This window comes from Phocoena phocoena, chromosome 6 (assembly GCF_963924675.1).
Source record: "Phocoena phocoena chromosome 6, mPhoPho1.1, whole genome shotgun sequence".
Classification (NCBI taxonomy): domain Eukaryota; kingdom Metazoa; phylum Chordata; class Mammalia; order Artiodactyla; family Phocoenidae; genus Phocoena; species Phocoena phocoena.
In genome coordinates this window covers 94,795,823-94,867,911 of record NC_089224.1, presented here as the reverse complement: position 1 = coordinate 94,867,911, position 72,089 = coordinate 94,795,823, and the positions used below count along the sequence as shown (strand labels likewise).

At 38.4% G+C, this 72,089-nt stretch overlaps 2 protein-coding genes across 4 annotated transcripts in view; both read left to right on the top strand.

Moving 5' to 3' along the window:
• ZFP37 (ZFP37 zinc finger protein) overlaps positions 1-5,818 on the top strand; it is a 12,938-nt gene extending 7,120 nt beyond the window's left edge. For all 3 annotated transcript variants that reach the window (XM_065878407.1, XM_065878405.1, XM_065878404.1), the window contains exon 4: positions 4,311-5,818. In XM_065878407.1, coding sequence (XP_065734479.1) covers positions 4,311-5,818 — 1,508 coding nt within the window. The remainder of the gene's footprint in view (positions 1-4,310) is intronic.
• Positions 5,819-19,073: 13,255 nt separating this feature from the next.
• On the top strand, positions 19,074-59,999 carry LOC136125119 (zinc finger protein 420-like). The gene is given in 5 exon segments (XM_065879933.1): positions 19,074-19,205; positions 24,409-24,535; positions 29,823-30,878; positions 30,881-30,976; positions 59,002-59,999. Coding segments are annotated over 5 exon segments (2,409 nt in total).
• The last annotated feature ends 12,090 nt before the right edge of the window (positions 60,000-72,089 follow it).

The window sequence follows — 72,089 nt, the reverse complement described above, 5'->3', positions numbered from 1 at the left end:
AGACCATCAGATGTCTAACTGACCCTTCCATATAGCCATCTTTCCTCATCCATGCTCTCTGTTGCTCAGGTTTGAGAAAGAGCAGTGAACCCTTTTAGCTGTTTTCTTAAGTAATCCCATTCCTGCTTACCTCTCTAAAGCAATGCTTTTAAAAATTATCCTCCCTTTTCCTAATATCCTCAGCTTTTCTCCCTTCATCTACCCACACTCTTAGACCCCATAGTATCAAATTTCTCTCCTTAGAGATTCAGGCATTCTTAAATCTGTCCTCTATCCAATCTCTTGGGGTAATCCTCCTGCCCCTCATTACCTTCCATTTCCCCCCTTTCACTGTGAAATGCTCTAGACCTGTGGTCCATACCACCAACATTATTTCCATTTTCTCCCTAACCCTGGCAGTCAAATTCCATAGGATCCATGCCTCTAACAATTTCTGACTTTAAAGTCAGCAGTGGTAACCTTCCAGTGCATATTGTAATAGTTTTGATCAGCCTGAAATTCTTGCCCACCTAGCTTGAATTATACCACTTGAATTTGATTTTATCGTTTAAGTGTTCCTTTACCAATTTTTTCACCAGATTCTCTTCTTTCTCACTTTGAAGTGTCCCTAAGGTTTTGTCTTCTACTGTCTATTCTTTTTTTAAATTCTGTTTTCCTCAAAGGAATAATCTGTTGTGTAAATACAAGCTATTTATTCTATACTGGTGACTTCCAAGATAAATTTATCTTGTCCAGATAAATCTTCAATTCCTTTGTCTTATATTTTACCTCCTTACAGGATAGCTTATTCTCAGATGGTCAGAAATTGAAAGCTTTATCTTTCTTTCTAAATTAGAGCTTCCTTCCACCTTCCTTGTTTTTATCAGGGTCAGATTTTAGGCCTGTCTGCCATGGAGTTCCCATGAATCCTTGCTCTCTGCCTTCCCTCTTACTATTCTTTCCTCAGTTCCTGATTTTTTTCCCCCCTCAGTTCTGACTGACATCACCCAAATTATATTCATATTGTCCCATACCTAAATTGCTCCAATTCTTAGGTAGCTTATTAAATCCCCCCTTAAAAATATTCGTCTTAGATGTTGCCACCAAACATTAAAATATTCAGTTATTATATATCACTACAGTCCCCAAATTAGCAGAATGTCCACAATATCTTTTTAAGTTTCTTCTAACATTGAATTTTTCAAGACTCCATGAATTTCCCAAGACCAGAGGGACCAGTCCTTCAAATGACAAATGAAGAGACTTCATAGAGTTTTCTTTGTTTGTTTGTTTTTGTTTATTTTATTTTATTTATTTTTGGCTGCGTTGTGTCTTTGTTGCGGCACGCAGGCTTTCTCTAGTTGCGGTGAGCAGGGGCTACTCTTCATTGCTGTGTGCAGGTTTTTCATTGCAGTGGCTTCTCTTGTTGCAGGGCACAGGCTCTAGGCTCCCGGGCTTCAGTAGTTGTGGCATGATGGCTCAGTAGTTGTGGCTCACGGGCTCTAGAGCGCAGACTCAGTAGTTGCGGTGCACGGGCTTAGTTGTTCCACGGCATGTGGGATCTTCCCGGACCAGGGCTCAAACCCGTGTCCCCTGCATTGGCAGGCGGATTCTCAACCACTGAGCCACCAGAGAAGTCCTTCATAGAATTTTTGATCCCTGCATTAGTGGCTCCAGTTTTGGCTGTCTTCACTTTTCTCGCTGATACTTGGTGTTACAACTAAAAAATAATCCTGAGTCATTTAATACATACATTTTTGTCATTGCTACAGGGACTCTATTCTTGGCTCAGCTTCTTCTGTCGTTCTGGAAGTTTCTTCAAGGAAGGACTATTCTATTCCCTCCAATGATTTGCTGGGTCTAATGAGCTCCATGCTTCAATTTCTGAAGTTACAGTCATTTTAGCTTAAAATTCATGTCTTAGTTACTGTCTCAGATTCAGGACAAGCTTATAGCCTTAATTACATGCTCTGCCAGACCCAGCTCTCCTCTAGTATTACCCTATTATTATACCAGTTCACTAGTTCAGAGCCTCCTCCCCTCCCTAATGGTAAATTTCTCTTGTGGTGCTTTATATCTTTTCCAGCTGGCCAATGTCAGTTGGGACCAGCCCAAATCATCATAATAAGAGGTTCTTATAATGTTACACCTCAAGGGGAAAGGTTTGAGTTTTGATCCCTTTCTTCCCAGAGGGAGATTTGCCTCCATCCATCCCAGCATCCTTGGACATTGGAAGATGCAGCCTTGTCATGCTACATAAAAGTTCTTGTTGGGCTTCCCTGGTGGTGCAGTGGTTGAGAGTCCGCCTGCCGATGCAGGGGACGTGGGTTCGTGCCCCGGCCCGGGAAGATCCCACATGCCGTGGAGTGGCTGGGCCCGTGAGCCATGGCCGCTGAGCCTGCGCGTCCGGAGCCTGTGCTCCGCAACGGGAGAGGCCACAACAGTGAGAGGCCCGCGTACGGCCAAAAAAAAAAAAAAAAAGTTCTTGTTATACTCTTTCTCTCAGGATGCTTGCATCACTTAAAATTTCCTAAATGAAAAAGTAGCTGGCAACTCCAATTCTTCCTACTATAACACTACTTTATGTATACTTATAAAAATTGATCTACTCCATGGGAACTAATCTCTTAAAAGTTCTCCATAAAAGTAATAGTATTTCCTGGCTATATATTCAAACGGCATAACTCTTTTCTGTTTGAACTCAGTTTTCACTTTATCCATGTAATGTTCTTTTACTAGTAAAACAACTATTCACTTTTTATCTCTTTCTTTCTGAGGTCATGGGGACTCTTATATCTGCTTCTCTCTTTGAGTCTCTTTGATTCCTATCCTGAAGCTTTTTCTGTTTTTCCATGTCCATAGCTGAAAAAGGCCACCCCCAAAATGGTAGTCCTAGCTTCTAAATTGTTTGGTTTTTACATATGTAACATCCATATCTAGCTAACAGAAGTCTTCAAGTTTCAATTCTAAGTTCTTAGGAGAATTGTTGAATAGCTGGAGCCTGGTGTTTACCACTGTCTGATCAATTGTTTTCAAGGAGAAGTTGGATCATATGCTACAAACATGGCTGCCTACTTCTGGCAATGTGGGTGGTGGTCTCAGAGAAGGGAAGCATGGATTGAGAAGATATCTCAAAATGTATAATTGTATAATGTGTGGAGGAAAGAATGTGAGCAGTCACTTAGAGTTAGGAATTAGCTTAAAACTTATAATTGGCAATTAGAGTGACCTGACAGGAAGGTGTGCTCCATAGCAAACTATTGGAAAACAAGTGTGTGTGTACACTGTAAATCCGAATGGTGTAAAGTTTATTTGCCAATATCAAACTTTATAATATGGTAAAAACATCAGGTAACTCATAGAAACTGTGGGATGTTTCTTACTACAGGAATTGCATTATTAATCATGGGTGGTAGCAGTGGAACATCCTTTCCTGCTTAATCCCTCAGTCATCTATATGCTGTTCAGTACTCTTTGATGGACTTACCTTATTTTCTCTTATTTTGGCTCTTTGGGGAGCAATAACAAAATTTTACTTGAGCTATCCTAAGTAAATGGAGGAATTTATTATAAGGCTTCTTGTAACCTAAGGGGTGATACTTCAGCTGGGGACTAGAACCAGTACTGGGAAGCCATTAGGAACTGGGATTATGCAATTGGTCTCTTTGAGGACACATGATCTTACATCTCTGCTTTTCTGTGTATGTGTGCTTTATTCTTTGTACTGATGAACTTTCTGTTTACATAGGGAAAATGTGGCTTTGTAGTACTTGTCTTATATCATTTTTAAATTTAGCACCCAGTGGAGACTAACTAGAGTCTAAGTTTTTAGGAGACATACTCTTATTGGACATCTTGGCTTGAGCCAGCTGTCTCCAACCGTGACTATGGAGAGTTGAATGAATACAGATGGGCTGTAAGAGCCAAATACTGTTGGTGGATTGGCAGTTATTAAATCTGGGCAACTTGGGCTGAGGAGAGACTTCAAAAAGTGTCAACAACAATTACAAGCTTTTAACTTCATCTGTTTTTTATTCACTGCTCTTTGTGTTTATTTCATCTTTTCTCCCAGGTTGCAGGGTCATATTTATAAACAGCCAAAGCCTTTTCTAATCACTATTGTCAATTTTCTTTTCCTGTTTTTACTACAGCACTTTGCCCCTCAAGTCCAAAAAGACAGGGACATTTGCACTTGATATTTCATTCACTTTAGGATACTAGGCTTGAATAAAGATTCAGCCCCACAACAAGGCATTTCTTTATAAGTTGTATTCCAAAATATGAGAGTGCAAAGATTCACAAGAATGTCTCATTGAATTCCACTTTAGAAGAAGTCCAGCAAGATGATGACCAGCTAGAGAACCACCAGGAATCTCAAAACAAACTCCTTGGGGAAGTTGCTTTCAAGAAAACAACTCTGACTAAGAAAAAGGGCCATGAATGTAGTTCATTGGGGAAAAAAAATGTGAGTACAAAATATGTTCCTTCAAAAAAAAAGCTTCTTAAATTTGATTCACATGGAAAGAATTTAGACTTACCTGGTCATGTAAGAAATTATGTAGAAAAGAAACCTGATGTAGCTAAAGAGCATACGAAATCATTCAGCCATAGCTTATCTGATACAAAGAAAGACAAAAATCAAACTGGAAAAAAATGTGAGAAATTACCCAACCATAGCTCATCTAATAGTCCTGACAAAACTCAAACTGGCAAGAAACATACTGAACGGGACAAAATTCAAACTGGAGAAAAACATAAGGAATCATCCAGCCGTAGCTCATCTCATACTAAGTGTGACAAAACTCAGAATAAAGTGAAACCATATGAATGTAATGAATGTGGGAAGGTTCTCAGCCACAAACAAGGACTCGTTGACCATCAGAGAATTCATACAGGTGAGAAACCATATGAATGTAATGAATGTGGGATAGCCTTTAGCCAAAAGTCACACCTTGTTGTACACCAGAGAACTCACACTGGAGAAAAACCGTATGAGTGTATTCAGTGTGGCAAAGCCCATGGTCATAAACATGCCCTCACTGACCATCTGAGAGTTCATACTGGTGAAAAGCCCTATGAATGTACTGAATGTGGGAAAACCTTCAGACATAGCTCAAACCTTATTCAACATGTGAGATCTCATACAGGCGAGAAGCCCTATGAATGTAAGGAATGTGGAAAGTCCTTTAGGTATAACTCATCTCTTACAGAACATGTGAGAACTCATACAGGTGAAATACCATATGAATGTAATGAATGTGGAAAAGCCTTTAAGTATAGCTCATCCCTTACTAAACATATGAGAATTCATACAGGTGAGAAACCCTTTCAATGTAGTGAATGTGGGAAAGTTTTCAGCAAGAAGTCACACCTCATTATACATCAAAGAACTCATACTAAAGAGAAACCCTATAAATGTAATGAATGTGGAAAAGCCTTTGGACATAGCTCATCTCTTACTTACCATATGAGAACTCATACCGGTGAAAGTCCTTTTGAATGCAATCAATGTGGGAAGGCTTTCAAGCAAATTGAAGGTCTTACTCAACATCAGAGAGTTCATACTGGGGAGAAGCCCTATGAGTGTAATGAATGTGGGAAAGCCTTTACCCAAAAGTCACACCTCATTGTACATCAGAGAACTCATACTGGGGAGAAACCCTATGAATGTAATGAATGTGGAAAAGCGTTCAATGCAAAGTCACAACTTGTTATACATCAGAGATCCCACACTGGAGAGAAACCTTACGAATGTAATGAATGTGGAAAAGCCTTCAAACAAAATGCATCCCTTACTAAACATATGAAAACTCATTCAGAAGAGAAATCTCATGAGTGAAATTAGTGTGGGAAATCTGAACTAAAGGTTTTATTTAACCTTAGAAGTATTCTAACTTTAAAGAATGTTAGAAAGCTTTTAACAAGAAGTTACACCTTGTTACACATGAGAGAATTTGAAAATGAATCACCACATGGAAGAAATGGATGGAGAGTTTAAACCTTTTATATAAAATATTGTTTTAAAAATATTTTAAATGATCTGTATATTCAGATTGAATATAAAGCTTTTAAAACTGTTAATAATTGAATAATCAGAGCACTAGAGAAACAAATTACATTTTCTGACAATTCCTGAGTTGCTTGAGGGTTGTGTACTTAAGCACCACATGCGAGAATTGAATTTGCGTATCTGTTTATTGCCATGTATAAATGTGTGTGACCATTGGTATGAGTTTCATCTTTGATGCTATCATGCAGCTCTTTCTTAATGTCTTTGCTAGTACCTGCGTCAGCAGAAAACTTTATAGAAGGGTTATTATCTATGTTAAAAAAAATGTTAACACAAAATTAAGAGAAAATGAAAGAAATCAGCTGAGAACACACAGGTGCTGGTAGGGAATGCTATCCAAGATATATTGTTGAGTGAAAAAAGCAGGTTGCTCAACTGTGTATATAGTTTATTCCCACTTGTGTACAAAAGGGTGTGTGTGTTTTCCTGTCTGTCTGTGTGTATGTATGTATGTATGTATGTATTTGTGTATATATATGTATATTTATATGTGAGTAGATTGGTTTGAAAAAATATAAAAGAAACTTAGCGGTTGCCATTGGGCACAGGACTACAGGAATGGGGTCTGGGATGGGATGGAGACCTCCTTTTTATTGTATACTCTTTACATTTTTAAATCATGTACATATATTATTTTCACAATTAAAATCCTTTTAATATGTATAAATCAGTACTAATGAAAAATTTCACTGAACCCACTCCATGATGTTATTTGACAAAGTAAGAGTTTCTATGCTTATTCATGAATGAGGATATGGTATTAAATTTGATATTGAATTCACAAAGGCTTTTCCTATCAAACATGTTCTTTCATTAAAATAATGAATTACAACTATAACTCAGCACTGTGTTTCTTTTATTCATCACATTTTTAAAGACTGAAGATGAACTGTGATTGCAGCTGCATGAAAGTGATTTTCTGCACAATCACTCCATTTTACCTCATATTCAAAGGGCTTATACACAAATACCTCAATCTGGGATTTCAAATATATTGCAGCAAATGGCACTACTTCCTGTTCTTGCCCAATAGCAGACCTTGTTAATGTATCACTGCACTCTTTCTGAGTGAATCTAGACTTGGCCTCAGAATCATTCTTAAGCATGCATTCCAGAAGATACTGTTAATCAATTTGGGTTTGCACAAGAAACCTATTTTCCTATTTTTACTCATGAGTCATAGATTAAAAAATACAGCTGAACTGTTCTAAAATTTAAGTTGTTACACTAAAAACAGTTACATAAGGACAAAAATGGTTTTGTAATATAAGGTAATAATAATATTTGATATGTATGTCACCTTTTACATTTTTCACAACACATTCACTGCATTACCTCATTTATTCCTCAGAATAAACATATAAGTTGGTAGGAAAGACTTGTCTAGTCATGGTCAATACTTCTCAATAAATATTTCACCTAGATATTAGCCTAGCATAATTATGGACCCTCAACCATATGTGATTAAATGCCATCTTTGCAAATATTTCCTATTCCAATGCCTGCCTTCTTGAACTCATTTTGGAGAATTAAAAAGTATGAATATTTAGAATGAAATGTGTGCATGTGTGTGTGCACATGTGCACATACATGTATTGAAAGATTAACTCACGGATATTATGCTCTCATTACCAAGTAACTTATTTACTGTCGGGGAAGAAAATGAAATGTGAAAGCCATTTCCATCAGTAATTTATTACCAGGTGAAAATCTAGCACTATGCACAGAATGAATCATCACTGTCCAGAGCTGTAGAAAATCTGTACTTTGTAGAAGAATAAAACAGTTGCACACATGGCTAGAAATTTCCTACACTTCTTGGAGAACCCATGGTAGTGCCACACCTGGGACAGTCAAGAATATAGGTATACCTGAACAGTAAAAATGAATGCTGGAAGTCATCCTGTGCAGTAAAAAATGAATTAAAATTTAGTATCAATTAATAGGAAATGATGTCTAAAAATAATTAGAAGCAAACAGTGCTTCCCTGGTGGCACAGTTGTTAAGAATCTGCCTGCCAATTCAGGGGCACAGGTTCAAGCCCTGAGCCGGGAAGATCCCACATGCCGTGGAGCGATTAAGCCTGTGCTCCACAACTACTGAGCCTGCGCTCTAGAACCCACGAGCCACAACTACTGAGCCCGCGTACCACAACTACTGAGGCCCGTGCTCCTAGAGCCTGTGCTTTGCAACAAGAGAAGCCACCGCAATGAGAAGCCCGTGCACCGCAATGAAGAGTAGCCACTGCTCGCCGCAACTAGAGAAAGCCGGCATGCAGCAACGAAGACCCAACACAGCCAAAAATAAATAAATAAATTTATTTTTTTTAAATATTAGAAGCAAACAATGAAAGAAAATAGACATACAGATGTGAGTCTAAATCAATGATACACCAGCTTGGGCATGCATCACAGTGGCCTGGAGGGCTTGTTAAAACATGGACTTTAGAAATGGGCCCCACCCACAAAATTTCTGACTCAGTAGGTCTGTGATGGGGCCTGAGAATTTGAATTTTAAATAAGTTCCCAGAAGATGCTGATGCTACTGGTCTGGGGACAACACTTTGAGAATCACTCATCTAAATAATTGTTTAAGTAAAATTTTAAAATATTTTTAAATGTTCCTGAGACATTTCTTCAATATAAAGAAGAGGAGAAGGCATATATCCATAAAATTAATTATTAACAGTTTTAAAACATTTCTTAAGAAATATTGATCATCTACTATATGCTGGGCACTGTTCTAAGTCTTAGAGATATAGCAGTCAACAAAACAAGAAGAAAAGAAATCTTGTCCTCAGAGAGCTTAATTCTAGAGTGGGAGACAGGCAATAAATCTAAATATAGTTGTCCCTTGGTATCCACAGGGGACTGGTTCCAGGACCAGCCACAGATACCAAGATCTGCAAATGCTTATGTCCCATAGTCGGCCCTCCAAATCTGTGGTTGCATATCCAAGGATTCAACCAACCATGGATGATGTAGTACTATATATATTTATTGAAAAAAATCCATGTATAATTGGACCCACACAGTTCAACCTGTGTTGTTCAAGAGTCAACTGTAATTAAAATACAGAGTATGACAGAGGGTGACAAGTGGTATGGCAAAAAACAAAACAGGGAAGGGAAATGCAATTGTAAGAGAATGCAGTTTTAAATATGGTGGTAGTGGTGATACAAGCTCAAGCTTACTTAGTGGTGACACAATCTTGATGAATATGAAAACAAGTCATGTATATATGGTGGAAGAGTGTTCCAGGCATAAATTTTTTAGAATCTGAGGGAGTGGGAAGAGAGAGAAAGATGCTGAACTCCTCTGACATACAGAAGAGGAAAAAGTAAGAAATTTTTCTATTAAATCAAGATTTAAAAAATAATCAGGGCTTCCCTGGTGGCGCAGTGGTTGAGAGTCCGCCTGCCGATGCGGGGGACGCGGGTTCGTGCCCCGGTCTGGGAGGATCCCACATGCCGCGGAGCGGCTGGGCCCGTGAGCCATGGCCGCTGGGCCTGCGCGTCCGGAGCCTGTGCTCCGCAACGGGAGAGGCCGCAACAGTGAGAGGCCCGCGTACCGCAAAAAAAAAAAAAAAAAAATCAGATTTGCAGGAGAGGTAGAAAGCTCATACACTGCTTTTGGTAGTCAAGTTTGTACAACCTATTTAAATGTAAATCTGACCGTATACATCAAAGCCTGAAAATATTTTGCACTCCTACTTCCAGGAATCTATTCAATGAAACACAATCAGCGTGTACTATAATTATCACAGAACACAGAGAAGTTGGATAAAACATAAGTTGCCAATTACTTGATTAAATAAAGTATGACACCCTCATAAGATAGAAGTTGGTGTGGTAGACGGAGATAATTTGAGAGAAAACATGCAGGTTTTTTTTAACATGAAAAACCACAAGACTGAGTTCATAGCAACCACAGCTACTGGAAAATGAGGGGAGAATCCCAGAAAAGAGAGACTCAAAGCGGGGGAACCAAAATTATGTGAATAAAGTCTGCACAAGTCTCTGGCTGACCCCTGAATCATGCAGGTATGGCACAACTCCTAACCCTTTGTCTTTTGAACTGAGCTTTCATTTGTGCTGCTTCCTCAGGGACAGAATTTAAAGTCTGAGTTCAATGATGTTAATTACTTGATAGAACAAAAACATTAACACTCCTCCAAGAAATATAATGGAATCCAGAATTGCCACAACTTAGCATTCATGATATCCAGGATACAAGACAAACTTACTTGACATTCAAAGAATTAGGAAAATGTGACCCCATTTCAAGAACAGACAACCAACCCAGAAATTGGAATAAGCTGATGAGGATACTAATGTAGCTATTATAACTATGCTTAATGAAATAAAATATGCTCAAAATGAATGTAAAGATTTTTAACTCAGAGAAGAAATAGAAACTACAAAGAAAAACCAAAAGAAAATTTTCAAACTGAAAGATACAATGTCTGAAATTTAAAATTCACAGGATAAGTTTGCCAAATGTAAATTACAGGGGAAAGAGTCATTGACTTGAAATAGATCAGTAGAAATGATCAAACAAGTGAGAGAAAAATGATGAAAAGACATTAACCTGTGACTTGGGGGACAAAAAAACATGTCTTGCATATATGTAGATGAAGTCCCAAAAGGAGAGTGAGGAGAGAATGGGACATACAAAATATTTGAAGATATAATGGCTGATATTTCCCCAAGTTTGGTAATTGACATAAATGTACTGATTTGAAAATCTCAGCAAACTCCAAGCAGGATGAAAATTAAGAAAACCATGATTAGGTACTTCCTAGACAAGCTCTATAACTTAAAGATAGAAATAAAATCTTGGGACTTCCCTGGTGGTCCCAAGACTCCATGCTCCCAATGCAGGGGGCCCAGATTTGATCCCTGGTCGGGGAACTAGATCCTGCATGCATGCCACAACTAAAAGTCTGCATGCTGCAACTAAGAAGCCCACATGCCACAACTAAGAAGCCTGCATGCTGCAACTAAGACCCAGCACAGCCAAAATAAATATATAAGTAAATATTTTTTAAAAAAGAAGAGCATGTTCCAAATCAATATCTTTAAAAAAAGAAAGAAAGAAAGAAAATCTTGAAATCCAGGGGAAAAAATGACACATATTTGATAAAAACAATCTTAATGATTGGTGACATCATCAAAAACTGTGGAGGCCAGAAAACAGTGGATCGGTATCCTTAAAAATGCTGTAGAAAAAACCCAAAAAAACCTTCAACCTCAACCTCAAATTCTATATCCAGCAAAACTATCCTTTAAGAATGGAGGTGGAGCAAATGGTGCCAAATAGTTTTTTTTTTAAGCCACAGTTTCATTGTCTTAGTTAAAACAGGATTATTAAGTGGTGATTTTAAATTCTTTTTTTTAATTAGCAACTTCAAGTATAACAACTGGAATAAGTGTTTATTTTCTATTAACAAAAATGAATTTTGATAAAAAAGAATGGAGGTGAAATAATGACATTTTAGATAAATGGATTAAGAGAATTTATTCCCAATGACCATAAAGTTCTTTGGGTTGAAGGGAAATAATACCAGATGGAAACTCAGCTCTTCAGGAAGCATTAAAGAGTAACAGAAATGGTAAATACATAGGTAAATATAAAAGACTATTCTAACTTGTTAATTTCTTTAAAATACTTAGGATTGTTTAAAACAAAACTTGTAACATTGCCTTATGTGGATTGTAAGATATTTAGATGCAGTACATATAACAACTCTAGCATAAAGAAAGGGGAGTGGACCTATATTGTAGAGAGTTTCTAAATTTTATGTGCCATAAATAATAGCAATTGAAAGTAGAATGAAAGTCAAGGTTGTATAGAGCAATATCTAGAGAAACCATTAAAGAGTAAAGCAAAGAAGTATAGCCAGAAACACAACAGATAAACTTAAATGAACCTCTAATAAGTATTTAAAATTCCTAATGGAAGCAGGAAAGGAGGTACAGAGGAAAAAAATCAGAGGGGAAAAACAATACAAATAATATGGTGGATCTAAATCCAACCATAGCAATAATTACATTAAAAGTTAATGGAGGGCTTCCATGGTGGCGCAGTGTTTGAGAGTCCGCCTGCCAATGCAGCGGACATGGGTTCGTGCCCCAGTCCGGGAAGATCCCACATGCGGCAGAGCGGCTAGGGCCGTGAGCCATGGCCACTGAGCCTGTGCATCCAGAGCCTGTGCTCTGCAATGGGAGAGGCCACAACAGTGAGAGGCCCGCGTACCACCAAAAAAAAAAAAAAGTTAATGGACTATAAATTGGAAGATTGGGATTGACACATACACACTACCATATATAAAATAGATAACTAATAAGGACCTACTGTATAGCACAGGGAACTTACACTGTAATTGCCTATATGGGAAAAGACTAAAAAAGAGTGGATATGTGTATATATATAACAGATTCATTTTGCTGTACCTCTGAAACTAACACAACATTGTAAATCAATTATACTCCAATAAAAATTAAAAAAAAAAGTTAATGGACTAAAAGCTCCAATTAAAAGGCAGAGCTTTACATAATGGAGAAAAAAAAGCAAGACCCAGGTTATGTTCTCTACAAGATCCAAACTTTAAAAAGTCACAGGTAAGTTAAAATTAAATGTATTGAAAATGATATATCATACAAATAGTAAGCATACAAAGGCTGGAATGGCTATATAAATAGCAGACAAAATAGACTTCTCTCTCTTCTTTTTTTTTTTTTAGCTTTTTAACTTTTTTAAATTGAGGTATAGGGAATTCCCTGACGGTCCAATGGTTAGGACTCCCAGCTCTCATGGCCGAGGGCCCAGGTTCGATCCCTGCTGGGGGAACTAAAATCCCATAAGCTTCATGGCACAGCCAAAAAAATAAATAAAATTAATTAAAAAAAATAAATAGGGCTTCCCTGGTGGCGCAGTGGTTGAGAGTCCGCCTGCCGATGAAGGGGACACGGGTTCGTGCCCCAGTCCGGGAAGATCCCACATGCCGCGGAGCGGCTGGGCCCGTGAGCCATGGCCGCTGAGCCTGCGCGTCTGGAGCCTGTGCTCCACAACGGGAGAGGCCACAACAGTGAGAGGCCCGCGTACCGCAAAAAAATAAATAAAAAATAAAGTATAGTTGATTTACAATATTACATAAATGTTACGTGTACAGCATAGTGATTCAGAATTTTTAAAGATTATACTCCATTTATAGTTATTATAAAATATTGGCTATATTCCCTGTACTGTACAATATATCCTTGTAGCTTATTTATTTTATACATAGTAGTTTGTACCTCTTAATCTCCTACACCTATCTTTCCCCTTCCCCCTTCCTCCTTCCCCCTCCCCATGGGTAATCAGTGGTTTGTTTTCTGTATCTGTGAATCTGTTTCTTTTTTAAATATTTATTAGTTTTATTGTTTAAATTCTATATGTAAATGATAACATACAGTATTTGTCTTTCTGTCTCTGACTTAATTCACTAAGCATGATACCTTCCAAGTCCATCCATGTTGTTGCAAGTGGCAAAATTTCATTCTTTTTTTATGGCTGAGGAGTATTCCATTGTACATATGTACCACATCTTCTTTATTCATTTATCTGTTGATGGATACTTAGGTTGCTTCCATATCTTGGCTATTGTAAATAATGCTGCTGTGAACATTGGGGTGCGTGTATCTTTTCAAATTAGTGTTTCTGTTTTCTTCAGATATATACCCAGGAGTGGAATTCCTGGGTTATATGGTAGCTCTATATTTAGTTTTTTGAGGAACTTCCATACTGTTTTCCACAGTGGCTGCACCAATTTACATTCCCACAAACAGTGCACTAGGGTTGCCTTTTCTCCACATCCTCTCCAATATTTGTTATTTGTGTATTTTTGATGATAGCCGTTCTGACAGGTGTGAGGTGAAATCTCATTGTGGTTTTGATTTGCATTTCTCTGATTAGCGATGTTGAGCATCTTTTCATGTGTGTGTTGCCCATCTGTATGTCTTCTTTAGAAAAATATCTTCTGCCTATTCAGGTATTCTGCCCATTTTTTAGTCAAAACAGACTTCTTGATAGAGTGTTATCAGACATAAAGAGGGCCAATTAAAAAAGATAAAAGGATCAATTCATCAGGAATACATAACATACATAAATGTCTATGCACCTAAAAGAGTTCCAAAGTACAGGCATACTTCAGAGTTATTGCAGATTCGGTTCCAGACCACCACAATAAAGTGAGTATCACAATAAAACAAGTCACATGAACTTTGTAGTTTCCCAGTGCATATATAAATCATATTTACACCGTACTGTAGCCTGTGGTGTGCAATAGCATTATGTCTAAAAAAATGTACATACCATCATTTAAAAAATACTTTATTACTAAAAAATGCTAACCATCATCTGGTCCTTCAGTGAGCTGTAATCTTTTTGCTGGTGGAGGGTCTTGCCTCGATGTTGACGGCTGCTGACTAATCAGGGTGATGGCTGCTGAAGGTTGGGATGGCTGCGGCAGTTTCCGAAAATAAGACAGCAGCGTTCGTGGCACCCCCAAACAATTACAGTGATAACATCCAAGATCACTGGTTACAGATCCCCACAACAAATATAATAATAATGACAAAGTTTGAAATATTGTGAGAATTACCAAAATGTGACACAGAGACACAAAGTGAGCAAATGCTGTTAGAAAAATGGCACTGAGAGACTAGCTCAATGCAAGGTTGCCACAAACCTTCAATTTTTAAAAGACATTTTTTTCTGCAAAGCACAATAAAATGAGGTATGCCTGTATATGTAGCAGAAATTGAAAGAATTAAACAGAGATATCAATATTCCACAATCGTAATTGAAGATTTTCACATCCCCCTCTAGGCAATTGATAGAACAAACTAGACAGAAAATATTAGTGAAGATATAGACTACCTGAAGAGCACTATGAAAAACCTTGATATTTCTAGAACATTAACTCTACAACTGTAGAATATACAGTGTTTTCAAGTGCACAGGGTATGTACACCAAGATAGAAAAATGCTGGGCCACACCACCAGTCTTGATACACTTAAAACAATTAAAATCATGTAGAGTTTGTTCTCTGACCACAATACAATTGTGATTGGGATCTCTGGAGACAGATTCTGAGATAGAGTTGAAGTTTCAGATGTTTCTTAAAGATCAATACCCATGAAAGGAAGGGGGAGAAGCAGGATTAGGCAAAGGAAGAAGTTTAAATACATTATAGGCCCAAAAAAGTCAGCCTGGTGAGGAGCTCTGGGGTGAGTGTTTTTCTCTTCCAAGTGTCCTGTATTGGGTCTTCATACCCTGACCCCAACCTTGCTCATTCACCAGATGCAGGCTTCCCTGCAAAGGGCATGACCTTGGGTGAGGCAGCTCTCAGTAGCTGAGGCCCACCTTTAAGTAGCTGACAGCTAGAAATTGTCTTCTAGTTGTACTTCCCACAGCTGAGCAGTAAGACCTTCCTTGCAGAAGAATCTGGATATGCAACTCTATGTCTATTATAATCCATCCCTTGCTCTGCTCAGATATACTTCTCCATACATATCTATATATCTATGTATATCTCCTATATATCATTATATCTTGGCTGTACCGCTAATAAGCTGTGTGACCTTTTGGTGCCTGAAATTCCTCCTCTATAAAACAGGGATAATAATGGTTTTCCCCCTCAGCATTAAATTAGATCAGAGGTCAGCAAATTTCTTCTCTAAAGGGATAGATAATATTGATAAATATTTTAGATTTGGGGCCATATGGTTTCTGTCACGACTCCTCAACTCTGCTGTTATAACACAAAAACAATCATAGACAATATGTAAATGAGTGAGCAGGGCCAATAAAACGTTATTTATTAAAACAGACAGCAGGCCAGATTTGCGCATGGGCTGTAGATTGCGGACCCCTGAATTAGATTATACATGTAAAAGAACTACTAATTTAGGGCCTCATAAGGCAAAGGAGATTCCCCTGATCCTTGGCAAGGAACGTCCCCCCAAAACAGGAGTGTGTGGCCAACGGAGAGAGTCACCTGAATCAAGATGTGGAGGTACGATCAGGATGTCAGATCCAGGGATGTGAAAAGTGGTTTATTATACCTGCTATTCGGTTGAGAAATCCCTTCTTCACTCTGTTTTCCTGACAAATTCCTGCTCCTCTTCCAAGACTCAGTTTTAAAAATCATGTCCTAAGCCTTGCTGAGAGCCCTTCCCACACCTCCATCACTACCACCCAGTCCCTGACAGAGTCAGCCCCCTCTTACTGTGCTCCCGCAGCACACATCATGCCCCTGTCAGACACTGATCACACTGCACTGGCGTTATCAGATTGAGCTCCTCCCTTGCATCATCAAGCATGGCAATAATAAATGTGTGTGACTGAAGGAATGCATGAGCTTTACATTATGGAGAAAAAGTTGGGAGACATAAATATATAGCTAACAAATCAGGGGAGCTAAACTGATTCTGACACAGTCTTGCCCTGAGTAGCTGTCAGACCAAAGGGGAGAAAGACACAAGTATTGGAAATCCCAGTCCCAGACAACAACATGGCTGTGACAGAGGAAGGCATGTTCAGCCGTGCCCATAAAAAGGAACAGATGCCTGGGGGATCTGGAAAAACCTAGAGAGAAGAGGATGTTGGAGCCCAGCTTTGAAGCATGAATAGTAGTTCTCCTGGCATATGGTTGGGAAGGATATTCCAGAAGCATGAAGTACACTGTATCTGATTTTAAAGAGCTGAGTGACCCCTGAGAATTAATCTCCAGTGTCTTTAAGCATTAGTTAGGGCTGGCTATTCTGTAGTAATGTTAAAAGGTAAACTAAGGCATATTAAAATTTTTAAGAGCTTGAGCAAAAAGTGATTTGAATTGGGCAGCACCAAACCAGAGGTGGTTAGAAGTACTCCACTGGCAGGAGCTAGGGGGTAAGACTTTTACAGAGAAGACAGAAGCAAAGCAAGGAAATTATTTGATTGCTGGTAGTTTAAGCAGTTGCCTTATTTGTAGTTCCCCTTATTTGGGAAAGCTTGTTGGCTGTTTGTGATTGGTTGTCCTTAGGTTTTGATTTCTTAACGTCGAGGCATTTGACAGGCTTAGGTTTTGGTTTGCTTATGAAGGCTGCTAAGGCGTTAGAATCATCTCAGTCTAATGACCTCCTTGTTTAATTAATTTAACAGTAATAACATTATATGGTATTTATTATTTTAAAACTAGATTCTGGGACTTCCCTGGCGGACCAGTGGTTAAGACTTCGCCTTCCAGTGCAGGGGGTGCAGGTTCGATCCCTTGTCGGGGAGCTAAGATCCCACATGCCTCGCAGCCAAAAAGCCAAAACATAAAACAGAAGCAATATCATAACAAATTCAATAAAGACTCTAAAAATGGTCCACATCAAAAAAATCTTTAAAAAAACCCAAACTGTAGATTCTAAAGTGCTTTTCACTGACACTGACGCTGTAGCTTTCTTCCTTAAGTCAGCAAACATTGAAATACCCAAATAAGTATTTCACAACCTTCCGCTACTTTACAACATAGAAAGGACTGAAGGAAAGTGGCTGACCCAAGGCCACAGAGCAAGTCCAAGACCAGATTGAGAGGAGAACCCAGGAGTTCTGAATTATCCTTCAGAGTTTAACCCCAAACACTTTCCCTCTGCTACTATCTGATGTGTCTTTAGCAGGGGCAGAGTCTTCCCATCCCAGTCAGGGAAAGTGCCCCTGGGAGAAAACATCTGAATTTCATTTTTCAGGATGATTATCAGTAGTTTGCTAGATGAAAGGCAACCTTACTTTCCCTCTCCCAGGGCTGTCTCCGGGGGAGAACACTGCACCACTCTGACTTCTCCACCTCAGTTAAAACTCAGTTAAAGCCTACTTTGGTAAACATACAATAAGTGCTCAATAAACATTTACTGTTATTATTACCATATCTCAGATTGTCAAAGTGAGGCAATGTTACGTAGATCAAACAACTTAAACCCTCAGAGACTTCTCATCTCCTAACAGGAGGGGCTTCCCCTGCTTTGCTGTTTCACTTCCCCATCTTTGCTTTGCGCCCTCCTGCTGTGTTTCCATTTTCTACACGTCTTAGCTGAATAGGTTCCATCCTCCTATACCTGGAATTCTTTCCTAGTTTATATCTTTGCTCCTTCATTGTTTCCGTACACCTTTTCCGTAGCTCCCGTATTCCAGTTCTCACAGACTTTGCTCTGAGAATTTTCTGCTGTACGGCACCAACACCTACTCGAAATATGGCGCCTCCCAGTCTGTCCCACTTTTAGCTAAACGGGCGCGGCCATGTTAACCCCCTGGCTAAGGGAGACTAACAACCGGGGAAGTCTCGCGATAAAGGCAAGTCAGGGGCCGTGCCACCTTCCGCGATAGCGGAGAGGGTTCAGTGTCCCCGGCGTTGTAAGGGGCGGACTGTATCTTTCAGCTAAGGGCCAGGGAGGAGAGGCGGGAAGGTGAGGAGTCCGGTTCTCAGGAAAGGTTTCAGTCACTGACTGCGGTGTTGGGAGTAAGGGCGTCATGTTTGACCAGCGACTGAGCGTTTGTAGCGGTCCGTGTATTCCGGTCCTGTCGTGGTTAGTCATTAAGGTGGCTTGCCTAAGATAGTGATTGCCGCCCAGTGGTGCTGCTGGTAGTGGACTCTGAGGAGGGTGAGAGGCTTACTGTGGGGTTTGTGGGGCTAGTGATTGGCCCTGCCTGTGTGAGTGATTCTTTCAGGGTCATGGGTTGAAGTGATAGAAGTCAATGGTTGGGGCCCTGAAGGGGGGTATCCCTTCCTTAGTGTTATTTAGGGTCAGTGAGTGGAGGGTGTAGCGCACCTGCGGGGCGCCTCTGTGATAGCTTAGGGAGCAGGCGGCTCGTGGTCATGTCCTGATCCTTTCAGAACTGCAAATTAATAGATTGATGTTATCACGGTGTAATTCTTCGTGGTCTCTCTGAATATTTGAAAGGAGCAGTCTCTAAAGGGTAGTCTTTTATATAGTTGATCATAGGATTTCATAGGCTCATGGTTGTGGGAATCACAGAGCAGGCTCAGACTCTCAAAGCTATCTTCTTTTTCCCCTCCCTGCTCATCCCACCTCTGTCTGTACAGATATCTGCTGCTTCTGAAGAGCAACAGAAAATGAGCAAGTCTCAGGTAAGTGAGCTATTTATACCCCATTTTGTTTTCCACTGTATTTGAGGCAGTTTAAAAGAATTAATTCAATTAACTGAAAAAATGGAAATAGAGATTGGGGAAAATAAAATAGAAGATCTGACCAAGGAAACTTGGAACATAGACATACAAGTTGTAGGATCTTTCAGAGTTAAAGTTGAGCATACCATCTGCAATTATATGATTTACATTGTACATTAAATTTGATAATTTCTTGAAGATAGTAAAGATTTTTTTTTGCATTTAGGTTTGAAGTTATTCTCCTGATGGGGCTTCATGCATATGATGTAGTAGTCAGTGTCCTTAACATTTACCAACACATGATAAATTCCAGAGCAGTTTTCTCCCTGGCTGTTTCTTAAACCATTTCTCCCAATAAGTATAGGGCATAATAACAAGGCAGAATTCAATTTCTAGGCAGTAAAATCACAGGGCCAAGTACACAGCTGTCAAACAGTCTGGCTTGATCCATGAATAAAATCTGTAATTTTGGAAGCAGCATTTCTGGGAGTTTGTAAAACTAGTCCAGGGGATTCATGTCATTAAAGGTAATACTAATTTTAATTTTATTAAATTTAAAATAAGTTTAATTTGCAGTTTTTGACCAATAAATAATCAGATATTTTTCCTTTAAAATACAATAGATTGAGAACCTCGAAGTGTATATCAAGTGAACATGCTTGGTGGATAGTGGAGATCAAGTGAATTTGCTAATTTCTGTTGGTTTATCACTCAGCTACTAGCCAGCATCTTAGTGGTTGTGATTGTCATACAGTTTTAAATGTTTTTATTTGAAGGTACATATTGTTTGATTTTTACCTATAATGTTCCATTGGTTTATTCCCACTGTGTCGCATATAGCTTCAGCATAGTAGTGTTCAAAGTGGGGAGCATGCATTCCTTAGGAGATGTGCAAGATGATCCCCTGGGAAATGGAGAGAAAAGATGAGAAATTCTACTTATATATCTTTTTATGACCATAATATCTCAGTATTGAGTTGCTTATATATAACTTATGGGGTTTTTTTAAAGGTGTATATTATTGATGTGTGTGCTTTTTTTAACTGAAACATGTCTCACCAAGATTCGCCTCTTTAGAACAAAATATGCTCCTGTCAACCAGGAGATTCCAAAAATTTTAGGAGCTCTGTCAAAAAATCAGAGTCAAAGATCAAATATTAGAACAAAAGATGCTCCTGGTACCTTTATTGCTTAGGAAATTACAAAAATTTTAGGAGCTATGACCAAGAGCCAGGGAGAAGACTAAAATATATATTTCTTATCATATCAAAATATCATGGTTTCTGATTTTAAAAGTTTGGGGATTACTGGGTTTTTTTTTCTTCTTTTTTTCATTGAAGTATAGTTGCTGTACAGTACTGTATAAGTTATAGGTTTACAATATAGTGATACACAATTTTTAAAGGTTATACTCCGTTTATAATAAAATATTTGCTATATTCCCTATGTTGTACAATACATCCTTGTAGCTTATTTTATACCTAATAGTTTGTACCTCTTAGTCCCCTACCCCTATATTTCCCTTCCCCTCTTCCCACTGGTAGCCACTAATTTGTTCTCTATATCTGTGAGGACTACTGGGTTTTGTACCTATAATTCTGTACCCAATTTCAATGTGTGGGTTTTTCCATACCACCAAGAAGTCTTCCAACACCAGCTGGGTGTTCTACAATTTAACTTAATTTTGACACTACCTACTTGGAGAAAGCATCAGATCCTATAGGTTATGGGCTTAGTTCCACAAGGCTGCCCTTCACCTCGGATGCTAGTTGCAAGTCCAGATTGTTATCTGTGCTTCTGACCCACTGGCTGTAAATCAGAGGTTCCCACCACCCCCTCCTTTGTTTTGATTTATTTGCTACAGGGGCTCACAGGACCCAGGAAACCAGTTTACTCATTAGATTACCAGTTTGTTATTAAAGGATATTAAAGGATATGAATCAAGAGCCAGATGAAGAGATACATAGGTCCTGAACAAAGGAGCTTGGGGACCAGCATGTGACACATGGAAGCACTGTGGTCCACCACCCTGGAGGTTTTCTGAACCCTTTCCTCTTGGGTCGTTATGGAGACTTCATTATGTAGGTGTGATTGATTATCATTGGCCATTGGTGATTTGTTCAACCTCTAGCCCTGCTCCGCTCCCTAGAAATCAGGGAGTGGGGCTAAAAAAAAAAAGCACCCTCTATTCACAGTTGGCTTCCCTGGCAACTAGCCCCCATACTTAGGTGCTTTCCAAAGATGCCTCATTAACATAACAAAAGATACGTTTATCCCACTCCTCACAGAAAATTCAAGGGTTTTTAGGAGCTCTGTGCCAGGAACAGGATAAGGACCAAATATACTTTATTATAAACCACAGTGTCACAGTACCATTGGTACTAGTGCATCTCCTCATTTCCTTTATTCAGCCACCAATTCCCATAGTCATAGTCCAGATTTATAATTACCAGTAGCTCCAAGCATTTCACTCTCTGGCCCTTCCTTCCTTCCTTCTTTCTTTCTTTTCTTTCTTTCATTTTTTGGCTGCGTTGGCCTTCGTTGCTGTGTGCGGGCTTTCTCCAGTTGTGGTGAGCGGGGGCTCCTCTTCCTTGCGGTGCGTGGGCTTCTCATTGTCGTTGGCCATTATTTCTATTTCTAGCTCATTATCTAGTACCTTGACTCCAGCAATTCTTCAGTTCTGTACAGACCTCTGATCAACTGACCATCCATTTTTTCACTGTTTATTACATTCCTCTCCCCACTTCTTAATTCTCTCTTTTCTCAGCTTGAATTCCATGCTTCTCAGTTTTTGTTAGGAGCAACTGTCACCCCACGGAAGTCCAGTTGCCTACCCATTATTGCCATGTACATGTCAATTATAATAGATACCTTGAGCTTAATGGGGCAAGTAGATTTTCTTGTGGTAAAAAATATATAACATAAAGTTTGCCATTTTAACCATTTTTATGTGTACAATCAGTTGTATTAATTATATTCACAATTTGTGCATCTATCACCACTATTTCCAGAACCTTTTTATCACCCCAAACAGAAACTCTATGCCCAATGAGCGATAACTCCCATTCTTCCCTTCCTCCCACAGCCCCTGGTAGCTTAAAACTACTTTCTGACTCTGTAAATTTGCCTATTCAAGGTATTTCATGCAAGTGGAATCATACAGTATTTGTCCTTGTGTGTCTAACTTATTTCACTTAGCATGTTTTCAAGGTTTATCTGTGCTGTAGCATGTATCAGAACTTCATTCCTTTTTATGGCTGAATAATATTCCACTCTATGGATATACCACATTTTGTTTATCCATTCATCTGCTGATGGACACTTGGGTTGTTTGTACCTTTTGGCTTTATTGTAAATAAAGCTGCTATGAACATTTGTATACAAGTATCGGTTTGAGTCCTGTTTTCAAATCTTTTAGGTATATACCTAAGAGTGGAATTTCTGGGTCATGTGGTAATTCTATGTTTAACTTTTGTAGGAACTGCACAGCAATTTATGAGGATTCCAGTTTCTTCACATCATTGCTAACACTTGTATTTTCTATTTTGTTGTTGATAACCATCCTACTGGGGTAAAGTGGTATCTCATTATGGTTTTGATTTGTTTCTCCAGTGACTAATGAGGCTGAGCATCTTTTCATGTGCTTATTGTCAGTTTGCATATCTTCTTTGCAGAAATGTGTATTCATGTTCTTTGCCCACTTTTTCACTGAATCATTTGTCTTTTTATTGTGGAACAAGTAGAATTCTTGATTCCACCTCTCCCTCCACCAAGACCAGATCTTTCTTGTCTCCTGGACTTCAGTGGGATGCAGTTGCTTACACCAAAAACCAAGGAGTTTTAGTTGATTCCTCTCCTTTCCTCATACACTGTCTTTCAGAAGTATCTCGGTTGGATTTGATTAAGATCAAATTTTAAAAGAGGGTGCTCTTATTGAGGTAGAACTTAACCATGGTTTGAAAAGTAAGGAACAGTGAGTTCATTAGCACTTTATTGTTACTAACTGATCAAAAATTATTTCATTTTTCTCATTATGTCTAGATATGCATTTTAAAAATTGAGTAGATTAAATATTACTTACATTTTTTATTTTAATTTTAACTTTAAAAAACAATGGTTTCTGCTTTATTTAATTTTGTAAAGTGTTTTAATGGAAAAATTCAAACATATATAAAAATATAGAGAACAGTATAATAAACCCCCTGTACTTCCTCATATATTTTCAACAATTAATATTTTACCAATCTGACATCTTTCCTCTTTCTCTCCTTTTATTTATTTGTTCTCTAGAGTTGCACATTTTAAAGCAAATCTCATACATGGCATTTCGCCAGTATATACTTGCTTTGCAGATTACTGTTGTTGTTATCTTCGTTTTCTGACAAGTGATACTGGTTTTCCCTTTAGTGGTTTCCTTTTAAAATACATTTATTTAAGTAAAGAAGTTGTTGAGTTAAAACTATTAAGTCAATAATAGCGCAGGTGACATGCAGATATGGTAAAACTTCTGAAGGCTGTATGTGAAAAAATGATGTTTGAGAGCATTATACTGAAGTGCTCACAGGTCCTTGAATTTACCATGTTCTTCATGTTCACATGCCTTTTTCCTACTCCACTCTTCATCTGGAATGATCTTTCTCCCTCCTCCACAGGTTACCAGAGAATATACTGTTCATTTTTTATGTTTCAAAAACTTTCTATTTTATCTTTACATTTAAAATTTTTTATTTTTACATTTTTCATTATTCATTTTGTATAATTTTACAAAGCCCAAAATAGAATCACTCTTTCTTTCCTATTTCTGTCATAACCTATTTAACATCTTATAGCATTTATATACTTACTTGTTTGCCTCCATCTACTAGTCTGTAAACCTGCTGTATTTTATTCATATTCGTATCCTGAGCACCAAATAGTGCTGGTCACATAGGTGCTTAATACATGCTTGATGGAAAGAGAATGGATGATTCTCAATGGCAAAGTTTTTCTAATAGGAGTTTGACTTCTCCCACATAGTAGAACCCAAAATTGGCCTCATGGTAAACATTTTCTTTAACTTTTTGTGATGAACCCTGCATGATGAAAACAGCAATTATTTCTCATACATCTCGTATACATCACTCAGTGTTTTCACTTTAGATTTAATAGGAATGTTCTGTTACAGGGATTTGTTTCATTCAAAGATGTGACTGTGGACTTTACTCAGGAGGAGTGGCAGCAGCTGGACTCTGCTCAAAGAAACCTGTACAAGGATGTGATGCTGAAGAACTATAGCAACCTTGTTTCAGTGGGTAAGGACATCTTCCCTCAGAGGGTACTGATGTTAGTTACCTATTGTTGTATAACAATTATTATAGTGGCTTAAAGTAAACATTTTTTTACAAACAATTTCTGTAGGTCAGGAATATGGAACAACTCAGCTGGGTGGTTCTGGATTGTGGTCTCCCATGTGGTTGTAGTCAGATGTTAGCAGGGGCTGAATTCATCTGAAAACTTGACTGGGACTGTAGGATCCATTTCTAAGGTAACTCACTCCCGTGGCTGTTGACAGGAGCCTTAGTTCCTTGCTGTTCATTGGCTGGAGAACTCAATTCCTTGCCATGTGGGCCTGTTCTCATGACCTGGAAACTAATTTCCCCTACATAGAGTGAGAGCAAGGAGGAAGTCACAGTGCCTTTTATGACCAAGTCTCTGAAATCACACATGATCACTTCTACCTTCTTGTGTTCATTAGAAGTGAGTTACTAGATATACAGATTGCCAGCAAACACACGAAAGGATGCTCAACACCACTAATCATTAGAGAAATGCAAATCAAAACTACAAGGAGGTATCACCTCACACCGGTCAGAATGGCCATCATCAAAAAATCTACAAACAATAAATGCTGGAGACGGTGTGGAGAAAAGGGAACCCTCTGGCACTGCTGGTGGGAATGTAAATTGATAGAGCCACTATGGAGAACAGTATGGAGGTTCCTTAAAAAACTAAAAATAGAACTATCATATGACCCAGCAATCCCACTACTGGGCATATACCCTGAGAAAACCATAATTCAAAAAGAGTCATGTACCACAATGTTCATTGCAGCACTATTTACAATAGCCAGAACATGGAAGCAACCTAAGTGTCCATCGACAGATGAGTGGATAAAGAAGTTGTGGCACATATATACAATGGAATACTACTCAGCCATAAAAAGAAATGAAACTGCGTTGTTTGTAGTGAGGTGGATGGACCTAGAGTTTGTCATACAGAGTGAAGTAAGTCAGAAAGAGAAAAACAAATACCGTATGCTAACTCATATATGTGGAATCTAAGAACAAAGAAGGCTCTGATGAACCTAGGGGCAAGACAGGAATAAAGACGCATAGAGAATGGACTTGAGGACACGGGGAGGGGGGTGGGTAAGCTGGGAGGAAGTGAGAGAGTAGCACTGACATATATACATTACCAAATGTAAAACAGATAGCTAGTGGGAAGCAACTGCATCACACAGGGAGATCATCTCGGTGCTTTGTGACCACCTAGAGGGATGGGATAGGGAGGGTGGGAGGGAGACGCAAGAGGGTGGGGATATGGGGATATATGTATACATGTAGCTGATTCATTTTGTTATACAGCAGAAACTAACACAACATTGTAAAGCAATTATACTCCAATAAAGATGTTAAAAAAAAAATGAGTTACTAAGTCCAGCCCACACTCAAGGGGTGCAGAATAAGCTCTACTTCCTGAAGGGAAGCATGTCAAAGAACTTATGGGGATATATTAAATCCACCATAGTACCCAATCGACTGCCTTTCCTTTATATTTTGCTAAAAGCTACTGGGTCTCTGAATGCTTAGAGAGCTTCATTTCAACCTATAAAGGTCAAAAGAATATTAATTTTGAGTACCAAATACTGTGCTTCTACCTCTCCAGTGAACTTGGATGGAAAGAAAATGGGTACTGCATCCTGCTCATTCTTCAGAGGCTGAAGACAATGGGCTGGGCCGAAGTTCTTGGTTTTTATAAATTAATTGTGATATAATGTGTATAATAAAGTGTTCAAATATTAATTACACAGCTGATGCATTTTTTCATATGTATACACCTACCTGACCACTACTCAGATCAAGATACTGAATATTTCCAGCACCCCAGCAGGCTCCCTTGAACTGCCCCCTTACCATTTACCTACCTCCTCAGAGATAACAACTTGGGGTTCTATCACCATAAATTAATTCTGTTCTTGACCTTCATGTAAGTGTAATCACACAGTATGTAAGGTTTTTGTGTTTTTTTTTGTCTAGCATATTTCATTTAACATAATATCTGTGAAATGCATTCATGTTATTGCATGTGACAGTAGTTTGTTGCTCCTTATTGTATTGTATTCTGTTTAATGAGTATACAATAATTCTTCAATTTATCCAGTCTACTGTTGATGGTCATTTGGGTTGTTTCAGATTTTGGCAATTATGAATAAAGTGCTTATTAACATTTTTATACATATCTTCTGGTAGAAATAAGCATATCATTTCTATTGGGTATATACAGAGGAGTGGAATTTCTGGGTCATAGGGCATATGTATATTTAGCTTTAGTAGATACTACCAGTTTTCCAAAGAGATTATACCAATTTATATTAAACTAGCAATGTAGTGGAGTTCCATCAACCTTTAGTAATGTCAGTCTTTTTAAATTTTAGCCATTCTGGTACATATGTAATGGATGTGAGTTCTAGGTTGGTTAGTTTATCCACTAACACCCAAGTCCTATATTATTTCCCATAAACAGGGTATCAGTCTCTGAATTCAGATGTAATCTTCTTGTTTAAGCAAGGAGAACCATGGATGGAGGAGGGAGAAATGTCAAATTGGGCCTAGTCAGGTAAGTTGAGAACCTGGCAAATGGGAGGCAGGGAAGGAAGATTCATATTGATTAGTGATATGTTTGTCTTTTTTTTTTTTAAATTTTTTTATTTTTGGCTGTGTTGGGTCTTCGTTTCTGTGCGAGGGCTTTCTCCAGTTGCAGGGAGCGGGGGCCACTCTTCATCGTGGTGCGCGGGCCTCTCACTGCCATGGCCTCTCATTGCGGAGCACAGGCTCCAAACGTTCAGGCTCAGTAGTTGTAGCTCACGGGCCCAGTTGCTCCGCGGCATGTGGGATCCTCCCAGACCAGGGCTTGAACCTGTGTCCCCTGCATTAGCAGGCGGACTTTCAACCGCTGCGCCACCAGGGAAGGCCGATATGTTTGTCTTTGAAGTATTTTTTAGGAAATTATTATTGAAGGCCATAGATGTTTACAAATGGCTGAAAATAATTGATGTGGGTTTGTGGAACACCTAAATGACATTGCTACATATCAAACACCCACATAATCCTTTTCCTTTAGTTGACTTTTAGAGAAATAGGCAATCCTCCTACCTATACTCTGAATCTTATCTAGTCCACATATTTAGGACACTTCTTAATTAGTTAGCATCTCTTTGACTAATATCTTTAGCACTCCATTCTCCCAAAGTGGGCTTATACTCCTCTCCTCATGCACTCAGGCATTCTTAGGTATGCTCTCTTTCAAAGTAACTTACCAAATGATATTCATATTCTTTCTAATTACCTTCTGTCTTTCTCACCTTTCAGTGTGAAGTGTCTTGGAGTTATAATCTTTTGTTGGTTTCTTAAAAAAATTCTTTAGGGTCTCCAGTAATAGAAATATTATTCCTTCTTTTCCTATCTTCCTTTTCCACTGCATTCTCTATGACCATTTTAATCTGATTCTTTTTTTTTTTTTTTTTTTTGTGGTATGCGGGCCTCTCACTGTTGTGGCCTCTCCTGTTGCAGAGCACAGGCTCCGGATGCACAGGCCCAGTGGCCATAGCTCACGGGCCCAGCCGCTACGCAGCATGTGGGATCCTCCCAGACCAGGGCATGAACCCGTGTCCCCTGCATCGGCAGGTGGACTCTCAACCACTGCGCCACCAGGGAAGCCCTAATCTGATTCTTTATGTCATTTTTATTATCTTGGTTGTTTTCTTTCCTTTAGTCAGTTCCACTTATTAAATTTTTATTTCCCTTCTTTTCTTCCTGACCACACCTTGTAATTTAATCTTCCATTTTTTCCCCTGAGTTCAATCAGTTCTTTTTCATTTCTCCCTGTTTTTCATTTTGGTTTTTATCTTTTGAAGTTCTGACTCATGGTGGTTTTCCGTGTCCTGATATGCTTGTTTGAGTATATTTAATTCTGCCTGGAGTTCAAACAAAATTTTCTTCTGTTTCATGGCAAGTTTTTGAAGGGGACAATTTCCTATGTTTATTTCTGCACAAATTCATTTCCTGATTTTATGTAATAGTTCTCTATGGACTTTACTTTTTCTTTTCATTTTATCATATCACAGTGTTTTTATGAGATTTCTAATTTTATGGATCCCTTTTCTGTTAATATAGCAAAGTTCAGAGACTTGAGCAGAGTCCTTTCTTCTTCTCTCTCTCCCTCCCTCCCTTCCTTCCTTTCTGTGATTAAGGAGGAGTTTTGAGTTTTCTGGTTTTGTGGTTCTCTTTTGTCTTCCAGGACCCTAAATTTCCTCTTTTTTTTTCTTTTCCCCATTGCCACCACCCAGTTACCAGAGGGCACTTCTTCCTTCTTTTTAGCTCTTTGTCTCCCTTTGAAACTGCTATTCTTCTGAGGACTGTCCCCTTTAAATAGAGTCTATCTTGTGCCTTTTTAATGTCAACTGACCCTTTAAGATGCATGTACTTTGAAATCCTCTCTCTGTAGTTGTGCTATAATCTGCCTGGTTACATATAAAAAAAAAAATATATATATATATATATATATATATATATATATATATATTTTTTTTTTTTTTTGTGGTATGTGGGCCTCTCACTGTTGTGGCCTCTCCTGTTGCAGAGCACAGGCTCCAGATGTGCAGGCTCAGCAGCCATGGCTCACAGGCCTAGCTGCTCTGCGGCATGTGGGATCTTCCCGGACTGGGGCATGAACCCGTGTCCCCTGCATCGGCAGGCGGACTCTCAACCACGGTGCCACCAGGGAAGCCCACATATAAAAACATTTTCATATTTACTGTGAGTTTAATCTTTCTGCTAGTTACAACAACTCACTCTCTGTCCCCTTTGCTAGCATGCTTCCTCTGTCTTCCTGAAGTTATTTTTTGGTCTGCCTTCGTTCCTCACAGAGCCTTGTGATGGAGTGGAGATGGGGCAGAAGTGTGTGGGGCTGTGTGGGACCATGACACTGAGCTCATCAACTCTGCTTTTTCCATTGCTCTCCTGCTCACTTCTTTTTATGTCTGTTCCTTCTTCTGTCTTTGGGTTTTAATATCATATTCTTAAATTTCAAAGTTGAACATACTGATTATCAGATTTCTGTCTATTTCCATTAAAATGAAGACCTTTATTTTTTGTGTGTGTGTTTTGTGTTTCTCAAAGCTCGAGAGAGAAATAACATTATTTACACTTGAGTTTTCTCTTAGAGTTTGAAATTAGACCCAAATGAAAGAATTAGCTCCACAGAAGAGCATTTCTGAAGAAGTAATACACCATAACATGATAGTATACTCAATTTTTGAAGACTGGAAACTTGAAGATGAGATAAATTACCTGGAAAACCAAGACAAACTTTTGAATCAAGTTACATTTATTAACAGTAAGTCACTGACTGAGGAGATAGACCAAGAATGTAACGCACTGTGGAAAGTAGTTCATCTGAACAGAACATCTAATGAACACATCAGAGCCTTCATACATAAGTCTCACCTCTCTGCACAACCAAAATTTCTAACAAGTGAAATATATAAATGTATTCAGTGTGGGAAAGCCTTCAGTGGAAAGTCAGGACTTATTGTACATCAGAGAATTCATACTGGGGAAAAACCGTACAAATGTAATGACTGTGAAAACGCCTTTATTCAGAAGTCACAGCTCACTGTACATCAGAGAACTCATACAGGAGAGAAACCCTATGAATGTAGTGAATGTGGAAAAGCATTCATCCAGAAGTCAAACCTCTTTATTCATCAGAGGATTCACACAGGGGAGAAACCCTATGAATGCAATGAATGTGGGAAGGCTTTCATCAAGACGTCAACACTTAGTGTTCATCAAACAGCTCATACGGGGGAGAAACCATATGAGTGTGATGAATGTAGAAAAGCCTTTATCTGGTGGTCACAGCTCATTGTACATCAGAGAATTCATACTGGGGAGAAACCCCATAGATGTAATGAGTGTGGAAAAGCCTTCAACAGGAAGTCAGAACTAAGTGTGCATCACAGAATTCATACTGGAGAGAATCCCTTTGAATGTAATGAATGTAAAAAAGCCTTCATTCAGAAGTCAGATCTCATTGTATATCAGAGAACTCACACTGGGGACAAAAGATACCAATGCAATGAATGTGGGAAAGCCTTCATCTGGAGTTCACAGTTCATTGAACATCAGAGCATTCATACTGGGGAGACACCCTATGAATGTAGTGAATGCAGAAAAGCTTTTATCCAGAAATCACAACTCATTGTGCATCAGAGAATCCATACTGGGACAAAACCATATGAATGTACTGAGTGTGGAAAAGCCTTTAGCAAGAAGTCACACCTTACTGTACATCATAGAACACATACTGGAGAAAAACCTATGAATGCAGTCATTGTAGAAAAGCTTTCAGCAAGAAATCTACTCTCATTGTTCGTCAGAGAATTCATATTGAACAGAAACACTTTTAATGGAGTGAGAAAACTTTAATTCAGTGATCAAAATTTCATTACACTTCATAGAATTCATATAGGTTAGAAACTCTATAAATGTACTAAACATTTATAGTTTAGTTTAGAAGCTTAGAAGTTTAGAAGCTTATGGGAAGTTTCAACAATAGTTCCAGAACTATTAAGTATCAGAAGATTCATACTAAGAAGATCTTTGAAAAATCATGTTTCCCCAAAACAACATATATATTGGACATCTTGGTTGAGATCTAAAAGTTTTTTTAAGTGTACTAGAAAAATCTCAATTACACATGATTGACTTGTTCACTGTGAAGTACACATTTTTTTAAATGAGTACGTAAATTGATTTATCATGACAATAAAGTGACAACGATATGTAATCATTCTGCAGGTGATCTAAGAATGGCATTTAAACCCAAATTATCTGTTGGTTGGAAGTGAATATGGATATTTACACCTGCCTTGCTTTTTCACACTAAAACAGGGGTCCCCGACTTTTTTGGCCAGTTTCGTGGAAGACAATTTTTCCATGGACCTGGGGCAGGGGGATGGTTTCAGGATGATTCAACCACATTACATTTATTGTGCACTTTATTTCTATTATTGTTACATTGTAATATATAATGAAATAATTATAGAACTCACCAGAATGCAGAATCAGTAGGAGTCCTGAGCTTGTTTTCACTTGCCACTCACTGATAGGGTTTTGATATGAGTCTACAAGCAATGGATTTATTATGGTCTATGTGCAGTCAAACCTCTCTGCTAATGATAATCTGTATTTGCAGCTGCTCCCCAGTGCTAACATCACCACCTCAGCTCCACCTCAGATCATCAGGCATTAGGTTCTCATAAGGAGCATGCAACCTCGATTCCTTGCATGCACAGTTCACAGTAGGGTTGGCGATCCTATGAGAATCTAATGCCACTGCTGATCTGACAGGAGGCGGAGTTCAGGCAGTAATGCAAGTGATGGAGCGAGGCTGTAAATACAGGTGAAGCTTCACTCACTCCCCCGCCCCTCACCTCCTGCTGTGAGGCCCCCATTCCTAACAGGCCATGGACTGGGTACCTATATCCTGTCCCTCCATTATGTTGACTTAATTAACAAGAAACATGCATTTTAAAGGGATTATTAGATTCCATGTTCTTATATGTAAGAGCTGTCGGAAGATATTATATATTTTTTGAGATATTTGTTCAGGGATATCTGTTTTGCTGCCCTGTAAATTTCCTCATGACCAGCCTAAAATTAGAAATTTTACTATTATTTTCTACTTCATTTGAAAAAAAATTCTTTGTTTTGTTGAGTTGTCATTTTATTATCACAAATAACTTTTCTTCAAATCCAGTCATTATCCAAGGCATGCTTTCCTTTTAGAAACACAATAACCTAACCTTATATAAGTATTCATTGTCAAGTAATATTATGAAAAGAGGGATTGATATCTAAAAACCTTTAAAAACTTTTCTTGAATGAAGGTGAAGCTGATATATGAAGCTGATATACCACATTGAACTTGATCCTAAATTTTTTTTTTTTAAAGAAGATGTTGGGAATAGGAGTTTATTAATTTATTTATTTTATTTTTGCTGTGTTGGGTCTTTGTTTCTGTGCGAGGGCTTTCTCTAGTTGCGGCGAGTGGGGGCCACTCTTCATCACAGTCCGCGGGCCTCTCATTATTGCAGCCTCTCTTGTTGTGGAGCACAGGCTCCAGACGCACAGGCTCAGCAGTTGTGGCTCATGGGCCTAGTTGCTCCGTGGCATGTGGGATTCTCCCAGACCAGGGCTTGAACCTGTGTCCCCTGCATTAGCAGGCAGATTCTCAACCACTGTGCCACCAGGGAAGCCCCCTAAATTTTTTTATATCAAATACTTCTTTCTTAGATTTTTAAAGGAAAAATCATGCTTTAAAATTGAAATTAGTGAATAACAACCATGATTATTAATTTAAATTTTAAAATATTTAAGCTTTCAAATAATGATTTTAAACTAAAAAGTAAATTGCAGTCATGCAATTTTTTTATTAGTCATTTTTGAAGATCTGGGACATAAATGTATGCAATTAATTTTCTAAACAAACATATCAGCAACTAAAATATCCATGTGTGTCTTGCCCTTCAGTGTTGTCGTCTTGGAACCTATTTAATAATGCAAGTTTTTCAGTCACCAGTAATTTATGGAGTCCCTATCTTTTAGAATTTCCTTCAGGTCCAGCTTACCTGTTAGGCCTCATATGAAGCCAAGTAATATTTTCAGAGTCTTAGTCATTAGAATTCATTGTCTTTCTAGCCCTTCCTTATCCCTCCCCACTATCAACCCATTAATTCTGTGCCTGACTTCAGCAAGGAAAAAGCTCATACCCTTTCTGTAGTCATTTCAAGTCTCAGATCCTTAGAAGATTCAATATCTTTATTTTCACATTTTGGCCTTCTACTTCATGGTTTCCTACCTGTAGCTGGTATTGCCATGAACATTGAACAGGCCTGAAATTCCTTTACTTTTTTACTTGCCTTCTAATATTTTTGATGTCTGACCCTAGTTTCTTCTATTCTCTTTAAAAGGATACTTCATACTGCTTCCTTTCTGCTTCATTAGTATTACTATTACTAATAGATATTTATTAGGCACTATGAGTCAGATACTATCTTGTTTTAAACAACTGGAACTTGAGAGATTATACAAGAAGCCATGACTCATACCCAAGGACTCGGAAACATTACAATATACATAAATTCTTAGATATTTCAAAGTTTTCAGGCAGAGTTAAAAATGGAAACTACCCTAATAATAATATGGTTTAAAATGGTTTGCAAATTAAATGATTAAAATGGTAATCATGAATGCCATTCATTGAGATACTCATGTGCATTTAAACTTTTATATACTGATGGTCACTCAAATGCTTAGGTATTATGTTTATTTCAACTTCAAGTTCTAATCACAGGTGAATACTTCACAGATGAATCTACCCTATTTCAGACATTCTTAGGGGCATAACAGATCAAAGGGGCATTATACAAGTGTGTGAGAGGTAAGATGGACAGGAGTCAAACCATGGATTTCTTTTTTTTTCTGGGAAGGTGAAGAAAATGGAATTTCAAAGCCCCTTTTCTATTTGGTAGCGTAGGTAGGGGTGAGTCACAAGAGAAATTAGAAAATATTTAGATAATACTGAAATCTATCAAAGTATTGGGGATGCCACTAGAGCAGAGCTTAAAGAGAAATTTATAGCTTTTAAGTGTTTTATTAGAAAAGAAGAGATGACTAAAATTAATTATCTAAGCTTCCACCTTATGAAGTTAGATATGAGCAAATGAAACTCATAAGTAGGAGAATAAAGTAATAAATGTAAGAGCACAAATCAATGAACTAGAACTCGGGTCAGATTATAGGCCAAATTTAGCTATATAACCATTATATTTATATTTCCATATAACCCTTAAACTTAGAATCATTTTTCATTTTTAGTGGGTTGTAAAATAACTATAAAACAAAGAGTACAAAACAGATGCCATATATGGCCCATAAAACCTAAAATATCTACTATCTGGCCCTTTACAGAAACTGTTTACCAATTCCTGAACTGGAACCTACACTAACAGTAGAAAAAAGTCAGTAAAAACAAAAGATGGTTCATTGAAATGATCAATGTAATTGATAAATCTTTGGATAAACTGATCAAGAAAAAGAGAAGGCCAGGACTTCCCTGATGGCACAGTGGTTAAGAATCCGCCTGCCAATGCAAAGAACACAGGTTCAAGCCGTGGTCCGGGAAGGTCCCACATGCCACAGAGCAACAAAGCCCGTGCGCCACAACTACTGAGCCTGTGTGCCATGGCTACTGAAGTCTGTGTGCCTAGAGCCCATGCTCCGCAACAAAAGAAGCCACTGCAATGAGAAGCCCACGCACTGCAATGAAGAGTAGCCCCCACTTGCCACAACTAGAGAAAGCCTGCACCCAGCAATGAAAACCCAACGTGGCCCAAAAATAAATAAATTTTTTTAAAAGAAAAAGAGGCCAAAATTATGAATAGGAAATAAAGGAGATGACACCACTATCCTAGAATCAACAGATAATAAGTAAGTTACTTATAACTTGTTTCAAAAATTTGATGACTTAGATGAAATGGAAGATTTCCTTGAAATACATGTTACCAAAGCTGAGTAAAGAAGAAACAGAATACTTAAATAATCCTATAATAATAAAAGAAATTAAATGTGTTATTTTAAATCTTCCCTGAAAGAAAACTCAAGATCTAGATGGCTTCACTGATAAATTCCATCAGTATTTAAGGAATAAACAATGCTAACCCTACAGAAACTTTCAGAAAGTAGAGGAGGATGAACATTTTCCAACTCATCGTATTGGATCAGTAATACCCTAAACTGAAACCAGATGAAGACATCATACGTAAAGTTATAAGCCAGTAAATACCCCGATGACTATAGATGTAAAAGTTCTTTTAAAAATTAGGGTATTGACTCCAACAATACATGAAAAATGAAATATGTCCTGATTAATTTCTGGAGATTATTTCAGGAATTCAAGTTTTTATTTAAACATCTGATTATCACTACATGTAATTCCCCTTCATTATTAAAATAATGAAGGGAAAGACTCATGTATCATCTCTAGATACCAAGAATGCATTTAGCAAAATTCAACATCCATTTGTGATGAAAACTTTCAACAAATGAGCAATAGGTAGTAACTTCTCTACATCTACCAGTTTTATGGTTATTGCTTTCTACATAAGTTCAGACACAAAGCAAAAATATCTGTTCTCATCCTTATTCAACAAGGTAATAGAAGTCCTGGCCAGTGCAGTAAGAGAAGAAAAATTAAAAAGGCATACAAATAGGGAAAGAAGAAATAAAACTTTATGAACAATTAACATGATCTCATACATATAAAATCCTAAGGAATCTACAAAGATTCACTAAAACTTACAAATGAATTTTATAAGGTTCCAGGATAAAAGGCCAATATACAAAAAGTGATTGTATTTCTACATATTAATGACCAAAATAAATTTAAGAATCCATGTTCAGTAGCACATAAACCATAAAATAGTTTAAGAAAATTAACCAAGGATAAGCATTGGAAACTGCAAAATATTGTTGAGAGACACTTTAAAGCTGAATAAGTGGAAAGATTGATCATCTTCATAGATTGAAATATGCAATAATGTTAAGATGTCATTGGTCTCCACATTGGTCTATTCTATCCCAATTAAAAGACCAACAAAACACATGAAAGAATGTGCTTAACATCATTAATCATTAGAGAAATTCAAATCAGAACTACAATGAGATATCATCTCACACCAGTCAGAATGGCCATCATTAAAAAATCTACAAACAATAAATGCTGGAGAGGGTGTGGAGAAAAGGGAACCCTCTGGCACTGTTGGTGGGAATGTAAATTGATACAGCTACTTGGAGAACAGTATGGAGTTTCCTTTAAAAACTACAAATAGAACTACCATATGACCCAGCAGTCCCACTACTAGGCATATTCCCTGAGAAAACCATAATTCAAAAAGAGTCATGTACCCCAATGTTCATTGCAGCTCTGTTTACAATTGCCAGGACATGGAAGCAACCTAAGTGTCCATCAACAGATGGATGGATAAAGAAGATGTGGCACACATATACAATGGAATATTACTCAGCCATAAAGAGAAACAAAATTGAGTTATTTGTAGTGAGGTGGATGGACCTAGAGTCTGTCATACAGAGTGAAGTAAGTCAGAAAGAGAAAAACAAATACTGTATGCTAACACATATATATGGAATCTAAAAAAAAAAAAAAGATCATGAAGAACCTAGGGGCAGGACAGGAATAAAGACGCAGACCTACTAGAGAATGGACTTGAGGACATGGGGAGGGGGAAGGGTAAGCTGGGATGAAGTGAGAAGTGGCATGGACATATATGCACTACCAAATGTAAAACCAGGGGGCTTCCCTGGTGGTGCAGTGGTTGAGAATCTGCCTGCCAATGCAGGGGACACGGGTTCAAACCCTGGTCTGGGAAGATCCCACATGCCGCGGAGCAACTAGGCCGGTGAGGCACAACTACTGAGCCTGCGCGTCTGGAGCCTGTGCTCCGCAACAAGAGTGGCTGCGATAGTGAGAGCCCCATGCACCGTGATGAAGAGTGGTCCCTGCTTGCTGCAACTAGAGAAAGCCCTCACACAGAAACAAAGACCCAGCACAGCGAAAAATAAAAATAAGTAAATTTTAAAAACAGAGAGAGAAAAAAAAAGTAAAACCGATAGCTAGTGGGAAGCAGCCGCATAGTACAGGGAGATCAGCTCAGTGCTTTGTGACCACCTAGAGGAGTGGGATAGGGAGGGTGGGAGAGAGGGAGACACAAGAGGGAAGAGATATGTGGATATATGTATATGTATAGCTGATTCACGTTGTTATAAAGCAGAAACTAACACACCATTGTAAAGCAATTATACTCCAATAAAGATGTTAAAAAAAAAAAGACCAACAGGTTTTTGTTTTTTGTTTGTTTGTTTTGTTTGTATATAGAAGTGTAAAGACCTAGAAGAGCCAAAACAATTTGGAAAATGAACAAAGTTCGAGGACTTAACACTATCTGATTTCAAGTCAGCAAAATATTGGCCTAAGTGGAAGTGTAAAGATAGTGTGGTATTGGCCTAAACATAGACCTAGATCAATGAAATAGATAGAAGAGAATGTTCAGAAGTACACTCATGTATACATGGTCAATTGATTTTTTAAAAAAACTTTTTGTTTGGGAATAATTTTTGGTTTACAAAAGTTGCAAAGATAATAGAGTTCCCATATGCCCCTCACCTGGTTTCCTCTAATGTTCACGTTTTACATTATTATGGTACATGAGTGAAAACTTAAAAAACAACATATGTCCATTAATATTAACCATATTCCAGGTTTTATTTTAATTTCACCATCCTTTTTCTGTTCCAGATTCCAATCCAGGACATCACATATCATTTAGTTATCATATCTCTTTAGTCTTCTCTGGTCTGTGACAGTGTTGAAAGTTTAGCTAAACTCCTCCGTAATATTGCTGCCTTGGCATCCATTTTGTGTGGCTAAGTGGCCAGCAGGGCCTTGAACTGACACTAGCCCCTCCCTCGAGTGAATGCCCTAGATAACAGTCCACAGAGTCACAAGAAAGTGTTAAGTTCCTGATATGACTCCTCCAATGCCCCTTGTGATAAACTGCCTCTCCTGCCTCCCTGCTCTTTCCCCTTGTGTCTCCTTTAGATAAGAAACCCTCCCCAAAACTTAGCAAAACCCTGCTTTTGTGGTTTGAATTGACTAATCTGGCCTTAGCCTGAGAACCCTAAAGCACTTCACTCTCAGAACTTTATAAAGGCACATGCTCCAGCTCCTGCAGTTTGCTCCCTGCCTTGACCTTGCCAAGTGGCCCTTTGAGGAGTGCCTGCAGGACCTGTGAATAGTAAACTATTTCACTTTCCCCTGTGGTCTTTGTTGAACCTTGACTTGCCATCCAACACCCAGGATTATATGTAAGATGTTAACAAAAATCAACACAACAGACAACTTCTTACTTTTCCCTTCTTTTTCATGATCTTGACTGTTTTGAGGGCTACTTTTCAGGAATTTGTAAAATGTCCCTTAATTGAAAAAAAATTTTTTTTAGCCATTCTATTAGGTGTGTAGTGGTATCTCATTTTGGTTTTAATTTGCATTTTCTTAATATCTAACGATGCTGAGCATCTTTACATGTGTTTATTGGGAATTTGTTTATCTATTATGGTAAAATTTCCAAATCTTGTGCTCATTTAAAAAAATTGTTAGTATTTATTTTGGAGTGCTATGTTCTAAATACAAGTTCTCTATAAGATATGTTTTGCAAATGCTTTCGCCCAGTTTATGATTTGTCTTTTCATTTTCTAAGCGGTTTCTTTAGAGGAGAACAGTTTTAATTTTGTTAAGTCCAATTTATCAATTTTTCCTTTTAATGGTTTGTGTTTTTTGTGTCCTCTTTAAGAAATCTTTGCCTAAATTGAAGTCACAAAGATTTTTTTCCAGTGGTTTCTTCCAGAGATTTTGTATTTTTAGCTCTTACATTTATGTTTAAGAGCTCTTTTCAGTTAATTTTAATATATTTGTGAATTAAAGTTGAGGTATATATTTTTGTATATGGATACACAACTGATCAGCACCATTTGTCAGAAAGATTATCCTCTACTGAATTACCTTGACACCTATGTCAGAAATCAAATATATATTTTTTACTTTCTTCCTTTTTCCATTTATATTTACATCTATGCCTGCCACATTGTATTTTGTAATTTTCTTTTAATTCTTGAAATCAACTTTCTTCTTCTTTTTTTAGAATAATTATGCCTATTCTAGTTCCGTTACATTTCCATGTCATTTAAGAATCAGCATGTCGGTTTCTACAAAGAAACTGAGAGAATTTGATTGAATTTGGAGATAATTGACATCTTAGCAATTTGAATTTTCCTTTCCACAAGGCATGATATAACAATTTATTTAAGTCTTATTTAATTTCTCTCAGCAGTGTTTTGTAGTGTTCAATGTACAGGTCTTACACATATTTTGTTAAATTTTCTGCCAAGATTTCATATGTTTAGGGTACTATTGTAAATGCTATTTTATTTTCATTTTAATTCAAAATTTTCATTGTTCATATATTGGGTGGACCAAAGGGTTCATTCCGTTTTTTCATAAGATAGCTCTAGTAGCACTTAGTTGTCTTTAACTTCATTCAAAACAATTTGTGACAGCTGTCATATCAGTGTGCATTTAAAGTAAGACATCAAAATTGATGAATTTTTGTGTAGCCATTTTAATATTGAAGAGGAAAAAAAGCAACATTTTCAGCATATTATGCTTTATTATTTCAAGAAAGGTAAAAACGCAATTGAAATGTATAAAAAGATTTGTGCAGTGTATGGAGAAGGTGCTGTGACTGATTGAACATATCAGAAGTGGTTTGTGAAGTTTCGTGCTGGAGATTTCTCACTGCACGTTGCTCCATGGCCAGGTAGACAAGTTGAAATTGATAGGGATCATATTGTAACAATAATTGAGAACAATCACATTAGACCACGCGGGAGACAGCTGACATACTCAAAATATCCAAATCAAGCATTGAAAATCATTTGCACCACCTTGGTTATGTGAGTCGCTTTGATGTTTGGGTTCCACAAACTTTAAGTGAAAAAACCTTCTTGACCATATTTCTGCATGTGATTCTCTACTGAAACATAAGGAAAACGTTCTGTTTTTAAAACAAATTGTGACAGTTGATGAAAAGTGGATACTGTACAACAATGTGGAACGGAAGAGACTGTAGGGCAAGCGAAATGAACCACCACCAAAGGCTGGTCTTCATCCAAAGAAGGTGAGGTTGTGTATATGGTGGGATTGGAAGGGAGTCATCTATTATGAGCTCCTTCTGGAAAACAAAATGATTAATTCCAACAAGTACTGATCCCAGTGAGACCAACTGAAAGCAGCACTCGACAAAAAACATCCAGGATTAGTCAACAGAAAACTCATAATCTTCCATCAGGATAATGCAAGAACACATGTTTTTTTGATGGCCAGGCAAAAATTGTTACAGCTTGGCTGGGAAGTTCTGATTCATCTGCCGTATTCACCAGACACTGTACCTTCGGATTTCTATTGATTTTGGTCTTTACAAAATTCTCTTAATGGAAAAAATTTCAATTCCCTGGAAGACTGTAAAAGACACCTGGAACAGTTCTTTGCTCAAAAAGATAAAAAGTTTTGGGAAGATAGAATTATGAAGTTGCCTGAAAAATGGCAGAAGGTAGTGAACAAAAGGGTGAATACATTGTTCAATAAAGTTCTTGGTGAAAATGAAAAATGTGTCTTTTATTTTTACTTAAAAGCCGAAGGCACTTTTTGGCCCACACAATATATGTATAATTATTTACTGTACTACTTTTATTCTGTTACCTTGTTTAATTATTTGCTGGATTTAGTAGTTTTTAAAATAGATTTCTTAGGATTTTGTCTGTGTAAATTTTCTATGTGCAAATAAGAACTAGTTTTATTTTCTCCTTTCCAATTTGTGTATGCCTTTAAAAAGTTTTTATTCTTGTCCTAGCACACTGGCTATTACCTCTAACACAACATTAAATAAATGTGAAAAGAGTGGACTTCATTGCTTTTTTCTCAATCTTAGGAAGAAAGCATTAAGTTTTCACCATAAAAGATAATGTTAGCTGTAAGTTTTTTGTAGATGTCCCTTATTAATTTAAAAAAGTCCTTTTCATTCCTAGTCTAAGAGTTGTTTTTTTTTTCATTTATCCTGAATGGGTACTGAATTCTATCAAATGCTTTTTTCTACATCTATAGAGATGAGCATATGGTTTTTCCTTTTTGTTCTGTTAATAGTTTTATTTCCTGACTTTTTTTTTTTTTTTTTTGCGGTACGCAGGCCCCTCACTGTTGTGGCCTCTCCCCTTGCGGAGCACAGGCTCCGGACGCACAGGCTCAGCGGCCATGGCTCACGGGCCCAGCCGTTCCGCGGCATGTGGGATCTTCCCGGACCGGGGCACGAACCCGTGTCCCCTGCATCGGCAGGCGGACTCTCAACCACTGCGCCACCAGGGAAGCCCCTATTTCCTGACTTTTAAACTTTAATCCAACCTTACATTCCTGAAGTAAGCCCTTGTTCGTACGTTATTTTTATATATTTCGGAGCAGCTCACTCCTCTTAAGTAATCTGGTTGGAATATTCTAAACTCCTTGGCCTCCCTGTTGTCTGATCTTTCTCTCCTCAAGTTAGTGAACCCCTGGCCTCTCTTTGAGATATTCCTCCCTGAGAATTTATCCTGGAGACTTCCTCCGGGATGCAGACTGGGGCAATCATAGAGCTCACCAGATTCATTTTTCTTAAGTATCCCAGTTCTGTGCTGTTATTCAGTGTCTGAAAACCATTGTTTTATATGTTTGTCCAGTTTTCTAGTTGTTTAAGGTAAGAGGGTAAATCTCCTTTCTTTTATTCCATCATGGATGGTAGTGGAATTCTTACCTCCAACCCCATTCCTCTAAGAGTTTTTTAAGATTGGAATGGTCACATGTATTTTCAACTTCACCTGAAATTTAAAATTCAAAAAATAGCCCTAAATTTTTTGTAAGGAACACTCACAGAGGAATTTCTCTACCTGATAAACTTAGGTAGAAAACAATAATAATTAAACTAGTGTAGTACTGGCACAGGAGTAGCTCAGTAGTAAAAAAGGGGGAGTCCAAAAATTATATATGTATATATAATACATATATATACATATATATAACACATATATATACACATATATATGTATTACATATATAGCAGCTGATGCTTGAACAATGCAGATTTGAACTGCATGGGTCCACTTATATGTGGATTTTTTTTAATAGTAAATAATACATGTTATATGGTTGTTAAATCTGTGGATGCAAAACCGCAGATATGGAGGAACTGCAACCTTGTATACAGAGGGCTGATTATAAGTTGTTTTTTTTTTAAATAAATTTATTTATTTATTTGGCTGCGTTGGGTCTTTGTTGCTGTGCGTGGGCTTTCTCTGGTTGAGAAAGCGGGAGCTACTCTTCGTTGCGGTGCATGGGCTCCTCATTGCAGTGGCTTCTTTTGTTGGGGAGCACGGGCTCTAGGTGCGCAGGTTTCAGTAGTTGTAGTACGCGGGCTCAGTAGTTGTGGCACGTGAGCTGTAGTGTGCAGGCTCAGTAGTTGTGGCGCATGGGTTTAGTTGCTCCACGGCATGTGGGATCTTCCGGGGCCAGGGCTCAAACCCGCGTCCCCTGCATTGGCAGGTGGATTCTTAACCACTGCACCACAAGGGAAGCCCTGATCGTAAGTTATACTCAGATTTTTGACTGCGTGGAGAGTCAGTGCCCCTAACCCCCATGTTGTTCAAGGGTCAACAATGTATATTTATTTATTTACAGGTATATATATTTGACATTTTAAATCCAAAGCCATAAAAGTGGGATTGGTAGATTTGAACAAATAAACCAAAATACTGTATTCAAAGTCAGAAAAACGAGAGACAGATTTGAGAGGAAATGTTTGCAGTGCATACAAAGGAAAGGTATTAATAGTCAGAATATAGCAAAAGTTTCTATAAATAAAACAGATAAAGATAACCTATCTGAAATAAAAAATTTCAAATGATAAAACAGGTACTTGTCCAAAGAAACATATGAATGATACCTAATTTTACTAGTAATCAAAGAAGCACAAATAAAAATGAAAAAATATCAAATAGGCAAAAATAATTTTAAAAACTGATGTATAAGTTAGGTTCCAGTCAGGAAAATAGAACCTATGCTAGATGGTTCAATAGAGGGACTTCAATACAGGGAAGTTGTAGCAAAGGTGTAAGAATACCTTAAAAATGCAAAAAGGGAAAAGTGAGACACACCAAAGATTAGCACCAATAGGAATTTCCATGCTTCCAGAGACTGAATATTTGTGTCCTCCCAAAATTCATATGTTGAAACATAATCCTCATTGTAAAGGTATTTGGAGGTGGGGTCCTTGGGGGTAATTAGGTCTTGAGACTGGAGCTCTAATAAATGGGATTAGTGTCATTATAAAAGAGACCTCAGAGAGCTCTTTCCCCTTCCACCAAGTGAGGTCTCAGGATAAGATAGCTGTCTATGAACCAGCAAACCTCATTAGAGTTGTAAATCTACCAGAGCCTTGGTCTTGGACTTTCCAGCCTCCAAAACTGTGAGAAATTTCTATTGTTTATGAACCATCCAGTCCATGGTATGTGTTCTGTTTTAACAGCCCAAATGGACTAAGACATGCACTACTGGTAAGAGTATGAATCATCTCAGTCTTCTAGAAAGATAATTAGACAATATCTAAAATTTATTTAAGCCACTGTGATTGTGTCCTAACCAAATAAGGGTGTGGATAAAAATCTGGCTATAAGTGTGTTTATTTCACATTTGTCTATGATAGCAAAAATTGGAAATAATATGCTAACTATTGTGGAAGGAAAATAAAAATGGAGTCAGTATTGCTAAGAGGGCTCTCTACAATGGAGCCAGGAGGCCATTAAGGAAGTGTAACAGGCACATCTCAGCCTGGATGGAATATGACCTTTGACCACTTATTGTCCTGATGAAGTCATCCAGAACATCTGCTAGAAACTCAAGATACCTACCCTAAAATGACTCGTGATTTCTTAAGGACAAAGAAAGACACATCAGAGTCAATCACCGTTCTTGCCAGGCAACTTTTAACAACCTCATGGCTTTTTATCTTTATCTTTAAGATATATTTATCAGAGAGTCTTTATCTGACTCTCTTCCCTGGAATACTCTTTCAGGGTCACTTGAATCTGTGTCTCCCGAACTGCAATTCTAAAAAGACCCCAAATAAACTATTCTTATTTGCAGACTCCTGCATTATTTTTTGGTGAACACTATTCAAGTATTTTATTTAGACTCAGTTTGACAGAAAACTATGTTACTGAGCTAGGCTGGACCTGGTACCCTTTACTGGAGTGCTTGCAAGAAACTATAAAGGACTAAAAATAACTGCATGCATGCTAGTTGGGGCAAATTATGAACAATAAGATACTTATAAGTAATAAGATAAGTTTTGCTTTGCATTTCTCTAATGATTAGTGATGTTGAGCATCCTTTCATGTGTTTGTTGGCAATCTTTATATCTTCTTTGGAGAAATGTCTATTTATGACTTCTGCCCACTTTTGGGTTGGGTTGTTTTTTGTTTTTGTTTTTTTTGATATTGAGCTGCATGAGCTACCTGTAAATTTTGGAGATTAATCCTTTGTCAGTTGCTTCATTTGCAAATATTTTCTCCCATTCTGAGAGTTGTCTTTTTGTTTTGTTTATGGTTTCCTTTGCTGTGCAAACACTTTTAAGTTTCATTAGCCCACCGCCTAGAGAAATGGAAGTAAAACCAAAAATAAACAAATGGCCTCATTCTTGGTTCCAGACAATCTCTGTCTCTCTCTCCATAAGGAAGAATGAGGCTGTCAGAGAGATTTATTTTTAGAATGATATATATGCACCACAGGGTTAATAGTGATTATCTTTCTGTTATGGAATTCCATCTAGTTTGGGTGGGTTTGATTTTTTTCTGTCCTTTTTTGCCTACCTGTTGAATAAACGGTTATTTATAAATTATTGATATAATGAATAGGCGTTACTTTTGTTTAAGAGGGAAAAAGTTTGTTAACGAGAAACTTGCATCCCTTTAGACTCCTTCTTTTTTCTTTAGCGAAAGGAAAAGTTTTTTCCCATTTAAATAACGCAGGAGCAACGCACATTCACAACTTGCAAGGATATGGAAAGGCAACTCCAGAGCCCAATAAGCGACACTGCGCGCAGACGCCCTGCCTTTGCGGAGGGTGCTGGAAAATGTAGTTCTAGGCGGCTGAGGGCGCATGTGCATTTGTTGGTTTGCAGGTTCCGACAGAGTCCTTTATTTTTCGGTGGAGCTGGTGGGCTCGTTTTTAACCCGACTTGTGCATGCGGGTGGGAGTTAGGGAGGACTCAGCTTCGGAATAACGTCCCCACCCCAGGGATGAGGTGGGGCTGGAGGGGCCTGAGAGAATGCTTTGGTCGGGCATGGTTTGGGGCGGGGTGGGGTGGGGGCGAAAGGCGGAGATTAGGGCGTCGGGGTTGGTGTTTGGTTCTCGTTGGAGTCGAGTGCGAAGTAGCGACCTGTACTCCGAATCGGGGTTATGCGGGTCTAGGGCTGTCTCTGGGTTAGAGGGAGGCAGAGCCCTAGCTGTGCCTCCCCGCCTTAAGGGCCAAGAATTTGGGCTCTCGCTTCTGGGTGGGGGGCTGGAGGGTGGGAAATCTCGAGGACAGAGCTGGGGGCTTTGGGGGCTTTGGCAGTAATGGAATCGATCGGGCAGATAAATACCCGGACGGGAGGGGCGGGCATCCTGGACTTTGGCAGGAAATTGCAGGAAAACTGATCTAGGAACTTAGTGGCCCTAGAATTTAGGGCTCCGGACATCCAATTCTTTGCTCTTTTATATGAAATGCACCTCGCCTAGAGGTACTTTTTTGTTTGTTTTGTTTCGGTGAATTCCTGAAGCCTCTTCTGTAAAGAGCTGTGGGAATGATTTCCTACTTTCTGTGCACGATGAAGAGCTGTTGATTGTTGTTCATTGAGATGGCATTTGTGTGTGAATGAGCTTTCAACAACTTAAAATGCTTTGCAAATGTCACTATTTTTATTAATAAACGGGAGAGGACTGATGTAGTAGATACCACCCATCTTGAGAGGGCCAGAGCTTTGGAGTTAACCCTGTGTCTGGATCGCAAGATTGGAGCCATGCCCCTAGACACTGCTGAGAATATAGTGACAGTGTCAGAGCCCCAGACAGCAATGTCAGTGGCCTTTCCCTTTGTACTCTGCAGGGAAGAAGTTTGTTCCTAGACTCATTCTGACCTTATTTTTAGGGAGGCTTTGGGTTACATCCAGGTGGTTAGATAGGGGTTCCATAAAGCAATCCTGATTTCTGAGGGCCCCTTTTCTTTTGCAGCTCTGTTTTCTTAAGTCTCTACTTGACTGGATAAGATGGAATTAAGAAGGAGGACCTGACCATTGGCCCCTGATTACATGTCTTTGGTGAGCAAAACTTTTCAAGCCTTTTGTATTTACCTTGCTGGGTTTAATTTCTAAAGTTAACATCTGCAGTTTGAAAAATCACATGTAGTTAAATAGCCCTTGAACTTCTCTTATATTGCTTATAATTTATATGTACATGTTGTGTGTATATAACCATGCAGTAATGTATGTATAAATGTACCCAAATATATCCTTTAAACATTAAGATAAATCTTACCCTGGCAAAATGCTCATTTATGAGAGCATTGTGAGAATTGAGACTGAGGAAACAGCAGAATCTCCCATCTCACACTTAACTCCAGATAGCATATTTTCTTGAGCCTATTTGGCAAATTTGTACACATAAAACATACAAGTGAATCAACTTGGCTTTATTTTTTCTTTCCTGAAATATCTCTGTGCCCAGTGGGAGGAAAGGGTTTTTTTCATTCATTGAATAAATATTAGTTAAAGGCAAAAGCCAGGTAATTTTTGAGGCACTGGTGATACCTCCAGTGAGTAAAGCAAAGTCCCCGCCTACATGGAACTGACAGTCTAGGATGAGCACACAGACAATAAACAATATACAGTGTGTCAGATGGTGGCTGTTGGAGGCAACTGCACTATAATAGTGACGTTAGGGAGGGCCTGGGACAGCTGCTTTTTCATGTATGGGATCAGGGGAGGCTTCTCTAATAGTGTGACATTGAATAAAGACTTGAAGAAAATGAGGATGTGAGCCTTGCAGATATCTGGGAGGGGAAAATTTCCCAGAGAGAGGAAACAGCAAATGCAAAGGCCCTGAGGTGCAAATGTCCTTAGCCTGTGTGGAGAGCATCAAAGAGGCCATTGTGGACAGAGGAGTGAAGACATAGCATAGTAGAGGTTGAGATGACAGAGGTAAGAGGGGTCCAGATCACACAGGGCTGTGCAGGCAACTTGGAGGAGATTGGCTTTTACTCTGAGTGAGAAGGGAAGCCATAGGGAGGTGGTTGTAGTTGTTATTGTTTAGGCAGCTCTACTGAGGTGTAATTTACATACAATTTACTAATTTTCACAGGAGGATTTTGAGGAGAGAAGTGACATCATTTGACTTATATTTTAAAGGAATCATTTTGGATGCTCTGTTGAAAACAGACTGTAGGGGATCAAGAGGAGACTAGGGACACTGGTTAGGAAGCTAAGGCAGTAATCCAGGTGAAAGATGATTTCCTCATTCCCTTCGTTCTCCTGCTGTTTAAGGGAACCATCTGACACTTCACTCACATCGGACCTTCAACCCCTCCTCCACCTTCACTCTCAGTGATGATCCTGATTTCTATTTCACTGAGAGAAGAGAACAAGCAGAAAAAAACTTCCAAAGTTACCACCACATCCACCAGCCTTCCTGGAAACATTTCCGTAGAGTCCTGTCCTCCCTTCTGTTACTATAGAGAAAAGGTCTGTGCTCTAATTTATTTCCAATTAAATGTTACTTGTGCATTAGATTCCACTTCCTCTCACCTACCCAGGACAGTGCCTAGGGTAACCATTGGGCAAAATTCCTGGTCTGTCATTTATATATATATTTTTGTTTATTTGGGTATATGGACAGCATTAATTTTTCCAGAAAAATAGAAAAATTCAAATATGAAGCGCTGATTTTTAAAAATTATAAATGACCTAATATCCATCAACACTAATTTGCTCTGGAAGAAATCTTTACACATATATTATGCCTTTATCATTCTTCTGTTACAGGGGAGCTTCTATTAAACGTTTAACTATAACCTCATTGGAAGAGAATTAAACACACAGGATTTCCTTCCTTTTCATAAATATCTCTTCCTGTTGTTCTATTCCTCACCACTTTCCAAGATCCTGTCTCATTTTCAGTTTAGTGTACTTCAAACTTAGAATGTTAAGAAAAGACATCTTAGCCAATTCTCAAAGCTCTGGTATGTATATGTTCAACCTGGGTTTAGATCATTTAAATGTATCTTGATCTCACTTCAATTGCAAACATAGTCCAGTGTCATTAGTGAATGTAAATTTGCTTTACAGACAATAAATTGCATCTGTCAACCACGAGGCTTTCCATTTTAAATGTTTATAGTTATCTACCTATTTGATTAAAAGCTAATACATTATCGTGATAATCATTAGCTAAACTATTATTTTTAATAAATAAATTTGTTTATTAAATAAAATTTAATTTATTTAAAGTAAATAAAGGGAAGTCCGTAAACATTTGCCTTATAATGTATTCATGTCTTTCTAAAGACTCAGAGTGATTTGAATGGCTCATTGTTCTTTTAATAAAATCTCTCTACAGAATTCTGAACCAGTGACTTAAAAATCATTTTTTTCCCTCTATGAATTTGGTTAATAATTCAAAATTATTCTTTGAGCCATCCTTTTCACTTTCTTTTCAGAAATAGTGTTTGGATTATTTTTAAGTGGAGAGAAATAATATTGAACTCAAGAATAGGGTAGAGGCTGTAGTCCTAGCCCACCAGTGGCTAACTGTGTGACCTAAGCAAGTCTCTTGTGACTGTTGCCTTGAATTGCACATCTTGGAGAAACTAAGGAAATTAACCTTAATATTTCCTGAGCCTCTTTCTAGCTCAGGAAGAGGCTGAGCTAGACATCAGTTATGAGGTTTATGACATCAGTTGTGAGGTTTAGAAAGCAGGAGCCTCTAGCATCTCGTTCTTGTGTTCATCTTCTTGTCTTTACTGCTCTAACAGCATCAGAGTCAGCCTTGAAAAAGCAAAGAATTCACAGTTGGATGGTCTGAAGGATTGGCAAGTATTAGCACAGTCACCCATCTTTGCCTGACTGATTGCTGGGGTAGTTATGAGTTGAGAGCATAGTAACCACAGGGCGTTTTTAATAACAGATGCAGGTCGCCAGTATACCAGAAAGTAAGAAAGACAGGGTCTAGAATCACATTTTGGGAGGTATTCATGGATTCTGCCTGGCAACTCAGATCCAGAAGCCACAGGTTCAGCAACAACAGAAATACAGTTTAGAATTCTGATAGGCAGGCTTCCAGAGCCTAAACTGATAAAGGAGTAAATATCAGTTTATAGACTATTCATCAGCGAGTATGCATTAAAACAGCTACTGTGTGAGGGGCACTCTACTAAGTACATGGGGATTAAAAAAAAACGCAAAGAACTGGTCATAGTCCTTGCCCTGAACTGTAAGAGCTGACCACAGGAAACATTAACTCGAACTTTGCTTTGCAGTTAGAAGACATTCAAAAATCTTGAATCGAAAATTGTAACTAATAGTGGTTTAGCTGGAGATAGGTCTACATAGAGGAAGGGAGACCGATTAAATGATATTTCAGGATCCTGAAGCCTACCCGGTTCTGAACTTTATAGCAATATCGTGAGGCAGTCTGGATACTTTTATACAACGTTGAGACATAGAAAAAAATAGTCTTGAATCCCACTTCTTTAAGATAGCAGGTAACTATCAGCACGCTGTAGTACAAAGACCACTTGATTGGGAATCAAGAGAAAATTTTATACATTCACTAGTTCAAGAAATACTTATTAGTTATGTAATATATGCCAGGTTCTGTGTGTGGCCCTGAGGACAAAAGAGTATATAAGTTAGTCCTATATAACTGTCCTTAAGAAACTTAGAAGTCTAAGGAAGGAAGACAAGACATTGGAAGTAGAACATTGAAGTATAATGACTGTAGTAATTGGGGAAATATAAGGGGCTGTGAGTTAATTTTTGCAGGTAACATAATTATTATTAATATATATAATTTAAATAAGAATAAATTATTATCATGAACCTGGTATGATTGTAATGTGACTTTAATACATATAAATAAGTGTCCTTTCTGGGAAAGATCTCCTCCCCTTATAAAGGCTATTTTGGCTTAGCATCTATTTCCCCACATGCTTAAACATATTATATTTGGATATTATATGCTTTTAACATTTTTGCCAATTTGATGTTTGAAACATATTTTACTTTGCATTTCCATGATTAAAAGTGAGGTTGAAAATTTTGTTATATGTTGGTCATTGGTGTTTCTTTTGTAAATTTCCTGTTCATATCATTTGCCCATATTTGTATTGCATTATGTTTTCCTAACTGACTTGTAGGAACTCTGTATAACTAATGATCTCTTCTGTTTTATTAGTTGCAAATATTTACGCCCAGAATGACTTTTCACTTTTAATTTTGTTGATTGCCTTGTATGTTTGTGTAGTCAAATCTGAGAGCTTTCTCCTATATAACCTCCAGGTTTTATATATTTTTAAGGACTTTCTCATGCAAGATTATAAAAATGTTCTGATATTTTTCTGGTTGTTTTATAGATTTATTCCTAATGTCTATTGCAATTATAATTTATTTTTGTAAGGTAGCAGTGGTATGTTTATTTTTTTCCCTAGATTGGTAAGCCAGTTGTCCCAAATCATTTGAATTTCCATCTTTCCCCAAATATTCAAAATGCCCTGTTTAGCATATATTAAGTCCCTATAAATAATGGGCCTATTTCTAGAGTCTGTTCTGTTTTATTATTCCTTCAGTCTATCCTTGTTTCAGTAATACAATGTTTTAATTAACGTAGCTGTATGTTTTGGTACCTAGTATGGACAAATCTCCCCTCATACGCATGTTTTTTCTTTTTCAAAAATATGTGTTATATATATTAAGTTGGGGGTATATTAGTTTCATAGGGCTGCTGTAACAAAGTACCACAAACTGGGTGGCTTAAAACAATGGAAATGTATTGTGTCACAGTTCTGGGGACTAGAAGTCTGAAATCAAGGTGTTGGCAAGGCCATGCTGCCTCTGTAACCTGTAGGGGAATCCTTCCTAGTTTCTGGCGGTTTGCAGGCAGTCTTTGGCATTACTTGGCTTACAGCAGTGTAATTTTATCATCACATGGTACTCTCCCTGTGTGTCTCTGTGTTTTTGCATGATCATCTTCTTATAAGGACACCAGTCATATTAGATTGGGGCCTACCCTACTACAGTGTGACTTCATCTTAACTTATATCTGCAGTGACCCCATTTCTAAATAAGGTCACATTCTGAGGTACTAGGGGTAAGGAGATATATATATGTATGTGTGTGTATATATATATATATATATATGTACATGTGTGTATGTATATATGTACACGTAACTCATAACAGGAGAGAACTGGCATCTTTAAATTATTGAGTGCTTTTCACCCCAAAACATGGATTTTTCAATTGATTCTCTTCAACTGTTGAGAGTCAGCAGTGTTGCTGCTTTGAAGTTACTGTGCCTGTTTCTTAAACTGCTTTTAAGATTGTTCTCTGCCTCTGATTTTAGAATTTGGCTATGATATCCTTGGGTGTGCTTTTCTTTAGATTTAGCTTCCTTATGGTTTGGGACTTCTTGAATCTATAACTCATCAGTTGGGAATATCTTCCATCCTATTCCTTCAATTATTGTGTTATTTCTATTCTCTCCTCTTGTTTTGAGACTCCTGTTATACGCATGTTAAACCTCTTGAGTAAATCTCATAGGTCCCTTATGCTCCAATCCTTTTTTTTATTGGTGCCTGTGAGATCTTAGTTCCCCTACCAGGGATCAAACCTGGGCCCCATGAGTGAAAGCTGGAGTCCTAATCACTAGACTGCTAGGGAATTCTCTCTAATCCTTTTTTTAAAAGAGATAAGCTTATATGAAAAGATATATGAAAAGAACTATGTAAACTGCATCATCAGGAAATAAAACATAAAATAAGACTAAATAATGGTCAAAAGAAAAACAGGTGAAACAGGAGATTAACTGAAATACAATGGGATAACTTTTTGTTTTCTTTGATAAACTTTTTATTTTACAATAGTTTTAGATTTACAAAAATGTTGCAAAGATGGTACAGAGTGTTCCCTATATTTCACAGCCAGTTTTCCCCATTAACATCTTACATTAGTTTGGTACATTGTCACAATTAATGAATGAAGGTTGATACATTATTATTAACTAAAGTCTGCACTTTATTCAAATTAACTCAGTTTTTAACCTAATGTCTTTTTTTATTTCTAAGATCCTGTCCAAGATACCATGTTATATTTAGTCATCATTTCTTTTTAGACTCCTCTTGGCTATGATATTTTCTAATCCTTTTTAAAATTATCCTTAGTTTTTTTTTTTAAACCTCTGTTCTTCAATTTGCTTATTTTTATTGATCTTTTCCTTAGCCCAGTCTGTTGTTTTACCCATCCAATTGAGTTTTTAATTTCAGGTATTCTGTTCTAAATGCTTATTTGATTCCTTTTGGTTGATTCCAAATTGCTGTTAAACTTTTTCATTATTTTTTCTACTTTGTCTATCCTTCTATTTTGTTTTCTCTTGATATTGGTCAGTGGTACTAACACTTTGTATGTTTACTAAGTGTTGTTGGTTTTTTTTAATAGATCCACCTTTGTTTCCTTTTCTTTTTTAAAAAATTAATTTTTGGCTGTGTTGGGTCTTCATTGCTGCGCACGGGCTTTTTCTAGTTGCGGTGAGTGGGGGGCTACTCTTCGTTGTGGTGTGCGGGCTTCTCACTGCGGTGGCTTCTCTTGTTGCGGAGCGTGGGCTCTAGACATGCGGGCTTCAGTAGTTGTGGAGTGCCAGCTCAGTAGTTGTGGCTCACGGGCTTAGTTGCTCCGCGGCATGTGGGATCTTCCTGGGCCAGAGCTTGAACCCGTGTCCCTTGCGTTGGCAGGCGGATTCTTAACCACTGCGCCACAATGGAAGCCCTGTTTACTAAATTTTGATTATGTGCTTGTTGTCATGATAAAAGCACCATAGAGGTTCAAGCTGATATCATCTTTCACCAGGAAGAGTTCTCTTTTTTTCTCTTTAAAGTAGATAGGATCATCTCAGCCAAGCTGAGTTAGTGCTGGGTTGCAGTTTTGATACGATTTATTTTACCTCTTGGTTGCTTCTTTTCCTAGGATGTGGCCCTCCTGGGCACTCAATTGAAAATGTGGCAGCTCTTTGTGTCCTCAGTCCTGAAAAATTGTGGGAGATTTACTTCTGACATTCAGAGGTTTTCAGCCTAGCTCTCCAGAGCCCCACCCCATACAGCTTAAAAATTCAGATTCTTTGAGAAGAATCTGGTCATGTCAGGGCTTCCCTGGCTGTCCAGTAGTTAAGACTCTGTGCTTCCACTGAAGGGGTCGTGGGTTTGATCCCTGGTCGGGGAATTAAGATCTCGCATGCCACATGCCGTGGCAAAAAAAGAAGAAGAAGAAGAAGAATTTGGTCATGTGTTTGAGGTCCCTTCCATCCTGAACGTTACTTTAGCCAGTTGTAAATGCCAAAATCTATACTGGTTCCTTTGCCCTTCTTGAGTGGCCTTCTGTGAGGCATCAGTCTTGGATTCTCAGCCAGAATTGGTAAGAATTTAGGTCCTCTAGGTGAAAAGTGGCTGTGTATCCTCAGTGTCAGTTTATTACTCCTCTAGAGCTTTCTTTTGCTTGTTTTGTTTTCAAGCTCCTCCCAAGTCTCCAGTAAACTTTTCTTTCCAAGTAGAGGACATATCTTTTAATATCAAATCTTGTATCTGTTTTATCTGTCCTATTACCTAAAGAGGGTAGCACAAGGGAAATTATATTGCAGTGTGAAATATGACAGACAGTGATATCAGCGTTTTCTGGGTAAGTTGATTAGCTGTTTGACATCTGAGGTATCTCACTGTGGCACTTATCTTGGTGAATTCCTTATCATCTATGGTCTGATCCTCATATTTGTAGTTTCAGAAACTTGAAGTTAGTGTAGAGATAGATTTAACCATGTAAGTTTACAAGTGACAGATGAGTTAAACGGAAAGTGGATTTATATTACACTGAGATCCAGAACTACCAAGGAATTCATATTTTTATGTTGTCTGGCAAGAAAAAAAAAGGAAACAAAATTCTAATCCTAATTTTGCTTGGCAAGTGTGCAGTTATACCAAAGGGAGTTAATGGTGTGATGCAAATATGTAAAGCTCTTAGATAAAGGTATCATATTAGTTCTAGCCCCACAATAAACTCTACCTGCTTACTGAGATAAACAGATCTAGCTAGTATTTGGTGCTAGTCTCTTTTCTTCCAGGTTTTGTGTGAATAGGAGGAGCCTACCATTTTTTGTATCTCTGACACCTCTTTTTTCTATGTTCTGTTACCATCACTTTACTTTTTTTGTTGTTTGTTTGTTTTTGTTTGTTTTTGCGGTACGCGGGCCTCTCACTGCTGTGGCCTCTCCTGTTGCGGAGCACAGGCTCCGGACGCGCAGGCTCAGCGTCCATGGCTTACGGGCCCAGCCACTCCGCGGCATGTGGGATCTTCCCGGACCGGGGCACGAACCCATGTTCCCTGCATTGGCAGGCGGACTCTCAACCACTGTGCCACCAGGGAAGCCCCATCACTTTACTTTTGATTGATCTTTTATAGTTGATAGATACAAAGATAATTTCTTATTTTCAGTGTTTTTGTAGGGAAACTTCAGAATTGCTTCTGTATACTCTCAACAGATACATAGTAGGCACCAAATAAGTACTTTTGGCCACTCTTGAATTTAGAACTTTAGAACCCTGAACTCTCTTTGAACAACTTCCTAGCCCTCTACTTTGTCATTTTGAGTTATTAGCTTTACTCTTTCTTTCATAAGTATAGTTGCATGAATGATCCCTTAGAAGGTATTTGTTTGCTGTTCTGGGAACCAGTGGCATTGAAGGGTGTGCCAGTGGACTTTACCTTATGGTAATGAAAAGAATCAAACCACTGTCAGATACTATAAGTGATAACAACTGCAGGAGCCTTGTCTCATGGGTTAAGTATAGCTTTGTAATTACTAGAGACTGCCATGACTTTTTCCTCAAACGTCAAAATGTGTGGGATTATGGGATTTACAAGTGTTTATCTGAGCTGGGCTTTGAGTTTAGGGACCAGAGATCTTAAAATTTTATTTGTGCACGGAGACAAGATATTTCTTTTATTATTAAACAGATGATTGCTCTTTTCTTCAAAACATTGTACGTAGATAACGTTATTATGTTGCCTTAGCAGCATCACCATTCCTATATTTCATAGTTCCTGAAGATAATTTAGGACACAATTTTGAGAGCCATCGTAAACACCCAAGCCCATATCCTTCACCAAGATTCCGAGCATCAGCTTTTCAAATCAGATATTATCTTCTAAGTAGGAAGAACCATATTAATAGATAACAGAGGAAAAAATGGAGAAATGTCACAAGATACTTAGCCAAGAAAGAATCAGATAACTAACAAGCAAGTCGCAAGAAATCCTTGTAAATAATAGTTCATCTGTCCATTGTGGTGGTGGTACCAATGATGTTGGTACTAGGTGGTAGATTTGGAAATGCTGGTTAGTGTCCACTGTGCAGAGCCCCCTCTTATCTGTGTATAAAACAGAGTTCACCCAGTGGGAGCAACATTCAACTACATTTCTACATATCTTTATCCATCTTCTCACATATCTTTGTGATCTCAGAGGGAGGGATAACCCTCTTTCATTTATTTATTTATTTATTGTGGTACGCGGGCCTCTCACTGTTGTGGCCTCTCCCGTTGCGGAGCACAGGTTCCGGACGCGCAGGCTCAGCGGCCATGGCTCACGGGCCCAGCTGCTCCACGGCATGTGGGATCTTCCTGGACCAGGGCACGAACCCGTTTCCCCTGCATTGGCAGGTGGACTCTCAACCACTGTGCCATCAGGGAAGCCCCCCTCTTTCATTTATTAATGAATCTCTCTATTTGTACCCCAGACTCCATTATTTTCTACTTGTTTTAGGACCTTGATTTATTGATTATTTCATAATTCAGTGTCTCCCTCTTCAAATTTTAGATATCAAAAGTTTTTCTGGGTTTCCCTGGTGGTGCAGTGGTTGAGAATCCGCCTGCCAATGCAGGGGACACTGGTTCGATCCCTGGTCCAGGAAGATCCCACATGCCGTGGAGCAACTAGGCCCATGCACCACAACTACTGAGCCTGTGCTCTAGGGCCTGTGAGCCACAACTTCTGATCCTGCATGCCACAACTACTGAAGCCCGCGCCTAGAGCCTGTGCTTCACAAGAGAAGCCACCGCAAGGAGAAGCCCACGCACCACAAAGAAGAGTAGCCCCCGCTCACCGCAACTAGAGAAAGCCTGCATGCAGCAACAAAGACCCAACACAGCCAAAAATAAATAAATAAAATAAATAAATTTATTTTTAAAAAAGTTTTCCTTACTTTTGAAAGAACATCTTCTGTAACGATGCTCTTTTATTTACCTTTTAATTTTATTCTCTGCTTTCATTATCAAACTTTTCATACTCATACCTAACAGCCTCAATTCTATTCAACTTTAATCTTTGAAGTTAGACTCTTATCATCTATTTTTCTACTAAAATTATTTTGAAGAGACCCCTGAATCCTGAATTCTTTCTTGATAGAGATCTGTTCTTAGTCCTTTCCATATTCAAACTTTCAGCTGCATTTGATATTTTGTTTGCTTGTGTGACATCGCTAGATTATTTTCTGTTTTAATCTCTTTCCAAGTGCTTTTTCATTAGTTTCACTTCCTCCCTAACACAAATGCATGTCTTTTAAGGTTTATATTTTACTTGTTTATTTTTTATCCCAAAGAACCATGCATTCTGATATCCTCAAAAATAGTCCTTCCATGTCATTAATTCCCTGATATATTTTTTCAGCTCACATATCTCATTTGAGTTCCCCATAGTTTCCATGCTTTGAGTATATTGCTACTTGAATGTCCCACTTCACTTTAAATCACTTTAAACTCAATATGGTAAAAAGTGAAATCACCAAATTTCTCTAAGTAGCCTCTTTTTCCTTCTTCAGTATTTCTATAATTTTTACCAGTATTATTGGTACTATTAGTTCCTCTAAGTACCACTTAGGGGATGTACCACTATTACTTCCAGCTTTCTTGGCTAGAAACCGAGTATCTTTATGAATCTCATTTTGTAAAAATTCCTCATGATCAATGTTAGTATATTTCTGTTTCTTTCTTCCTTTTTATGTTTTAGATTTACTCCTATACTAAATTCTTTTGTATTATCCTAATCCAGGCCCATGTCATTTATATTATACTTTCTTGCTGAATTTGATAGCCTTATTCTATTATCCATTTTATTTTTTTGTTTTAATTTATTTTTGGCCACGTTGGGTCTTCGTTGTTGTGTGTGGTCTTTCTCTACTTGCGGTGAGTGGGGGCTACTCTTTGTTGCAGTGCATGGGCTTCTCATTGCAGTGGCTTCTCTTGTTGCGGAGCATGGACTTTAGGCGCATGGGCTTCAGTAGTTGTGGCACACAGGCTCAGAAGTTGTGACACATGGGCTTAGTTGGTCTGCGGCACGTGGGATCTTCCCGGACCAGAGATTGAACCCATGTCCCCTGCATTAGCAGATGGATTCTTAACCACTGTGCCACCAGGGAAGTCCCCTATTATCCATTTTAGATGAAATTAACAAGCACTTCATCTAAAACATCACGCATTTATCGTGTTACTACTATGACAGAAAACTTCAATTTTTCTCTCTCCTACTACATGACATTTCTCTGTTGGTCAGAATTTGTTATTATATGATTCCATTTCATTTTTCCTTTCTTATTTTTTCCTCTGCTTTCCAAAGACATATATTTGAACTAGTATCATTGACTCTTTGTCATGTCATGTACTTTTTATATCTTTATTTTTAATTATACTATGAATTTTGTTTCAGTGCTATCATTCCTTTTACCACACTTATCTATATTAATCCTTTCCTTCTTTAAACTTCCATATTAATCAGAACCGATACTGTATAATCTTTTGTTTTATCAGCAGTGGTTTATTTTTATTATATATTTTTCTGTAACTGATGAGTGAGCTTTGTTTTCCCCTTTATATTCCAGAGGGAAGAAATATTGTCTTCTGCTTAATCCTGAATATTATATCCAAAGTCAGAGCATTAATTCCAAAGCAGAAAGCTTCTGAAAAACAAATAGTGTCATGGCATGATGTTAGAACATTTTTCAAATGATGGTTCTACACATTAGAAGAATTGGAATTCAATAACCAATTTGAGAAACACAAATAAAATTAAATTATAAGGGAAAAATAATTCAAGAGGAAGATCATGAATATAACAGTTTGAGGGAAATATTAAATCTCAGCTCAAATCTTTTAAACAACTGAGAGTTTCTAGAAGATAAAGACCTCATAATTATGACACAAGTGGAGCTTAAAACATAATTCTGCTTCAATAGATTTTTTTAAAATGCAGCTTATAAATGAAAAATAATTTTAAATATAAGAAAGGATGCATTTGTACCTCAAACCTTATTCTGGAAACAATTTAAATGTAAACCCATAATTCAGTACTAATGGAATCTGAGAAAATTTGTATGAGAGAGAAACGTAAATGTAAACTATGTGATAAATCCTTCAGCCGAAACACTAGTCTTATTCAACATCAAAGAATACATACTGGAGAGAAACCTTATGAATGTAGTGAATGTGGAAGAGCTTTTAGTCAGAGCACTAACCTTATTCAACATCAAAGAGTCCATACTGGGGAGAAACCTTATGAGTGTAATGAATGTGAAAAAGCCTTTAGTCATAGGTCATCCCTTAGAAATCATGAGAGAATACATACTGGAGAAAAACCCTATCCTTGTAATGAATGTGGGAAGGCTTTCAGCCATATTTCAGCCCTTACTCAGCATCACAGAATTCACACTGGAAAGAAACCATATGCATGTGTTGAATGTGGGAAAACCTTCAGCCGAAGCACACATCTTATAGAACATCAAGGCATTCATTCTGGGGAGAAATCCTACCAGTGTAAGGAATGTAGGAAAGTTTTTTGCCACAGCTCATCACTAATCCGACATCAGAGAACTCACACAGGAGAAAAACCCTACAAATGTAATGAATGTGGAAAAGCCTTCAGCCATACCCCCGCCTTCATTCAACATCAGAGAATTCATACTGGAGAGAAACCCTATGAGTGTAATGAATGTGGAAAGCCCTTTAATCGGAGTACACATCTTACTGAACACCAGAGAACTCACACTGGAGAGAAACCTTATGTTTGTAAGGAATGTGGAAAAACTTTCAGCCCAAGTGCACACCTTACTGAACATCTAAAAATACATTCTGGTGTGAAACCCTATCAATGTAATGAATGTCAAAAACTATTTTACTATAGAACATCACTAATTCGACATCAGAGAACTCATACAGAAGAGAAACCCTACCAGTGTAATGAATGTGGGAAAACCTTCGGCTTAAGCTCAGCCCCTACTAAACATAAGCGAACACATACAGTGGAGAAACCTTATCAGAGTAATGAATGTGGGAAAGCCTGCAGCCATAGGTCATCCCTTAACCCTGAGCACTCACAGTAGTAAAAAACTCTTAAGATTGTTATGCAAGAAAAACTTGAGGTAAAATACTCATTTACTCAATATTATAGTGTTTGTACTGAGAAGAAACAACTGTTCTTGTAATTCATCTGAAAAATGTGTTATCATTGATATCAAAATTTATAATGGAAACAGTCATCTCTAAAACTGAAATTTGTCTTTTAAAGACATTTAGAAAATTAATTTTAGAGATAATTTATTACCAATGTATATATTTGCTTATAATTAAAGCCTTTTCAGATACACAGAAGTTTTAGATAGATGATAAAAATTGTTTATATATAATCTTTTTAGTAGTTCTTATCTTATTTTTAAATATTAAAGTAACACCTTTATAGAGGGTTTGAATTTTAAATTTTGACAAGTTTAATTAAGCCATAGATAAGAATGCTTTCCCCACAGAGATAATATGCATTATTTTCCAGTATTCATGGAATTAAAAAAAATTTTTTTTAATTTATATTTTTGGCTGCGTTGGGTCTTTGTTGCTACTCGCAGGCTTTCTCTAGCTGCAGCGAGCAGGGGCTACTCTTCATTGTGGTGCATGGGCTTCTCATTGTGGTGGTTTCTCTTGTTGCGGAGCACTGGCTGTAGGTGTGTGGGCTTCAGTAGTTGTGGAATGCCAGCTCAGTAATTGTGGCTTGCGGGCTTAGTTGTTCCACAGCATGTGGTATCTTCCCAGACCAGGGCTCGAACCCGTGTCCCCTGCATTGGCAGGCAGATTCTTAACCACTGTACCACCAGGAAAGTCCTGGAATATATTTTTTTAATGAACCATATATATGGCTACAAAGAAAATTTCAGCAAGTTCTCCCTGAGGGAAATATTCAAACCTTCCCTGTTTGTTTATATATTTTTTACCACAGTGAGATAAAAGAAAAGAACAACAACTGAAAATAGCACCACAAAATTATTTAGAAATTAAAAATAGTTTTCTAAGTAAGTTTTGTGTTAAAGAATAAATCCAAACAGAAAAAATGCAATTATTAGAAAATAATAAAACTGGAACATAAATTTTCAATTTGAAAAGATAGACAACCAAATAATAATATAAGCCCAAAGAATAAAAAAGGAATGCATTAATAAAGATAAAAGAATACATTAATAAACTAAGTACAAAAAGTACATTTGATAAGTCAATATATAAATTCTAGCAAGTAGGATAATGGGAAAGAAAGGAGAAAACACAATATCTAGGAGTAAGGAAAGGAATATAAATACAGATAAAAGGGAAGTTTAATTTTCTAATTCAATCATTAACAAGTCAAATCTAGCAGTTTAGTAAAATTAATACTGATATTTGTCATAGCACTTCCAGACTAGTTCAAAAGGAGAAACGTACATTAATAAAGAAAGACTGTATTATACTAGATTCAGTAAAAGGATTTGGCAATATTCTACAGTCATTGGCATTGTTTTAAAGTTAGGAATAGAAGGAAACTTCCTTAAATTGATAAGAGATATTTACCAGAAACCTACCAAACACTGCATATAACTAGAATGTTCTTATCAGAAGCAGGAACAAGACAAGTGATGCTTAATGTCAGCACTCTTAGCAATGTTCTACAGGTCTCAGGTAATTCAATAAGAGACAAAATTCTGAGCCAGTAATATTTAAAAGGAAGAGAAAAAATCCTGACATCATGAGATGATATATTTGGTAGCTAGAAAATCCAGCTAGTAGGGCACATATATATTATCAACAATGCCCAAATAAAAAGCTTTCTTAAATAAAAGAAATTAAAAATGTAATAGAAAAAAGTGACAGTCACAGTATTGACCAAAAAAAAAAAATCTAAAAATGCCAGGAATAAAAAAAAATTCCAAGAGATGATTATAGGATAAATTTGTTTCTAAAGGACATAGAATATTATAATAAATGAAGAGGCACGATTAGAAAAATTGTATAAAGATGTCAGTTTGTTTTAAATTTATCTTTGATTTGCAAGCTTAAATCAAAATCTCAGTAGAGTTTTTAAAAATTACAGCTTTATTGAGATATAGTTCTCATACCACATAATCCAATTTTTCAAAGTACAATTCAGATATTAACATATTCACAGAGTTGTGTGACTGTCACCACTATCTAATTTCAGAATATTTTTATTACCCCAAGAAGAAACCCATACCTATTAGCAGTGACTCTCCATTGCTCTTCTCCCTCCAGCTCCTGGAACTACTCATCTACTTTCTTTTTCTGAGGATTTGTCTCTTCTGGCTTTTTTATTTCAATAAAATCACAGAATATGTGGTCTTTTGTGGCTGGCTTTCACTTAGCATTATGTTTTCAAGGTTTGTCCATGTTGTGGCACACATCACTACTTCATTTCTCTTTATGGCTAAATAACATTTCATTGTATGTGTATACCATATTTTGTAATCTGTTCATCAATTGATGGCCATTTGGGTTGTTTCCACTGTTTTGTTATTGTGAATAATGCTGCTATGGACTTCCACATATAAATTTTTGTAATGTCATGTTTTCAGTTCTCTTGCACATATATACCAGGAAGTGAAATTGTTGAGTCTTATGTTAACTCTGTGTTTAAACTTTTGAGGAAATGCCAGACTATTTTCTAAAGCAGCTGTACCAGTTTTCAGTCCCATCAGCAACATATGAGTGTTCTTATTTTCCCCTGTCATTGTCAATACTTGTTTTTTTCTGTGAGATAGATATATATACATAACTATATATATATATATATATATACATATACATAAATATATATGTATATTTTCTTCGAGGAAATGTCTATTTGGATTCTTCAGGCATTTTAAATTAGGTTATTTATCTTTTTATTGTTGAATTTTAAGAGTTCTTTAAATATTCTGGATACTGGACCCTTATATATCTAATTTGCAAATATTTTCTCCCATTCTGTTGATTGTCTTTTCACTTCTTGATGATGTTCTTTGAAGCACAAAAAGTTTCAATTTTGATGTAGTCCAGTTTACCTATTTTTCTTTTATTGTGTTTCCTCTTGTTATAACCCAAGGTTGTGAAGATTTACATATTTTCTTCTAAGAGTTTTACAGTTTTAGCTCTTTTAGGTCTATGATCCATCCATTTTGAGGTAACTTTTTAATATACGGTGTGAAGTATGGGTCCAACATCATTCTTCTGCATGTGAATATTCAGTATTAGCACCTTTGTTGAAAAGACTGTTCTTTTAATTGTCTTGGCATCCTTGTCACTCAGTGGGATTTAAAATTGAAATTTAGGGCTTCCCTGGTGACGCAGTGGTTGAGAGTCCGCCTGCCGATGCAGGGGACATGGGTTTGTGCCCTGGTCTGGGAGGATCCCACATGCCGCAGAGCGGCTGGGCCCGTGAGCCATGGCCGCTGGGCCTGCGAGTCCGGAGCCTGTGCTCCACAACGGGAGAGGCCACAACAGTGAGAGGCCCACGTACCACAAAAAAGAAATAATAATAATATCTCAAAACAGAGAAAGAATGGACTATTCAATAAGTGATATTGGGATAACTGGCTATTTATTTGGAAAAATACCTCATAACATACACAAAATTAAATTCCAGAAGGGAATAATTGAATGCCGTCTTGTGGTAGTTTTCCAGAAGACAGGAACTGGGCACACAAATCTGAGGTTTTCTTCAGATCCTTCCATAACTGAGGCAGGAGATAGATGGGCCCCAGGCTGAGCAGCTTGGAGTTCACCCCCACCGTGGACAGATACTCCAAAATAGCAGAAGGGAGGAGAAGCTAAGCCCTGCCCAGATAAGAGACCAAATATTTCTCATTCTCAAGGTCAAGTAGACCTTCCTGACTACACATGAGCAGAAAGACTTCTTGAAGGTCAAAAAGGGGGGTGAGCACCATAGCATAGTAGATGATGTCAACCTACCCATAGGCCTCTTTGCTAGAATCCATCTTGCCTAAGAGATGCGTGTGCACACGTGGGAGGACCCTGAGATATACCAAATATGGACTCAGACCAGGCAAAGCAAGATGATTGGCCAAAGGAAACCAGGAAGAAATGCCCCATAAAAGTGATTCAAGCTATCACAAGGGTGCAACTCTTTCTCTAAGCCCACTCATTTTTCTGTCCACCCGTACTCCTTTTCCTCCTAATAACCCTTTACTCCTTTCATTGCTTTTCATCTTTGTGGGAATTCTATCCTGCAGAGCTGAAGAGCCAGGGCCTTGTCACTGGCCACTGGCCTAGTGGCTAGGATTCAGTGCTCTCAGTGCCACTGCCCAACCTCAATCTCTAGCCGGGAACTGAAACCCTGCTTCAAGCGGCTGCAGTCCGAGGCCATCCAAGATCATAACCATTATTGGATAAACACAAATTTTAGAGTTTTGGAAAAGTTTTATTATAACTACTGATAGAATTATAATGGCATGGCTCTTCAAATCACTGCAAAAATTGGAAAAACGATAGAAAAGGAATAAACCTAAAATAAAGGAAAAAGTAATATTGGGTATAACCATTTTATCAGTGAAGATCCCTTTTAAAAGTTGCAGCTTTTAGATTAGAGTTACAGGAAGGAAAACTAACATTTGTTGGTTGCTAAATTAAATAGTGTAGAAATTAAGGTGCTAAGGTTATCTAACTCATCCATGGTTACCCAGCTTTTAAGGGCAGGACCAGGATTACAAAACAAATAAAAATTATGCAAAAACTTTCACAATAAAAAGGTAGACAAAAATAAATTTGTAGGGCTCTGGTGACAAACCTTGTATGAATTTTGCGATGACAGCATACACAAGGGCCTATGCCATAGGGTAGAGCCCATTATTGGGCAGAATACGGACATAGGAAGCCAAAGATATGCATTTTCATTTTCTAGGACTGATGTAACAAATTACCAGAAACTGCATACAATTACCAGAAAACAACAGAAATTTATTGTCTCTCAGTTCTGCAGGCCAGAAGTCTTAAATCAAGATGTCGGCAGGGCCACATTCCTTTTGGAGCCTCTACAGGAGAATCCTTCCTCACCTTTCCAACTTCTGGTGGCTGTCAGCATTCCTTTTGGCTGCATCATTCCAATCTCTGCCTCTATCTCCATGTGACTATCTTCTGCTTCTTCTCTTCTGTGTTTATCTTCTCCTCTTCTGTCTCTTATCAGGGCATTTGGATTTAGGGCCCACCTGGGTAGTCCAGGGTGATTTCACCCCAAGACCCTAACTTGTATCTGCAAAGACCTTTTTTCCAAATAAAGTAATATTCATAGGTTTCAGGGGTTTGAACATAGACATATATTTTGGGGGACCACAATTCAACCCACAACAGTACATGAAACTGGAGGACAAATATGAATCATAATTGAAGCAGAAAGCAAACAGATGAAGCCATTCTGAGTTTTAGGATAAGAGGTGGGGCAGATATTGAGGTAAAAAATCCTGACTATGTTTGTCTATAAATTAGCACATGCATGTAAAATTAGACCAGGGCAATGATTTTCAAACAGGAATTCCTGGAGGTACATGGAAATACATGTAGGTATGGTTTGGAGATAATAAATTTCCATATTCTCTTTCCTAAAGTTTATTATCTGAAAGCAAACCTGTATTCACAACAACTCTTCTCTAGGTTTACATAAGAAAAGTATACTCCTCACTCATCCCACACTTCACTAATGCATACCAGACAAAATGGTTATCATTTTCTGGTGATAAATGAAGACACCATAAAGCCTTATGGCTTCCTTCTGTCAAGGGTGAACTATGGGATTAGAAATGATGTACTTTGGCCGATGTTAGGATTTCTAACATGAGATTATAGTGGAAGTAGGAGGAGGAGTAATTAAAGTTTTAAGAACTTCCCTTTTTTTTTTTATTACCCCAACTGTTTCCAGAGAATGTATCGCTCTTGAGGGAGGGTCCCTTGAGAAGACAAAAAGAACATAAAAATATTAATGCTAAAAACAGCCTTCTTTTTTCTGTTTGTTTGGGGTTTTGTTTTGTTTTTTTGGCCACGCTGCACAGCTTGTGGGATCTTAGCTCCCTGGCCAGGGATCAAACCTGTGTCCCCGGCCCACTGCAGTGGAAGCTCGGTGTCCTAACCACTGGACTGCCACGGGATTCCCCAAACAGCCTTCTTTATGTAATTAAACAAACAATTATTTTCACCTATTTTCAACCTTCATCCCTAAGTGTTTTTAGCTGGAAAGGAAAGCATCTTTGAACAACAGTAGTAAAGGTAGTGGTAAAGGTCTGCGGCACTATATTTGGTCATCCACTTGACAGGAAGTGACAGGTGGTCTGAGATAAGGGCCTACAAGGATTCCCGACTAGTGGCAAGTGGCTTGGTTGGTTGGCAGGAGGCCTGAAAGGATTAAGATTGGGATATTGTGGACAAGGAAGTCTGGGCAAGAGGCATGTGCATGAGGTTGTGCACCAGCTGTAGACTTTTGTGTCTCAGAAACAACCCCCTACAGAAGAGGCACTCAACAACTGGATGTACTAGCAAATGTCAGCCAGGCTCTGTGTTTTTCCACCACAGTGCTTGTGCAGTGGGCTCATGAATTGAGAAACCATGACTGCAGAGATGGAAGTGTTACATGAAAGACTCAACAGTATGGTCTCCTTCTCACCAAAGCTGATCTCGCTAATGTTGCTGTTGAATACCTGAAAGTTTAGCAGCAGAGACTGACTCTAAGCCTCTGTGGTAACAGCTCTAAAGAGATCAGCCAGACACTCGGTGGCAAGTTGATTACAATGGGCACATTCCATCCTGGAAGAGATGGTGATTTGTTCTTAATGGAATTGACAGCTAACCTGGGTGTGGGTTTGCCTTTGCTGTGTGCAGTGACTCTGGCTGCATAATTGAGAGCTTACTGAATGCCTAAGTTATGGATGTGGGATCCTCCAAATCATTGCCTAAGACCAATGTACCCATTTTTTAAATTTATTTTTAAAAATTTATACAATTTTATTTTATTTTAAGTTTTTTTTAAATTAATTAAATTTATTTTTGGCTGCGTTGGGTCTTCGTTGCTGCACGCGGCCTTTCTCTAGTTGCGTCGAGTGGGGGCTGCTCTTCGTTGCGGTGTGTGGGCTTCTCATTGCAGTGGCTTCTCTTGTTGCGGAGCATGGGCTCTAGGCGCGTGGGCTTTAGTAGTTGTGGCACTTGGGCTCAGTAGCTGTGGCTTGCGGGCTCCAGAGCACAGGCTCAGTAGTTGTGGCGCAGGGGCTTAGTTGCTCCACGGCATGTGGAATCTTCCCGTAGCAGGGCTTGAACCCGTGTCCCCTGCACTGGCAGGTGGATTCTTAACCACTGCACCACCAGGGAAGTCCCCCCCAAATTTTATACAATTTTAAAGGTTACACTCCATTTACAGTTATTACAAAATATTAGCTATATTCCCCATGTTGTACAATACATCCTTGTAACCCATCTTACACCCAGTAGTTTGTACCTCCCCATGTTGCCCCCCGCCTCAACTGGTAACCACTAGTTTGTTCTCTATCTGTGAGTCTGCTTCTTTTTGGTTATATTCACTAGTTTGTTGTATTGTTTTAGATTCCACATATAAGTGATACCATATATCAATAGTATTTGTCTTTGTCTGACTTATTTCACTTAGCATAACGCCCTCTAAGTCCATCCAGGTTGCTGCAAATGGCAAAATTTTCTTCTTTTTTATGGCTGAGTAGTATTCTGTTGTATGTATATAAGTGTGTATATGTATATATATATATGTATATATATCACATTTTCTTTATCCATTCATCTGTTGATGGACACTTAGATTGCTTCCATATCTTAGCAGTTATAAATAATGCTGCTGTGAACATTGGGGTGCATGTATCTTTTTGAATTACTGTATTTGTTTGTTTGTTTGTTTCAGATATATACCCAGGAGTGGAAATGCTGGGTCATATGATAATTCTATTTTTAATTTTTTGAGAAACTTCCATACTGTTTTCCACAGTGGCTGCATCAATTTACATTCCCACAAACAGTGTAAAAGTGTTCACTTTTCTCTACATCCTCACCAACCAACATTGTTATTTGTGTTCTTTTTGATCATAGCCATTCTGACAGGTGTGAGGTGATATCTCACGGTGGTTTTGACTTGCATTTTCCTGATGATTAGCGATGTGGAGTATCTTTTTGTGTGCCTGTTGGCCATCTGCATCTCCTCTTTGGAAAAATGTCTATTTAGTTTGTCGATGAAAAATTAATCAGTCAATCTAAGAAATAAATGGAAAATTTTATTTGAGCCAAATCTGAGGGTTATAACCGGGGAAGAGCATCTCAGAAAGTTCTTAGAACTATTCCACTGGTTAGAAATCAAGGCAGAGTTATATGAGTCTCTTGAGACAGAGGGCTGTACATCAAATGACATATTATTGATAGTTTACATAATCCAGATCTAAGCGTCATTATGGTGGGTCATGTGTACCTCACAGGATCAAGAAGGAATGTTACCTTTTAAGGAGTTGTCTTGTTGATGCTAGGAGAATGTTGCTTTTTATGCTTGAGGAAGTATTATTGCCAGTGGGGGAGGCGTGTTTGATACATAATGCAGATACACAATGCACAGTGTGGGGAGAGAGGAGGTTAAAGGGCAGAAAAAAATTTATGTTTAAATATTTCTTGTTCTTGCCATAGAATATAAATTTTATTTCACAAGTTCTTCTGCCCATTTTTTAATCGAGGTGTTTGGTTTTTTGATGTTGAGTTGTGTGAGCTTTTTATATATGTTGGATATTAATCCCTTTTTGGTCATATCATTTGCAAATACTGTCTCCCATTCAGTGTGTTGTCTTTTTGTTTGTCCATAGTTTCCTTTGCTGTGCAAAAACTTTTAAGTCTAATTAGGTCCCATTTGTTTATTTTTGCTTTTATTTCCTTTACTTTAGGAGACAGATCCCCCCAAAATATTGCTGCGATTTATATCAAAGACTGTTCTGCCTATGTTTTCCTCTAGGAGTTTTATCGTATCTTGTCTTACATTTAGGTCTTTAAACCAGGTCAGTGTACCCATTTTTGGTGAAGGCTGTGTATGGGTGTGTGAAAATGGGTGTATGATCAAGGAATCCACTGGTCCTCCCGTACGCCGTATGACCTACCAGCTGCCGTTCTAGTAGAATTTTCAGCTGGCCTCTTCAAGACTCAGCTAAGCCACCAGTTTAGGAATGACAGTCTTCAGAGTTCAAGTGCTGTTGTCCAAGTTGTGGCACATACATTGAAGCTGTGCCCCCCAAGTTGTCCTCCATCCCTGAGCCAGAAAATCCCAGTTCTTTCCCTCCTGAGTAGGGAAAACCCAGTCCCTCACCTCCTGGGTGGCTCTTTTATGTTCACACCGCTGCCACGCTCACACAGAACCCTTCACTTCTGGTCACCAAATGTGTGGGTTTGTTGCCTCACAACAAGCAGTTCTGCACAGCACCAGCTGGTGTCCCGTACTTTAACTCAACTCTAACACTCCCTACTTGGCAACGGCATCAGATCCCGCAGGCTGAGGGCTCGGTCCCATGAGACTGCTCCCACCTTAATCGGACACCAGTCACAAGTCGTAGGTCCCTGAGTTACCCACAAATTCTGTCTGGTTTGGCTACAAATCAGAGGTTCACACGGCCCCCTCCTCAGTTTCAATTAATTTGCTAGAGTGGCTCACGGAACTCAGGGAAACACTTACTTACGTCTACTAGTTTATTAAAGGAGATGATAAAGGATACAGAGGAGCAGCCAGGTGAAGAGATACATGTGGTGAGGCCTGGGAGGGTCCCGAGCTCAGGGGCTTCTGTCCCTGTGGAGTTGGGGTGAGTCACCCTCCCGATGTGGATGGGTTCACCGACCCAGAAGCTCTCTGAACCCAGTACTATTAGGACTTTATAGAAGCTTCCTCACACAGGCATGATCAATTATTAATTCCATTTCCAGCCCCTCTTCCCTCTCTGGAGAAATTGGGGTGGGGCTGAAAATCCCAAGCTTCTAATCATGGCTTGGTCTTTCTGGGGACCAGCCACCCTCCAGGAGCCCAATCAGAGTCACCTCATTAGAACAACAGATGCGCTTAGTGCTCTTATCACTTGGGAAATTACAAGGGTTTTGGGAGCTCTGTGCCAGGACCGGAGGCAGAGACTAATACACATTTTCTGTTATCTCACAGCCCCCAGTGGCTGTTAGACACAGGCCCAGGAACGAAGGGTTAAAGTAGGACCAGCTCCTGTCACCATCACTCCCACTGTCCCACTTGCCCTTCCTTTCCCACAAACTTAGGCTGTGCTGGAGTGGAGGTCCTGTTTTCCGGGGCAGGATGTCCACTGAACGTGAAGCTGTGACCTACCACTGGTCTTCAGGGCCCTCATGTCAGTAGATCAGCTGGTACAGAAAGGAGATATTGGTGGGTAAACTGTGTGACCCCAACCGGTTAGATATTTTCTATTTGTCTCTCTGTTGTTCTTTATTCTTTATCCTATAAAAGCTTCATGCTTTCTGCCCCGTTTTGCAGTTCTCTGAAAAGAGACTGGCCACTTCATGAAGTGTTTAATAAAGTTTGTCTGTATCATCTAAGTGTTTGACAGCACCAAGAGAAAGTGGTGCAGAAGGGCCAGGCTAGGAGGGTTCAGGGCCTGCTGTGGGTGCTTCCTCGATCTTACTCCTCTTTTCAGAGTGAAAATGGTCCCGGATGAGAAGATTCATATTAGTAGAAAGCACCAGCCTGTGGGACTGGGGCTTTAAATGAACTACCGCAGCACACCCAGACCTCCCACCTCTAACCATTAGCTGCTTCGGGCCTGCACACAGACAGAGGCTGTCAAAGTACCACGTGCCCTCTGCCTAGAGGGAGGATCTGCCAGGTCTGGGACCCTGGCACTGAGGGGCACCAGGGGACCCAAGGAGGGGAGCAGTGGAGGTCATGCTGGAGGTGCCCACCTCCTCTATTTTCAGTTTACTTTGCTTTTCTTCTACAAGCCTTATGGAGTGAAACGTTGGGTCATTGATTTTTAGACTTTTCTTTTTTCATAAAAAGGAAGTATTTAAAAGCACAAATTTTCTTCTAAACACTGCACTAGCTGCAGCCCACAAATTTTGATATACCACATCTTCATTGTCATTTAACTGACCCAAGTATTTTCTAATTTTCTTGTGATCTCTTCTTTGGCCCAGGGCCTAGCTGCCCATTCCCAGCTCCAGTGGGCTTCTGGGCCAAACCCTGGATGCCTTCATCTCAGCCCGTTAGGTATTCAAGCCAATCTCACCTTCCTGTGATTCTGCCCCTGTGCACTTGGCCTTAGAGGCAACTCATGCGTGCACACACATACACACACACACACACACACACACACCCCGCACCACCATGCTCCAAACGCCAAGTGTGGGGCTGGGCCCTCTGCAGTGCCGTCTGCTCTCCGGCTCAGGTTTGAGTCAGCTTTGTCCTTTCCTCTCCCTTTGGTTGGGCACAGTTGCCCCTTCACTTTCTTTTCATGGTCTCCATTTTCTTCTCATCACCTGCAGAGGTTTCTTTCTTTTTTTTATTTTAAATTTAAGTATAGTTGATTTACAATGTTCAGGTGTATAGCAAAGTGATTCAGATATATATATATATAATACATGTTCAGGTTCTTTTCCATTATAGGTTATTACAAGATATTGGATATAGTCCCCTGTTATACAGTAGGTTCTCATTGTTTATCTATTTTATATTCAGTAGTGTGTATCTAATTTATCCCTCCTTCCCCACTTTCCCCTTTGATAACCATGAGTTTGTTTTCTATGTCTGTAGGTTTGCTTCTGTTTCGTACGGAAGTTCATTTGTATCATTTTTTTAGATTCCACATATAATTGATATCATATGATACCTGTTTTTTTTCTTTGACTTACTTTGTATGATAATCTCTAGGTCCATCCATGTTGCTGCAAAAGGCATTATTTCATTCTTTTCTATGGCTGAGTAATATTCCTGCAGCTTTCTTGACCGGCCTCCTTGACCTGTTGCCATGGCTTGGTGAGGGCCCAGTGGGGAGGGAGGGATGGAAAAGAGCGAGTGGGTGGCTGATCTCGCTGCGGAACTCTGGCGGAGCGGGCGTTAGACTAGGCATCCAGTGGCGCCAGAAGTGGCCTCACTCTGAGAGCTTTGTCGCCGCCTAGCG